The 72089-nt window shown below is 39.1% G+C and overlaps 2 protein-coding genes across 2 annotated transcripts; both read right to left on the bottom strand.

Annotated features, from left to right (window-relative positions):
* Nucleotides 1-42936: 42936 nt before the first annotated feature.
* LOC145486283 (uncharacterized) lies at nt 42937-44627 on the bottom strand. Its single transcript, XM_081464925.1, has one exon. The coding sequence runs from the start codon at nt 44625-44627 to the stop codon at nt 42945-42947; it is 1683 nt and encodes a 560-aa protein (XP_081321051.1). The 3' UTR covers nt 42937-42944.
* A 29-nt stretch (nt 44628-44656) lies between these two features.
* Nucleotides 44657-49848, bottom strand: LOC145486791 (uncharacterized). The gene is made up of 3 exons (XM_081465506.1): nt 49579-49848; nt 44943-49475; nt 44657-44677 (listed from the first exon to the last, which is right to left on the bottom strand). Exons 2-3 carry the CDS (start codon nt 48765-48767, stop codon nt 44657-44659), a joined length of 3846 nt encoding a protein of 1281 aa, XP_081321632.1. The 5' UTR covers nt 48768-49475; nt 49579-49848.
* Between the last annotated feature and the right edge of the window lie 22241 nt (nt 49849-72089).

Below are 72089 nucleotides of genomic sequence, written 5' to 3'. Positions count from 1 at the left end.
AGCCAACATTAAGTTCACTTATAAATTAGTAAACTGGAAGACTGTGAATGATAGGCACTGTCAATTAGCAATGACTGAATTGCTCATGGTCCTGTGCCTTCATTGCATGTCCTCATATCACACCTCTGCTGAAGTTTAAGGTTCAATGAAACTTGTGTAAACTAAAGGGAGCTCTTTACCCAGAACAGTGCTATGCAGGTCATTTGAAATATCTGTCAGTGTAAAATTTATTCTCTTCAAGTCCTGTGGTCAACAACACAGCGATCATGTACTGATATTAACATTTCCTACATTGGCTATGAAATATTTTGCCAAAAACAGTCTCCACAGTACTTCCTCGTGTCGACTCGTAATGATTGTGACCAACTGAATTCAGAATAATCTAGCATGTAGCTGTATCTTAGGTCATCTATAGTGAGATGTTTTGATTGAGTTAAACTCGCGTCGAGCAACAAGTTTTTCACCAATTGAAGGCTTCCATACATGTTTATAAACATGGTATCCACGCACAGCTGATGTGAAATGGAACTTTTCCATGTTGTTTATCGTTCGTTCGATCGTTCAATTCGATCGATCTACGTGACTCGGCCCAGACTTCTTATCGGTTGCGTGTGTATTTCTCTTGTGTCCAGACTCTCTCTTTAAATGACTGCGTGGTTACTAAGCAATCATTTTGCATCGATCGGTCATAGATTGTTTTGCTCGGATTTCTGTTTGAATTTCATCGTTTTCCACTATCGCCTTTAGCAATAAAGGCAACATCTTGTCAAAAGAGCCTCTCTTTAGGAGGATATCAGAAATTCCGTTGAAGAATAGCTTGTAAAAGGTATTTCAAGAGTTATTTAGCTCGCAGCAAATACACAGCATCAGATTTGACCAAGCTTACAATGTACAAGTAATCACTTTCTTTTGCTCAGCGCTTTTTAAAGAGTTTTCTTTTTTTCAAAATCAAGCTCGAAAGTTGGGGGTGCGGCTTATATACGAGTGCGGCTTATACACGAGTTTTTACGGTAAATTGTAACAACATTTTAAAATACAAGCAGATGCACTATATTGAACACTTGCAGTAGCTCTTAAAACTTGGGATTGCCATGCAGCTTTCTGAGTAGTCACTTGCATTATGTCATTATGTATTCTGTTTTGGTCTATTCCATTCTAAATTTGATATCGTAAACAGCTGCATGCTGTAGCTTTCCTTGTTTGATCATTACAGTGTAAGTGGACAACACATTGGCTGGTTCTGCTCCAGGCGGGTTGACAGTTATTATGTGTAACTATACACATGAAACACTTATTATTTATTGTTGTATAGTCTCCCACTACTACCAACATTCAAAGGAAAATAAACGTAAAGAAGTGGGAGACCAAAAATAATCAGCCATAGATGACCGAACAATAACATCCGATCCAAGAGTAGTAAATTCCTGTTAGAGGTAACAATTCAAGACAGGCAGTGATCATGATAGTGAAAATTCACTGTAAATGAGATGATATCTTTAATGGACTAGCATCCAAAGCAGGATCCAAAAATCTTGAACATCAGCCAAACAAACGGATGACATATGCACTACAAAAAAAACATAACAAGAAAACATTAAGATGTAAAGGGAACAAGCCAAGCCACAAAATTGTACTCTTAAAACAAGGGTAGAAATCACACAATCACTCCTGCAAAATACCGGGAACTTAAAAGTCAAGGAAAATGCCCCAACTTCAAGTCTGATTTTGACCGTTAAAATGGGGCCCACCAGACTTTTCTTAAAGTTCAACTCTCGAACTAAAGTCTCGCAAAAATAATTCACAATACTGATCCCTGTTACCCCGCAAACGACCAAAAGAATATCCATGTCAAGCGCGTGTGGTAAACAAATGTTTTCAACATAGCATGATTTCCATTGACTAGTTCTGGTGTAAAAATTGCTTACCTGCACTTGAGGCTTGGCAAATAACTGGTCTAGATATTACACTAGCAGCTCCTAGAAAAGGTTCGTTTGATTCTCATGATGAGTGCAGAAATCGGTCGAGAAACGCCGACCTACTCTTCATTCGCAACAAAAAATGTGTCCACCATTGCTCCAGCTGAGAGGACATATGATTGGTCGAATACTGTCATGTGAACTGTCTCCAACACCACCTGAACATTCTCGGTGCGAGATGTGATATCAATGTGTTTGCATGGTTGACCTTAGCTTGAAGTAGCTAACCAAATGTAATTTCAAACATATGTGTTTACTTGTGGATTTGTATATGTCTGTAATTTCTTGACTTTATACACTGAAAGGTTCTTGAATTATTTTTTTTGGTGTGACTGTGCAACCCAAGAATACTATTATAATTTTGCTATCTTGGAAATCACAACTCTGCAAGAAAAGAAGAATTAATCTGTGAAACAATTGCAGCCCTTATCTCCAATGTTGGCCATCTTGGGGTGATAGCACAATTGCAGTTTTTTGGAGGTTACTGGAAATTTTTACAGAACTGTGGGATTAACATTTGGAATTGACTGCTGCACAGCCATAAATACCAAGGACAAATTTTGGTCTGCTTTACTGAGAAGAGCTAATGACCGCCTGAACATTCACGGTGTGAGATCTGATGTCAACGTGTTCGCATGGTTCACCTTATCTACTTTTAGTCCTTCCCTGGTAGAAGTCCTAGCCAGGATCCTAAGGAGGATCCTAGTAAGATCCTAATAGGATCTTGTTTAAGATCCCTTCAGAATCTTACTAGGATCTTACAAGATTCTATTTAAGATCCTTAAGGATCCTGTAGGATCCTATCTAATATCCTACGGATCCTACAGGATCCTACAGGATCTTAAAGGATCCTGCAGGATCCTATATAGGATCTTGAACAGTACCCAGGTCAACTTGCAGGATCTTATACAGGATCCTACCAAATGTGTAGGATCTTGTGCAGGATCCTATCAAATGTGTAGGATCTTGTACAGGATCCTATCAAATGTGTAGGATCTTGTACAGGATCCTATCAAATGTGTAGGATCTTGTACAGGATCGTATCAAATGTGTAGGATCTTGTACAGGATTGTATCAAATGTGTAGGATCTTGTACAGAATCCTATCAAATGTGAAGGATCTTGTACAGGATCCTATCAAATGTGTAGGATCTTGTGCAGGATCCTATCAAATGTGTAGGAATTTGTACAGGATCCTACCATTCAACTATATATGCTAGGATCTTACTCATTTTTTATTTATAAATATTTCTGGATTTTCTTTACACACAAGCATGGTGATCATTTTCATTTCAGGGGAAATAATATGTTTGGGATCGTACAAAGGATCTTGTATTAGTTCTATATCTTTTCAATTGTCGGATAGTACTTGATTTTTCCTTTTCAGGTCAAACCCTGCAATGCTTTCTGTCTTCTTCCTTATACACTTAGCATCCATTTAAGATTATAATTATATAGATAGGACCATGGGCGCACTCTGATTGGTCAAAAACCCAGTTTTATCAGAGTATAAAACATAGAAAAAGCGTGTTTTACTGGTTTTCTCCACATTACCTCTATATCATAAAATGTAATACATGGCTTAGGCTTCTTCATTTGTTAAATAATGACTACATGAGCAAACCATCCATTTATTCATGATCAACTGTTTATTAATGCAAACATGCAAACATGATAATATGTACCTTTCTGGTTACAAAAACATATGTTTGTTATGGGAATCCAATGGCACATAATTTTCTTAAAAGCTGACTATTTCACCCTTGGAACTGAAAAAATACTTACAGCAAGTGAGCTGGTTAGTAACACTCTGAACCTTTTCAAGCTTTTCCATGGCATGTTGGAATGTCTATGGACTGAAGTATACTGTAACTAAATCAGCAGTTAAGGGAAATTGCACCCAAAGTGTTTTAATCTATCGAGGCACTTTCGGTTCATAGAAGTCCGGATCTCAGACCAGTTTCTTTCCAGTACCTTGTCACTGAACTTGACTCGAATGCACTCTGCAAATAAGCAATTAAATTTACATGTAAGATTTAGTTCATTACAGATACAATTTCAATATATCGTTAAGTTTAACTTTTGTCCACTGACTTGAACTTGTAATGGTTCTCTTGGGTGTACTTATTAGAAGTGTTGGACAAGCAAAAAAAACAAAACAAAACAAAACAAAAAAACGTGTTTATTCATAAAATTATTAGTAAAGAATTTTGGCGCATTTACTGAAGTGATACAATTAAAGGAAAAATGATGTAGTTCAGGGCAGAAAAAAAACCCAGGTCTGATTGCCTGGGAGAAGTACATTTTGCTCTTGGGCAAGTGAAAAAGGAAGGTTGGTGGTCCGGTGGGCAAGTGAAATTAGCCTCGGTAGTCTTGCTAGTTGATATCAGATAAGGTATGAACATTGCACACCTATTGGGCAAGTAGTATTTTAGTGGACACAAATGAAAACTGAAATGTACTGGCCCACTGGACAACTGGATTTCAATTTTTCTTTCCTGCCCTGTATCTGACTTGCAGTAATGGTTAGAGCAAATGAAAATTTAAGCATACTCACTTTTAATAAGATTTATTTTTGTTTGATCTAGAGTCTTCTTCCCCTTTGATGGATGAGTTTCTTTTGGCTCTACACTTCCCTCTCTCGTCTCTTCGTTTGTGAATAAGTGTGTCTTTAGGGCTGTTGCATAGAGGGTTGGCTTCTTAGCCTTTGCAGGCACATCAACTATCAAGTTGATACCTCCAACAATCTGTTTAATATGAGACCAAAACAAACCAGTTCAAAAGTCAATGAGATGGATTTCAGCTGCATGGAATATCCAACATGGCATGGCTACATGTCCAGTATATTTTTTGTTACATTATTCAGTAAATTATAAGTCGGGTAAACTCCCAGTTAATTAAAAGTTGATTTAAGTATGTTTACGTAAATATAACTTCAGTCATTTAAGTAATGATCCAGATTAGAACTGTAGCATTTTCTTTTGTTCTGCGGCAATACGCTTTCCCCACATTGAAACGGTTGTGCTTTCACAAGGAGAATATATCAACCGATGGAAAGCGGGTTTATGAAATAAAATTTATTTAAACTCTATTTTGAAAGGTAGTTTCTTGTGTGTTAAAACATGTCAACCAATCACAACAGTCATAAACAATGGACATAAAAGCTTCCAATTTCCCAATGTTCCCCACATAGGATTACTGTGGTATTTAGACTCAGAAGAGATTTTGTTGAAAGGAAGATAGTTGATCAATTACGGATAAACGTATATACAGGTACCTGAAGTTTTGGTAGATTTTGCTGATTGAGCCAATTAGAAGTATGATACAACAATAGCAAAGTTGCGCAAAAGTTAGCACCTTTTTGCATTCCTTGCTGCCTGGTGCTATCCTTCCTATATGGATTGCTACTTAAAATTTAAGGGCCCATTAACTGATCTTTTTAAGCCGTTGCTAAGGAAAATTTATTCTCGAATAACCCTATCATTTTTAGTTAGTTCAGAGTTATTTCTTGTGTTTCAACTTTTCCATGATCAGTAGCACCAGTGATGACATCATTAGGCCACACCCATTTTCATGTGACTAATTCTGAAAAAATGCAAAGGTGCCCAAGCATATTACTTTATCGGCAGTTTTTTCATCGATTTGATATTCTAACTTTAATCTTTATTATGTTATGCATCGACTTTGTTTCATTTGTAAACGGTCAGATTTTGAGAGAATTTCAAAAATATTGAAAAATACCTAATTTTCTGAAAAAGGTATGATTTTACAAAAGGAATGCGTAGCTATGTTTCCCACATTGGCTTAAATTGTAACTCGTCGAAAAAAGCTGAACTTATGAAACCCGCATTTCCTTTAGCATTTAAATAAACTGGAAGTGAAAGTGAAAGTTTGCCCTCCTTTAAGCAATGTGTGCGAGTGCCTGCATGAATCGGTTAAAAGCCGATAATTGGACACCCCCGATATTGCACACCGATTACGTGACAAATATAGACACACAGAGATCGAGAATTTTGTGATAGATACAATTAAGATCGGAACAGACCTAACAGGCCCTAATGTTGTAATTAGAAGTGACAGGTTCTCATCATTTGCACAGTAAAAAACAACTCTCTGTGCAAGATCAGGTGCCCAAATTGTAAGTTGGTCTGGCATCAAAGACATTACAGAATCAAACTTGAGATACATAAATCTCTGACACTGAAAGATCTTAAAAAGAACAAACATTTGGTTGACCCAAGGTAAACAGATCTTAAGTGACACACATCATTGCATTTAGAACCATTTTTTAAAACCATGATATGATAATACATACTGGTTTTACATTGGGCTGAGTTGGAGTTGAACATGAATTCAAATTAGTAATAACTTTAGCTTCCTTTTGTTCTGCCAGCCTTTCCAATATTTCCATGATCCTGTCCATCTTGGAATAACCTCTCCATCTTTCCATCTTCAGTGCTGCCATTTGCATATACTTGTTACTTCAAAGAAAAAAGAAAGAATTAAGCTGAAGGTGTTAGGCCAGTAATGAAGCTAACTACCAATATGATATATCTGAAATATTAAGAAAAAAATCTTTAAGAAAATTGAAAGCACTGTAGGAATACACTTGTAAGTTCAAAGACTTTTGATTGCTTAATGACCACGGTTCAACAGGTCTCTTTACAGCTTTAATCTTTCCTGTTATTTTTAATTATGTTAATTTTAATTGCAATTTCCACATGATTATTAGAAAATGTCACGTTTCTATAACTCGATAGAAACACAGAACTAGCACGAGCTGTTGATGTAATGATGGCCCGTGCAAAGAGAATGTACAGTTTGATAATCAAAGTTAACAAGTTTTCCTTTTTTTCTGTCGCAGTGTTTTCTAAAAGAAATCGAAAACTTGTTCTCCATGTTTCTATTTTGTTATAGAAACACTTGTAAAAGTTTGGAAGAACTCGAAAAAGCTGCACTGGAAACACGTACCTGCGTCTCGTGTTCCCACAGCATTTCTCATTCTCCCAAACTTCCACTTGTGTGTCTATAACTTGATAGAAACACGGAACATGTTTTCTATTTCTTAAATATAATAGTAATTAATTGCTGCCAAAGTGTATCAACCCATTCAAATTAGATTTGGATCCTGCTAATTCGAACTCGGTTATTTCGATTCCCCTGTTATTTTGAACTCAAATCCATTTTCCTTGGATTTGCCCTTCAGTTATTTATTATCGGCTATTTCGAACTCCCACTATTGTGAACTAGTTTTCACTTCCCTGAGAGCTTGAAATTAACTGCATTCAACTGTGCCTTATTAATGCTTGAAACATTTGATAGAGATTGAGGTGAAATCATACCTTGAAACTGCAGAGCAATCTGTTAACCCGTTCTTTCTCTTGTTTGATCAAGTCAAATTCTGAAACAAACAGCAAAATAGCAAAAAAAAAGTCATCTCATGTTTTGATTTCATTACTTAAATTAATACTGTTCCTCTGTTAATAATTGCCACAAAAATTGCTACAATGTTCATTATGCAGCAGCTGTTGCTTCTAATGTCAGCATTTTAGTACTAACATGTAGTTCCACCACCTTTAGAATAGCCCTATGGAATGCCTAAACACTACATGTACATGACACACTATTATTAGGAATCATATATTAGTACATACATGTACATCTAGACAAAGATCTAGAGTTGGAAGAGAAATAAATAAATAATTATTGATTGATTTTACTATTTATTTACCTTTTTCACAATCCTTGAAGTCTTCGTCCTTTTCTTCAAAGTCTGACACATCAACATTAACATCACTTTCAGATGGCCCAGCAGCCTTCCTCCTCTTTGGGCTCTCACCTGAGGTTGGTGTCTTAACTGAACGAGATAGCATAAGTTGCCACATACATGTATTTGCTTGCACTGTCAAGGCTGGTGTTCTTCATAGAATACAGTTGGACCTGGCTAATTCGAACTCGGTTATTTTGAATTTCCTGTTATTTGGAATGCAGAACCATTTCCCCTGGATTTGCCCTTCAGTCATTTACTATTGGCTATTTCAAACTCCCACTATTTTGCACATTTTTTGTTTATCCTGCGAGTTCAAAATCACTGGATTCAACTGCATTTTGAAATTATATATATTTTTATAAATTGTTCTAAATATTTGACCATTTTCAGCATTCCAGGACCTAAAAGGTAAGAGTTATTTTCAAAAGATTTATAAAAATCGTATTCACTGCTAATGATAAGTACTGTATTTTGACGGTTCTTTAATTTTCTCACTGCTTTTTAGCCACACATTAAAAATAGACGTATATAAAATGCCTCTTTCACATTTCCATCACTTTCCACAGGCTTGGAAACTGAATTTCTAAAATACCATGACATGCCAGGTTTTCCATCACCTGCGTACGGTACACTTTGAGCTTATTTTTGTTCATCTCATTTCAAATTTACACATGTAGCTGATTACAAATAAAGTTGTTGTTGTTGTTGTTGTTGTTGTATATTACCTCGACTGTTGTGTGGGAACACAGAATATAAGGAAAATTAAATTGCAGGCACTCTGAAGGAACAGGATTAAAAGACCCTATTTATTGTGGTTGTAGTATGCACAAGGTAAACATAAGTATTACATATTTGGCTACTGGTGAGTGAGTCAGGCCTGAATTCATTTGATATAATTTTGAAACTTCTGGCTCTTCGAAAGAAGCAAGTGTTTTCAAATACATAAAGCATGAGTATAATACAAATAGGTAAATAGAGTATACTGGTTACTTCATCACAATTATTGTACAGATCAGACTGCATTAATTAGTACCTTTCCTCTTTGTTGTCCTTTCTTCACTTTGCACCTGATGCTCACTTTTATCTTCGTCATTTAAGTTTTAACAAAGCTCTTCTCCAAAGAGACTTAAGATGGTTGTACCGCTTGGAAGCCTGCATACAATTATCTAATTGTCTTAGTTGGGACATACCTGAAGTGTAAACCACTCCCTCCCAAGAACCATGGGCACTTTTAACATGCACCTTGTCTTTTGTCTTTGGGTTTAATTCCTCAATGTATTTTCCCTCAACTACTGCATACTTTAATTCATTGACAAACCAAACCAAGTAAAACTTGGTTTCTTTTGACTTACTCTCTGCAATATAAAACAGTAAAGAGACGGAATAAGGCATACGCAATGAAATAAATTGTTTGTTGCCTACAAGGAATGGTCAAAACAATCCGTGCACTTATGCTTGAGACTCGAAGAAAAGCTTAAACCTTGAGCATGAAATAATATAACTGGGGATTGTTGTTAATTTCTGGCCAAGAAGTTTTCTCTCTTTGTATTTTTGCCTGAGCTTTTGCTTCTAGCATTTCCCGATCTGTCCAGTCAGACAGAGAAGTCTGTTGACTACTTGAGCTTGTGACAAACAATAATATCTTGACTCCCTTAGCTTCGCAGTGACGTAAAATCTGTTACATGATTAATAACGGACCAATCAGCCATAAACATGAAACAAGGGCTTTATGTTCTTAGATGTGGGGACTATTTTGGCGCGTAAACCATTTCCTAATGCACCAAAACGGTTCTGGAATGAAAAGATAAAATTTGTTCTGTGAAAATGTGACGTGGAAATTTTGAGCATGCATGAAAAACTATATTTTTATGATTTCGTAAAGCCTGAATACGTTCAAATGTTTACGAAAAGATCAGCAAGCAGTATCGGAGTGGCACATCTGCCTCAAATCAGCTTGAAAAATCGTCTTGTAAACCTCCAGACGCGAAATATTTTCATGGCTCACATATTGATGGATCTAAGCAAAGAAAAATATCTGTTTTAAGGACAATAAAACGGTCTGGGTTCGCAAAAAAAAAAAAAAAAAGACGAGTTATTTGACATGTTAATGAAAGACCCTGTTGTGCCCTTGCATTTTCCAGTTTTAAGGCTATAATATATAGATTATGGCCAGCCTAAAAGTGTATCTCCTGGGCCGGGTTGTTCAGAGACCGATTAAGCTAACCCAGGAAAAGGTAGAATTTTGAGGTTTTCTGTATATTGTTTCGCCTTCTGTTTTGAGTGGCCAAAATATATCAAATGGATAATTAGACATGAAAGCAATCTAATACAACACATAATATACTTTCATAATTTATAAAAAATTAAGATTTAAAATTTAAAATCGGACATCATCTTCGCAAAAGGGCTTTGTAGTGGGAGAGAGAATGAAGTGTGGTATTAAGGAAAGCTAAATTAGCTTCCCCAGCTTCCAATGCTCTCTTCAACTTCAGGTCACCATAATTGTCTTCTGCTACAACTTCCACCGTGACTTCTTTGCTGCAGCAGAGCTTGTTGAGTAGATCTTGCCTTACACTTTGATTTTTCTTTTCTTGGGTATTTCAGCATTATCATGAGCCTGTTTTCCTTTGTGTCTACTTACTGCATTGGCAAGGCAGAACTAATGTGCTCTTTTGCAAGTTCTTTGTGTGGGTTTTGAATGTTGTGTCTGACAGTTTGTAATTTGCTTTTGAGGTTGGAAATCGTTCATAATGTTTCCTCAATATTGGCAAACTGCTCCTTGGTGCATGGTGCATGGTTTTAGCTTTATAGTTGATGGCTTGAAAAGCTCTTGTTTCTGCTGCTGTAATGTCTCCTTGATTTCTTGGGCTTGTTTAATGGTTAGCTTGCTGTCTTTCATAGCCAATGTAGGTTAAATTAGGAGGTTGGGGTCTGGGTTTATAATTTGCGAAGATGATGTAGTATTGTAAACCAATATGACTATGCCAGCTTAATATTATTTCCATTGAACAGGCTTTGTAAAAGTTTAGAATGGATTGCTTCTGATAAGACCAAGTTATTATGGAGTCCACCAACCAGTGAGTTCGGTAGTCCAACAATGGCATCAATCTGGATCTTGTTCTCCCTTGAATTACTGCTGAGGAAAATAATTTTATAGCAATCACCATAATGTTGAACTGTAAATTTACACAACAGCATCACATAATTATATTATGGTTATTTATGAAATAAAATGTTTACAAGTGATGGCATACCTCCTTTGTCTAAAAGTATTTCCACAGAATTCCAAGTTTTTATGCCTGCCTAGGTGTAGGGCAAACAGGGTTTGAGCCCCCCCCCCCCCTCCCCCTTGCCTCCCCTCTATTTAAAAAAAAAAAACAAAAAAAATTCAGTCTTAAATGTTATTACTGGAGTAAGAAAACAGGACCCATGGAGGGAGGCTGGAGTTTCAATGAGTTCTTAAATGTGGGCAACTTGCTTAGCCCTGCGGGTCTGTTGTAAACAAACCTTATTAACAGTATGTAAATAATAGGAAAGATAAAAAGTTTATTGGGAGTAAAATAAGATTTGGAACAATAAAGCACTTTGAATGTTGAGATTTCATTGTTTCATTTAAAAAATATTTTCATTCCGGTAGATAATACCGGTCTATGTTATGGTCAGTAGTGTTAATTAGGCCAGACCATGTGGGTCCATGAAGGTGTGCCATTGTCTCTGTGTGGACCTGACATGAAACAAATAAATGTGTTAATTAGTGTAATAGGAACAAATATATACTATGGTGGATTGGGAAGGGAGTTCCAAAAGTTTTTTTTAAATGGTTAACAACTAATTAGGGAAGGAAATGAAATGGAAAAGATGAAACACTCTGGTTCTTTTGGGGACATCTTGCAATAAATTTGTGTGGTCATGTGGAGAGCTTCTTTAAAGATGTGTTGGTGGAATGGGGAGTAATAAATGTAAAAATCATAATTCCAAAAAAAAGGACTATGCTTATGGAGGTGTCTTTGGTTTCAGGTAATCCCAGAGATCCTCACTCATTCTTTCCTGAATGGCAGGTTTCTAGCATTAGGCCTTTTCGTGAAACGGGCCCTCACTGTCTTTGTTCCCAAACTGTTAATGAATAGGAAAACAGCATTGCTGATGTCAAGGTCAAATGTTGTCAAGTCTATTCATATGAACACTTAAGAAAATGTTTCGAGGCACAAAAAGCATATAACATTCTCCAATACTCTAGGCTGCCAAAAGCTAACAGAAAAGGAACTGAAAAGCCTGCTGTTATAGTTTCCTATACCTAGTGTGTGATAAATGTATTGTTAAAGAAGAATTGTTGGGCTCCATTTGGTATTGAAAAGACCAGTACCAAAGACAAAATCATCAACTAATGAAATTCATACAAGAGGCACCATGTGGAAGATCAGAGCGGTAGACATACGTGTATTAGAAACAAAGCACTTCTTGGTCAGCACGTTGGTCTTGAGAGCAAAAACTTCAATTGTTAGAACATCATTTTGATCATAACTTGTACTCTTGATGTCACAACAATAGCTATCTGTCTTTTAAAGTCTTCAAACTGTTTGGGAAAGTATTTTCTCTTGTATAATGTAGATTTTTCTGACAACAACATCAACAACTGAGCGTGCTCTTTGAGTGAACATTATGAGCTGAACTCTGTATTCATAACAAACCACTGGTGATGTTAAGAAGTACTTTCTCCAGTGCCATTTGGTTGGTGATTATATTTTTATTGTATGGTGAAACAGAGATGTTTACTTTCCAAAGTTTGATTAAAAACTCCTGTGGCATGATGCTGACTGCTGCAATGTGCGTGTGAAATTTAAAATATGTTAATGTAAGCTGTTTTGCTTAAAACAGTGGCAAGTGGCCTTGACTCCCTTGTTAGTTATGATCCTTAATGCCTGTATGGGTTAAAATACCAAAGAAAGGCAAGATAAAACTGGGAGAGTTCGGTCAGTAAATTAATGTTCGAGGGTTAGCTAAGGTAGACTTGAGACACCTCTAGTGAAGGTCATAGATTAGGAATACCTTTCACAGGGAGGAGCTACTTACAGTAACACCCCAAAATATGGTTATTTGTGAGCCCAAATGTTTGTTTTCATTTTTGCGCACCTAAGCATCTATGTTTATACCGATGCTGGTAAAGTGCTGGTGGGGTTGATCCCCAGCACGCAAGGTAGAAAGTGGTGTATCTGCACCTTGCGTACCTGTTGTTTGAGTAAGATTAGTAATCTCCTTGTCCACCAAATGCTCAGCTTGTCCAATTGCAGTTTGGTTGTGGTCAGGGATACTCACTTGATGCAGCACAGCCATGGCATGCTTCACAGCTTTAGATGCAGCAGTGGCAATTGCGTTAGTGAGCGCCTGAAGATTCATCTGGGTCATCCCTGGGACTGGGGGAGGCTGAAGATCTTGCACTGTTATGAGATCAGATGCAGGCAGCAATGGGTAAAGACGCTTGAATAAGCTTGAGGGCCAACAGTATGCTTCTTAGGCGGCATGATTCAGTGAGAAGAAATGAACTATACAACAAAGGATGTTAGATCACAATGCTAACCTCATACAGAGTTATATGAGATCAGGAAAATTACAAGGACAGAAAAAACACCCTCAGAGGTGCCAGATTAAAGTAACTGCCAAATAGTTACAGTGTGCGAAAACAGGAAGAAGCCGTTTTCTAGGGCTGCAACGATACAATCTCTCACAATATGATACATATCTTGATACAAGTGCCATGATACAATACATGATACAACTGACAGGTGATGCAATCTTATTCTTACTTGACTGTTTTGAAATTATTATTTCCATTTATAAAAAACCTAGCATGATAATAAATAACACCAATAACAGAGTACAATAGTAGTGTTATAGACTCAAAACAATATTTGTTTTACTGATTTAACAGCTGTCTCTAAAAATCAGTGATTGAAATTAACAAAATGAGAAATGTCTGCTTGACTACTTCTTGCACAACTTGAAGGCACGATTTTAGACAAAACTTGTTCACAATAAAATGTCAATAGAATGATTAAAATTCAAGAACTGGTAAATGAAAAATGTCTACTTAAACAGACTTTTTCTATAGCTGTCCATACTTTGTCTAAAGCCGCAATGTTTACATTCTCAGGGCTAAGGCATGCTCCCTGAGCATTAACAACGTCCCCAAAAGTTGGAAAAATTATTTCACTTGGTACTGAAGTTGGCCGGGATGGCCAGTACACACTTAGCAAATATTGCCAAGTGAGGGTACTTGACCTCATTGCACTTCCACCATTCTAAATGGTTACCTTCTGGAGGAATACATAGCTCGGCTTTGAATCTGCTCAGCTCGTCTTGAATTTGTTGCTGGAGTGAATGCTCTGACACTACATTGGTAATGAACACATAAGCTCTGACATGGCAGTCTTCTTGCATGGAGGGAGTCAGGGTCCTTTAGTTTCTCTGGTTTGTCTTGCCGGGACAGTCAGTTGATGCAGGGTTGGGCAAAGAAAGCAGGCTAGGGAGCTGAGGAAGGCAATCAGTTACTTCAGGAGGGTTTACCTGGTTCAGCTTTGACCTGCGAATGATCGGATTTATGCATTAAAGAATTCTCTTTTCATAGTTTGTCACTTGTTGATTTGTGAGGTGTTTAAAAAAAATATTTACCGTACCTGGAATATATTAAAATGTTGCTATAGAATGTAATGGAGTAATTACCTGATGTAGATGGGGTGTCCACAACCCTTTTAATGGTCTCCACTTTCACTGCTACTTCAGCAAACACATGCACTTGCTCTTCATCACTGATGAACGGTAGAGAGTGAAACCTTGGATCAATTGCTGTGACCTTGATGCAAAACACTCAGAGCTTGATATCCTCATACCTTGGCAGCAAAATTAATTACTATGAATAGCCTACTTGACATCTCATATAAGCGTTGTACTGTAGCATTCAAGATAGTGTTCTTAAGAGCAGATTTCTCTAATGGTCACCTTTACCTATGCAGGATAGAAAAATTCAATTTTCTGAAACTTTGTCAGGAACAAGGCTTTTACTTATTTCAAAACTGTACCTTGGAGGTTGTTTGGATTTTTGTTTTCTTGTGGAGACGGCCTTACATATTCTGCCCCGAAAAGAGCAAAACTTGACCCGAAAATTACACTTTTTCTGAACACTAGCAAGCCAAAATAATAAGCGTAACTGAAAAAGCTAACCCATAGTACTAAAATGTTATCTTTAAATAAAATCTTTGAGCAGTTATTTAATGTTGTCAGATAAGCATGAAATTTAAACCTGAATTTTTAGCAAATTTTTAAAATTATACGCTCTGATGATGTTGCATCATGTCAAAATTTCGGTGAATTTTGTGGACCAGAAAGTCAATCTGGTACATGGATTCACCTGCCCAAACTATTTTTCTGGTTAAAAGTATCCCTTAAGCTACCTTTTTACCGCAAATCTAGCTTGGGTAAACAACACCCAAAAAATTGAGAGCGTCTCGAAGACTAGGCCCTTGTGTTAATTGCCTGACACTTTGACCTTTCACACCAGGATCACAACATTGATCCAGAAATGTTTGCCTGTGGGTCTTATCTCCACTAAAATAGTCTTTAGGTCCTTAAGATTGGTTACTGTAATTGAAAATACGTATCAGGCTGCAAACGAGCATTTTAAGCAGATGTTTATTTTGAATAAGAAATCATACATTTAGCAGTTGGCGACTAGAGACGACACACGCAACGAAATATCAGATAATAAATCAGCATCGAGAGTAATCTTTGAGAAACTAGTGGAATACATAGTAGATGAAATAGTTGAAGTGATTTCTTACCTTAATTTAACCTATCTTGATATAAAATTGGCAGTATGGCAAGGTCTTGGTCTCCAACACTTTATTTTGAAGCTTCCACTCATGGGAAATGTAATGGGCAGTGGTAGTAATGTATGATTCAGTTGCCTTTGAGGTCCAGCTACCAGTTGTAAAGGCAACAGAAACTGCTTTTGATATTTTCATACAGACATCCTTCTCCACTTTGTCATATCATGATGGAATCGATATTTTGCCGAAATATGTTCATGACGGCACTTTATATCTGGGCTCTAAAACTTGAAGGAAGCAGCTTTATAAAGCTGGACTTTTGAACAATACTGAATGATGGGAGATTGTGAGAGATAAATATTCCGATATGCCTGGAAATGTTCTGAGAGTGGGGTGAGTTAATTCCACGAAGGTACTGTTCCTCATGAAGCTACTTAACTTGAACTGAGATGAAACTGCTTTTGACTGACTTGGGAAGGAGGCTGCACCACTTGAACACTGCTGGGACACTTGATGGATGATGTCCTTGGACATGAAAACTCATATTGGTCATTGAGCCAGTGTATTGTAGTTCAGAGAAACAATAGCGGTAGACGACAATTTGTGTTACAACCTTTCTCACACCTTTGTCATAAAATACCTTGAATGCAAAGTCTCTCCAGACTTTGGATTTGAATGACAATGGTGCCGGTTCTAGATCTTAATCAGTTTTTCTGGATGACATCTTCAAAGATTTGATTGGAAGCATGTAAAGCAATACAAAGCAAAGATGGAACTTTTTTCCCTTTCCCGGGCCCCTTTGTTTAATAAATAGCTCTGAAAGGTCTTGGACTTGAGTAGAGAGTCATATAAGACAGTTATTTCTGAATGTTGAATTTTTTATTCATGAAGAATTGCAATATTTTAATATCGTGATATCTTGTCGTAATATCTATATTCGTATCTTGACAAAAAATATTACAATTCACCGGTACATTGGTGTATACCAGGTGGATCGTATGGAAATAGGCAATCAAAATAGATTGTACACTCGTGGGGTAAACTGCAAGCAAAAAGAATAGTCAAAGCCATTATAGAACAGGCACCTATTGTGTAGATTTCTTCAGTTGCTGATTGTGTGGAAGGACTGATAGAGATGAGTTGTTGAGGTGACTAAATGGTCCACTAAAGAGGCTTAGCTGGCTTGGTTGGTTGTATTGATATTCTTCTTTTCATGCGTGCAGTGATTTCAACAGTGTTGTTCTTGGTGAAGGGTGTCAATTGTGGCATTGAGATGTTTTAGCTCTACCTCTGGTAGAGGCTAATCCAATTTTGTCAAACTGTTCCTGTTGAGACTGAGAATCTTTGCCTTCCCATTAATGCAGTGAGGCTTTTTTGAATAATTTGGAAAAAACCTTCTACTAATTAAAACATAATAGAAATAAATAAAGAATTACTATTATTTATCTTACATTCTTACTTTGACCTCATGGACCCTTTGGGTAGTCTGAGTGGATGGCTTGGTTCAAGTTACTCCTATGTTGTCACCTACGAACATATTGCATGGGCTCGATTATTGCATGAATCCATAGAAGCAGCATTCTTTGGAAGTGCTGCTGCTGTCAAAGAACAAGAACAGGGCCTAAACCTGTGACAACAGTCTTGCATGACTTGAACATCCAAGTTACTGGTAATGAATGAAATAGATAAATGAATTAAAAAATAAATTAATAATTAAATCATTAATAATTAAATCATTAATAATTAAGTAAGGAATGTTCATATTGGTCATATTCTCAGTCTATAACCACTTTTTCTTTACCTGATCTTGTTTTGCTTGGAAATGAGTGGACCTTAAAACAATGTTTAGTTACATTGTGCTTCATAACCTCTTCCCCAGCAGTAAAGTAGCAAAGTGAAAATCAAATTGGAAAATCCATTACCACCAGGAATTGTCATGAAATGAATGTGTCATTAGTGAAAGATTATTATTCACATCTTGGAGAATGACTGCTTGACTGGGAGGCGGAGACAATGGTTTCTAATTTAATGAAGTAACTTATTTTGCACAAACTGAGCTTGATGGTGCACTTCTCCATCAAGTGCCCTGAATGGCTACTTTATTCAAACTGTATAATGTATGTTCAGGTATGCATGCAACAAACAATCCTCTTATCAGGCTCTGATAATGAACATGCCATTTAGTTTTGCTCTCTCCTATTGATTCTCCCTTGCACGGACCAAGCCTTAACAGACACATTAACACCCACAGAAGACTTCAATGATGTGCATGTGCAGTGTAACTTTCCCTGTAGATATGTGCTGTCATGATCATGGAAAAGCTGCCAGAATATATTTGATCCACATCACATCTCTAATTGCCCTTCTTTACAAGTGCATTTGAACTAATCCTTCACAGCACACCATTTATGACATGTGACATAATGTGTAGTTCCAGAAAATATCCATACCACCCCAGGGAGGGGATTTTTCCTATGACCCCCCTCCCTTCTGGTTTTTTCAAAATCAGCTCACAAAATGGACCCCTGTCCCCTCCGCAAATTCCATTTTTGTGGCACACCCGCTGAGAATATTATCATTCCTTGTGGAAGCCAAAAATAAACTATTTTTTTAGTGCAAGGTACTGAATTTTGATCCTTACCTTTTTTTCGGAAAAATTTGGTGAATACTGTGACCAAGACATCACCAGAAGGTACGTCACTTACCTCAAGGATGCATATTGAATTATTTGCAATATGAAAATTATAGATTTAATACTGTCAATCCGCTTTGTAACTTGACAAAACAGCAGTTACTAAAAAAGTTAATTTTCAAGACTGTTGAGAGAGAAATGCTGAAAAAGAAACCCTTTACACCACACCAGTTTAAAGCACAACAATCAAAACAACATAATTTTCAGTGCATGTTTTGTATCAAATTTCAGTGGATCAAATCTTTGTAAGCACATATCTGAAAGATTCAATTTTATTTTGAAGCTAATAATCAGAACTTTCTTGGTCTTCAACGAAGATCTTACTGTTTTTAACATTTCCAATGAGTTAGGTTTTCTTAGGCGTTCTTTTGTATAGTGTCTGTTGCAGCAGCGCTGTTATTTGGGTTGTCACATTGCAATGCCAAATATTTTTCTTACACAAACCTTTGCTCTTGATCTTGCTTTACGAGTTGCATGAGTGATGAGAAAAACAATTCAATTTGCCGGGGAAGTACACCACAGTATTGTCATAGTAAACATTCATAACTCAAAATTCCAGCAAATGTTTGCCACGGGTTTTTATCATGTGAGTTATGAAAAACACGCTTCGTTTCATGTAAACACAATATGTAGATTAACAGCGACTTGCTGTACGGGTCACCTATACCTATGCAAGATTGAAAAAAATCGATTTTCTGAAAATTGGTCAGGAAAAAGGTTTTTACTAACTTGTTTCAAAACTGTAACTTTGAGGTTTGGATTTTTATTTTCTCCAGGCCGCCTTTTGTATTTTACCCCTAAAAGAGCTAAACTTTACACTTTTTTCGAAGGCTAGCAAGCCAAAATATTGTGCATAGCTGGAAAAGCTAACCCATATTATTGAAATACAATGTTTTAGTACTCATTTCATGTTGTCAGATTCACGTGTAATATGAACCTGAATTTTTGACAATTTTTCAAAATTATACACCACGGCAATGTCGTGTCACGTCTAAATTTAGGTCAAATTCGTGGACCAAAAAGTCAATCTGGTACATGGATTTACCTCCCAAAACTATTTTTCGGGATAAACGTATCACTTTGTCTTACTTTTTATCGCAAATCTAGCTTGGGTAAGTAAAACACAAAAATTTGACAGCGTCTTCAAACCGGGCACTTGATATCTCAATATTTTGAACTTTCACACCGCTATTATTATCTCGAACATTGACCCTGAAATGTTCACCTGGGGATCTTACCTCTGGTAAAATAGTTGTTTTAAGCCTCCAGATATCAGTGATAGTAATTTAAAGACAGTTTCTAGCCGCAAACGAGTACATTTGGCAAAGGCTTATTTTGAATAATTAATTAAACATTTGGCCAGCACAGACAATGCACGCAACAAAATGCCAGTTTATAAATTGTTTTTGAGAAAAATCTTTAGAAAAACTATTAGAACAAATAGCTGAATAAAACTTGGAGTTATTTCTTACCTTAATCTCACCTATCTTGATAAGAAATGGTGTCATTGCTGCCAACGTCTTGGAGCTACTTTGTGTGGCGTGAATGATGCACAAGGAACTGTTGTTGCCAGGTTACATATTAACCAGTTGACACAGGGAAGCCAAGCTAATAAATGATTCGATTGGTGTTGTTTTTCATTCGGTTATCAGTCGATGTCATCATTACAATTATATTTTCACAACCCCTGTTTTGACCCGCCAATTGTGTTAAATACTATTATAATAGTTCCTAGTAGCTGATGAATTCCTACGTGACAGTTCAGCCTCTTGAAAGCTGCACATAGGTGAGATATTATTTCTGGATGTAACATTTACACATGGTTCTGTCCTACCTGGAGCTCATTACTATTGCTCCAACACGTACTGATTATGTTAATTGTAGTAGACCTGGTAATCAACGTTCTAGAATACTTCGATTTTGACACAAATTATTATACTCGAAAAATAATTATATGATTCAATAGTTTCAGTTCCTTTGGTAAATTCTTCCAAATTCCCCCACTCCATGCCCCTGTTCTACAGCTAAAATTCTGCTCTTAAAGTGCAAAATACCTATTGAAACACCTAATAAGGTATTTCTGTTTCATTGACATGATGAATGTAAAACCAATTAAGACAACACATTCTGTTCTCTTACATTTGCGAACACACTTCCTTGTCTAAGCTGTTAAGACTTTTGCGACCGACTTGTTTGTCGTACTAAAAGTGAGTAAAATATGAGCCATACGTTACTCTCTGAAAAATATGTTAAGTGGAGTATGGGGCGAAAAGAATTGGTTAGCCTGCATTGCAGGCGTAAACAGGAAAAGGAGGTGCAGGGGAGGCAAAAACCAGTGTCCCGTCCTGAGCTTCCATCGGCGCAATCTCTCCCACTGCCTGGTTTTACACATGCTCGCAGGCTAGACATAAGGAGGCCAGTGGAGCCCGTACTCATTAGATGTTACTCTCGGCTTGGCCAGGTTCAGATCGCTTCACTTGCGAATTATTATTTCGCCCTATCTTCACTAGCTAGTGAGATGTTCCCTGTCCTCTGATACATCAAAACGACATGGGTGCATATGGTATACATATTTCCAGTTTTGCTTAATTACTCATTACAATCGCAAGCTAAAACAAGTCCACTTAAAGCATCTATGTATTCTGCCTTGCATTTGTTATTAAAACCTTCCGTTGCTATGTCAAAGTAGTTGCATGCAATACAAAGCATAGCAACGCTGAACTGCTTCAGTCGCTTTTCTTTGTACAAGGCACAGATGTCTAGGTTATCATGTACAATTGGATGCCGCAACTGTACTTCTTGAAGTATGGCTTGTCGTGTGACATCAATTGGGTAAAATGGGGTTGACAGGCCTGCACGACTCTCAAGCGCGTGTTTTAGCCTTTTATAGTTTGGCTCTCACAAGTATATCTTTGAGCGAACGCCCTCTTTTGTAAGTCCTTTTTTTGACCTTTCTTGTGAGACACTAACAAAGTCTCTTTGGGAGAATCCTCCTTCGAAGGAACAATTTTGCAAGTAATTTGGAACTGCAAGAAACAGAACCCTACATCATTGTAAAAGTCTGACTGTTGATATCATGGAGCATTAATCGCCATGTAGTCCACGCAAAATGATTTATTTCACCATGTGATGAAAATGTTTTGCTACTTACTCATTTAACTTCCCAAATGACCTTCTAACTTGCATGCAGCAGGTAGAAACCTTTTCTGTGTTCTAATACCTTTTTTGCCTGTTTGTTTTGGCTGATACATGCCATGTATGATAATTTCTTTGTAATGGTCATTTGGGTAGTTTTCAAAAGGCGACAAACAATAGACAGCCATTGTATAGGCAAGTCATATGACCTTAATGAACCATAGGAAACCCCAACTATCTGTCCCAGATTCTGAGAGAGGGTTTGAGTTGTGGCAGTTTATTTGATATGTGCTAAATACAATTGTTCCTCCTCAGATTTCCACCGTTAATGTGGGTTTTGAATAATGTGATCATGACTTTACATGAGCAGACGTTACAAGGGTATTTTACTCAATAGCCACTTAACTTGAAAATTGCAAGACCCTGGGAAAGAAGTTGTGTTAATTACAGCTTTAACAAACCCCTGAAAACTGATTATGTTCCCCTGCATTTTACAACAAACAGCAGCCAACAGTTACCGTTTCCATCAAGTAAAAATAACAAATTCAGTTGTTTAGACTGCATTGCTTATGTGGAACAAGAGTGCAATATGTACCTTCAATTTGGCTTTGGTTGATTAGTTTCCCTTGTCCCACCTGAAACGCCCTCCAGACAGTAACACCTTGCTCGCTGTACTAGAAGTTGTTCAGGGAACTTACTCCTGCTAACTTTACTTAAGGAAGAACACACTTTTCTTCAGTGGCCGCATCAACTAGGGCAACCCGTATGCCATTTAAACCTCCAATAGACAATATAGCGCCTTTGAAGTCTTTGGCATTCTGCACATCATGACGTTCATTAATGTGACGTCTGATGTGGGCCTTTATATAGGCAGCTTTCCTGTCGCAAGCTCCCTTTCCACCTTGTGGGCCGCTGAAGTCGACTCGACAGACTCTGACACCAGTTTTGGACTTCATTGCGTTACATGTTGCTAGCAACACTGAGTTGTGATAACACCCAGCATTGTGCTGGTGGAGGAAGGCAGATGTAATCTCTGAGTGCTCGAATTTAACTGCACAAAGTGTGCTCTAAGATGCGTACAACTGCAGATGTATATTGTAAACAGTTCTCGATGATATGTACAAATGTCTGGCTTTGCAGTCTTCCTACTTTTTGCGCCACTATTCTTAAATGCCACGAGAGTCCCCGTTTTCTGAACCGATCACACTGCGATTCGCGATACTTAGCAGGTAAAAATTTCATTGCCCAGTCTTGGGTTATGAGTACTGAAGCCTCATCAAGCAAATTCAAGCAGTCAATTCTCGCTTGATCTTGCCGAACACTGCAAAGTTGGTTTGCTTTCCAAGATGTAATAGCCTCTTCTGATTGTTTGAATGTGTATAACTGGTCTTCTAATTCCTCCTCTGGCATACGGGCCTCGTTCAACAAGTACCTTTCAATCTCCTGCAGGACGCTTCAGAGATCTTCACACTGAGCAACTCTGGTCATGTGCATGTTGGCATGGGGTTTGTAGTTGGCTATCAGAGACATCACTCAGCACATAAGTACTGCAATGATCAGCAACAGCAGTGCTCTCCGAAACATGGACCTGGAAAAGAAATGGTTATGTTCTTTTCATAAACTTCACTTTGAATGATGCGATTTCTTCCTTCCCTGGTAAAACTTACTTAAAGAGGGTCACATTTTAGTATATGAAGAGGGAGGTGAGTTTCAATATTTTGATATTTAGTTAATATTCAATAAAAGTTGAAGATGTTGATTCATCGCATTTTCTTTCTAGTAGATAATTGTAATTGTGACTTGTTCTCCATAAGAGTAATGCAAATTAAATCTTTTCGTATACAGCATATGGATTCACTGACGATGTATAAAAATCTTTTTGTAAGACAGAATTGCCTTTACTAAACGAAGGTGCTTTACCTTAAAATTTGATTTTAGGCATTGTTTACTTTCTTTCAGTGATCTTTCCCAGCATTTTGCAGATTCTTTTGACAGACCCATCTCCTCCAGTCACCCTGTTAGGGTGCTCAAGTCATCAAAGCCCTTTGCACCTGCTGCAGCTGTATTGTCAAGTCCTTGAAGGGACTTCCTTACTGTCGCGGGGCAGGCGGACAGGATATGTAACATTGTGGCAGCTCCAAAGGGCTTAAACTTGGTCTGTTTGCAGTATGCTTGATACTGCTGCACCAGTCTGCTCGAGAAAACTCTCTCAAACATACTTTGCATCAAAATTTAAGAGCCCTGGTATAAATTACCTTCCTAACTATAAGCCCAGGGAAAGGTTTCTGAAAGACCCCGATTTGATTTTCCAAAAAATGTATGTTAATAAGATTCTAAGTTCCTGTTCTGTTGACTCAGCCCACAAACTTGGTTCGTCAACAAACCTGTCTCTTTGTTGAAACAATTCCTCACAAGAAAAAGGTTCCCCACAACACTAACTTAGTTTTTTGAGGAACGTGCCCCGAAGACCATGAAATCGAAGCAGTACAGTTTATTTTATTAGATCGCCATCTGACACCGAAAGAGTCACGATGTCTTGGACAAATAGTTGAAGATGCAAGTTGTCAATATCAAACGTCCCTGTAAGATGAAAGTGAAAGACTAAACTAAGTTAAATTATGTCGACGCTTTTGCCTTACCTACCCTCCCTCTGATGTCCTCCTTTCCCCAATCCCCTACTTTACGGAGTGCGTTCAAAATTCTTCCTTTTCCTTTCGTTTTGGGATCTAACATTTCTGATAATGATAGACAAACTCGTCTTTGGCTACATTCTCTGGCATACATTATGGCATTCCAGACAGCTTCATAGTATGAATTTATGCGTGACAGTCATACATAGTGCATGACAGTCGTGCATTATGCATGACAATTCACAGGTGCAGCACAGTCAGAATGCACAGCCACCTATTGCAAGGTGTGGCTCTCGCATTAAAGGTTTACAATGCAGATTATAACACTAATTTACAATGATCAAAATCACTTTGCATTTGGCTTGATAAATACAAGTGATATGTACTCTCTTACCTGCTCGAGCAAGCATGAGCTCCAATTCACAGTCTAAAGCAGTCTCCAAATACACGAAAATTTCGAAGGTTGCCTTGAATACTCTGCGCAGCTTCCCACAACCACACACTGGACATTTGCCGAATTGTCTGCGCTAGATCCACACGATCCTCCAACAAGTGTGGCAAAACCACATGAAGCCATTAAATTACAATTTCTAATTAAAATATAAACGCGGGATTCTCCAGTTACGTATGTTATGAACAAGTAAAACCAAATCCGACGTTAATTTGAAAGACCAAACGATGGAATGATTCTTGCAGGAAAATATTGGTTGCTCTAAAACAAGACAGCTCAGAGTTAATTCAAAACACCTGCACCGCAATTCCACAAAATTTGATGCCAGGAAGTGCACACCTGTTATCCTGAGACAATGAGCTCATTGACATGCAGTAAGCAAAGATGAGTGGGTAAAGAAAGTGGCATAAATGTAATAGAACTTATAAAAAACAGCAACAAAACAATCCATTACGAAAACAAACAGCAACCAAACAAATAGTAACAATCAGGATAAATAATAAGGACGCTCTCACACGACCTTGGAATTCCTGTGTCCGTGGTTTTATTTGTAGCCTGGCAACCGCTGAGAGTGTTGTGAACAACCTATGAAGCTGCAGCAATGTTACCATTTCTTATCAAGATAGGCGAGATTAAGGTGAGAAATAACTCCAAGTATTTAGTCCACTATTTATTCTTCTAGTTTTGCTAAAGATTTTTCTCGATAACGATTTTTAAACTGACATTTTGTTGCGTGCATTGTCTGTCGCTGACCGCCAAATGTTGAAGCTTAATTAATTATTCAAAACAATCCTTTGCTAAATACACTCGTTTGTGGCTAGAAACTGTCTTTAAATTACTATAACTGATATCTAGAGGCTTAAAACAACTTTCATCGGAAGTAAGACCCACAGGCGAACATTTCAGGGTCAATGTTCGAGATAATAATTGGGGGTAAAAGGTCAAAATTTCAAGGGATTAGCCCAAGTGCCCGGTTTCAAGACGCTGTCAAATTTTTGTGTTTTATTTACCCAAGCTAGATTTGCGATAAAAAGTAACACAAAGTGATACGTTTATCCAGAAAAATAGTTTTGGGAGGTAAATCTGTGTACCAGATTGACTTTTTGATCCACAAATTTGACCTAAATTTAGACGTGATGCGACATCGCTGTAGCGTATAATTTTGAACATTTGTTAAAAATTCAGGTTCTTATTACATGTGGATCTGGCAACACAAAATGAGTACTAAAACATTACATTTTAATAATATGGGTTAGCTTTTCCAGCTATGCACAATATTTTGACTTGCTAGCGTTTGAAAAAAGTGTAATTTCAGGGTCGAGTTTGGCTCTTTCAGGGGCAAAATACAAAAGGCCGTCTAGAGAAGAAAATAAAAATCCAAACAACCTCAAAGTTACAGTTTTGAAACAAGTTAGTAAAAACCTTCCCGACAAATTTTCAGAAAGTCAATTTTTTCCATCTTGCATAGGTATAGGTGACCCATACAGCAAGTCGCTCTTAAATTATTAGCGACAGCTAATTGAGACTGCGAGATAAACACTGCTTTGGTCTGCTTTATAATTTCAAATATCAGTCATGCATCGGGATTAAAAGAATTCAGATCATATTAGTGATGTATTTTTGCTTTATTAATAAATAGTGCATGAGATCTAGCAGAGAGCAACTTCATTTGCTACACATCCCAGGTGTCATGCATGAGGATCACAACAACAGACTGCGCCAAAAATACCTCCCAATTTTAATTAACACTGTTCATTCAGCTCATGAGAGGAGCAGTTTTAGGGCACAATTCACTAGCCTTTTTTCCATTTTTATCCACTAACAGCTTCACTTGACAAGCAAACAACCTGCTCATTATAACTCCAAACGATTTTTGAATGTTCTGTTATGTGATGTAATGATGATTCATACGTCCCTGATTGGCGGATATATTTGTTAAGTCAATCAGGAAAATTTCTCGTGAACTGAGTTAAACTGCACAGGACTACGCATGGACTGTTTGTGCGACAATCATGAATGAAATACTTGTGTATATTAACGATGTTTTAACCTGTTCAGTAAATATGTGCGATGACACCGACCACACTTGGAAAAGTTTTTGCAAAAATATTGTCCACAAACAAGTTGACAATATTCTTTGCTATCCATACAAATTTACAAAGCTGGTAAACATCCAACGAATTGTTGTGGGTGTAAAGCAAGAGGGCGTTATAAGTGCCAGCAAATGCATTTATCACAACAGAGGAATTTATCTGTTCCGAGAAGAAACAAAATTGGAGAAGATATTTTCAGCACCAAAGCAGTCAGCTTTGAGCCAGGAGACTGACTGAACACACTGCTGTTCCTGACAGCACAAGTAAAACACCTGTTAAACAAAGACCTGTCTTGCCAGCCCTTGATCCTAGAGTTTGCTGGTCGGTGACACAAGCTACCAAAACCCCATCCTTATTCAGCCGCCAAGGCAAGAAAGGTGAAAATTTACTGTGCGAAAGATATAGAGTGGAGTACAGGTTTCACGCAAGTTTACAGAAGATTTTGGAACAGAAAAGCTGAAGAAATCTGTGCGAACAAAGCCTGGCATCTCTCAAAGCAGGTGAGATCCAAGGAGCAATTAACATTGTCTGGACCCTTGAGAAAACCAAGCATCTTAGACAGGAAGTAGAAGACCAAGAACCAAGAAGTTGCAAATGTGTGCTAAAACCATGGAGAAAAACACTTGCAGGGTGGAAGCCCACAAATTGCCGAACAACATGCAGCAGGAATTGACATGCACCATTTGAACTGTTCCAGGTGCCAAATAGTTGCCAGTTAAAAAAGATCCATGAAAAAGTCGACAACGTAGAGAATTTCTTGGGGGTAATTGTAACTGAACTTCGAAAAGCACAAGATGCTCTAAGGAAATCCTTTGAAAATAAGCGGAAAATAGTAGGCGACTTGCAGGCAGAAGCAGAAGAATTGAAGCAGGAAAGTGAAGGTGCACTCTCGTCAGATGACTTGCTAGAGGAGTCTAAGTAATTGCCTGGAAACATGAGGAAAACTCTGGTTATTAGCTCCTCTTTTGTCCCAACCTCTAAAACATTATGACTTCTCATGATTGCCCTTAGATATGCAACAGGTAATTTCATAAGTCCTCCAGTAGAATTGGGCACACTAGACAAATTTCCATTTGTTCAAATCCCCTTCTTTTAAGCTTTTATGTGAAGTTCCTGTGTCAGTATGCAATACGGCGAACAAGTTTGTACTTGTTGCCAAAAAAACTTAATTGAGCTTCAATACATTTGCTGACTAAATTTTCTTTGCTTTCCTTGTATAAGGGGTGCCTTTTCCAAGATTCTCTTTTAATGTCTTCTTTTTTCTGGTTGATAAGGTTGTGTTTGGCATTGGCAAAGTACTCTTTTGCCTCAGTTGTGGATACCCAGGCAAGGAAAGCTATAGATAACATGACGTCATCGGAGGGCGAAGTAATAGCTTTAAAGCAAGTGTCTAGGGCTCTTTCTGGCTAGAAAATTCCAGGCAATTCATCCCATGGTCCTATGGAAAAATTTTTCCTGGCTTCAAAACCCATGTAGTGCAAATCATCATGGCTTATCCACCACTGATAGTCGGGCAATGGTTGATTGAATCTTTCCAGAGGCTTACCACATTTCCATGACACACCTTCTCAAATTATTGAAGTACTGTACACATCCAAATCTTGTTAGAAACGGGTAGATATCATGTGCAATCTTCTTTCTTTCTTTATCAGATAACAGCTTAGAAGTTTTAAGTTGCTCCTCATCATAGAACACAAAGTTATCTATGCTGCCTATCCCTCTGAAGTACTGAATGGGTTCGTTATTGAAAAATCCGGTACTAATGCAGTTCACAACTTCCGCTGCCTGATTTTCCATATTTTCTGCGTGTTGCATGTTGCTGCCATGGGATACTCCCTTGTGAATAGATGTAGAGGAGAAAGGTCCGTTATCAGATAATACCTTGTTTTCAATGGTGTGGACCCGTTCGCAAAATTTCTCTTACTCAAGTAATTTGCAGATCTTTGTGTTACTTTGTCAGGATCATGGAATTTGGAATTTTAAAAGTCGAATCAGCAAAATCTGAACGAGCAAGCCACCTGGGGCTTCCAAGGGGCCATTATCAACGATAAAAGCAAAAATTTCGTTCAATTTTCTGGTTTCCAGACTTCTGAAAAAAGCATCTAAATTTGGAATACTCATCAAATTAAATATCTTGTTGAATACCCAAGACATCTTGCTCGGATAGGGATAAATTTACCAACATAACTGCTTTGCCAGGTCTCGTGACATTTAACACAATGCCTGTCCTGGGAATAATGAGATCAGAATTTTCCTGTCTAGTTTCCATAAAGAGGCGAGTCATGGGTGTAACAGCAATCTTGCAGGACTGGTCAAATGTGTGGTCAGGTGTTTCAAACATCTGCCAACTGCTTCCAGGTTAGAAAACTGGAGCTATATCACTGCACACAATGCATTTAGCATCCTTACAATCTAAAAGAGAGCTGTTTGGATTGTCTGGCCCAGAGTCAACAAGGTAGTTGATGTGTGAAGACCACCAGTGTGCATTGATGGGTGATATATGTTCAAATGTGTTTAGCGCCACATGAACCGATACGTTAGCGTTTATGTTCCTTCCATGGTGATGACGTTTGGCTTGTGCAGTACCTTGCCGATAATTCATATTGAAGGTATACAAGCACGAGGTTGATATTTGGAAATTAGGGAGTGTCGGCAGTTTGTACGTCAAGGTGGATATTGGATGACACCAGTAGAACTCTAGACACTAGTTTGATTCAGATGATAATATGTAATGTTTACATGGGACTGGTATGTACATTAGGTCATGACTGGTTTGCATAACCAAAATTATGGGTTTTGCTCTCTGTCAATCATTTTTAGTAGTACAAAGTTACTAGAACCCTGTTCATACATACATGTATAAGAAAGGTCAGCTTGACATCCCCTTAAATTTAGTTTCAGTACTTTTTCAATGTCGTTAGACTGATGAACATGTGTGTAATAGTTTTTCTTTGTAAATCAACATTTACCTTGAGCCTCTGACATGAGAAACAAACTGTTGAGTTACTTATTTTTGTTTACTCTACAGGGACTGTTCATTTTTTCATCAGATAGGAGATGGGGCCGGTGGGATTTGGGACTAAATTTGAGGCTTAGTTGGTTCTCATAGTTTGGTAGACTAAAATTGTTATGGTTTAACATGAATGTTTTGTTAAGGAATCCTGCAACCTTTAAGTGCAGGAGATAGATATAATTAAGGATACCTTGTGTGGTATGATTTGTTTAGGAACCAAGTGATAATATATTGCATCTCTTGGTAGTGTGGACTAAAATTGCCACCGTTCCATACAAGAGTAATGATTTTTGTAATGGTTTGTGTAGGTAATTGGTGTAGGTAATGATTTCAAATGCAATTTGGAATAAACAAGCACAAAAATAACACAAGCCTGCAGGGATATCTTTGAAAAATTTGTGTGCTTATTTTTTCCAGATTGCACAAGAAAATCACCTGATGATTTGTTAATTCTCTATTTTCCAATTGCCCATAATGCACTCTGTTGGCCCCAAAATTTTGCATAAGCTATTGTTGTGAAATGCTTTTGGGAATATGCGGACCTCCCAGGAGTATTTCACAACAATAGTTTATACAAAATTTAGGGGGCAAACAGAGTGCATTATGGGCAATTGGAAAATAGAGAATGGTACAGTGGAACCTCCATGAAGGGGGCACCCTCGTGACCATGAAGTGTCCCATTAATATACCTGTGTCCCTTGAATAGAGGGTGGGTGGGGTTTTGAAGTAAAAATGCCTGTTTTCTTCCCTTTGAAGCAGCCATCTATTGAAGCAACCAAAAATGCATGATTTAAGCTTTCAATAGCAACCTTGGACTTTTTTAAATTGTGATTTGCCTTGTTAGTAGATTAGGGTCTGGATGCACTGGACTGACAAAATTTGTTTGGCCCTTCCAAAAATCGTGACAAAATTTGTCTCTGCCAAATTTTTAATTTGCCAAGTGTGGGCGCACTGAATCGCAGCAAAATATTTGTTAACCACAAGTGTCAATCACAAACACCACTCTTACTCTGGCTCAAACGAGTCGTACTTTGCTGCTTGTTTCTTTGAACCTTTGCCCCTTTTTCTGGTCTCGTCTGCTCTTGAATCCTCAGCTTGGCTGCTTTCAATTTGATTACATGTAGTCGTGAAACTTGCACTTGTACTTGTACTCGGCTGACTCGGGTGGACATACGGATGTACAAATTGAGCAGAGCTTGGTCCTGGAGATGCAGCTGGAACGTTAACGTAGACTTGGGAACCATAATAGTTGTACTGTGCGAACGGATCGTCATGGAGCATACCGAGGTACGAATCTTCCATGTTTATCGTTTGATTGCTACACAAATATAAATTTAATTTTGGCGGGCTTCGGACTGAAATACTCCGACTAAAAATAGAGATCAAATTTTCTTGATTGACATTTTCCTTCAAATCATGGCGTGTAAATTGACAAATCTGTCAGATTTCACGCCTGACAAAAATTTGTCCTGCTCCGAGGCAGGACGACGGCGTCTTTGAAGTTTGGTAAGCCTTGACAAAATTTGGTAGATCTAAAAGCCACGGGACACACTTGTCTCAGGGAATTGATGACAGATTTTTTCGCAAAATAAACAAAAATTTGCCCAGTGTGTCCAGGCCCTTACTGTTACAATAACCTGTCAATAAGTGCAGAATTAATGACAGTACAGTAAAAATACAAAGTGCATTCATTTTTATTTTGAAAGATATGCAGAAACTGGAACAACAACTCAGTGTCTCTGATGGCATTGTAATCATTGGCAGCTTAGTAGTTGTCTCCTTAATGGGGGCTGAAATAGCACTTGCAGCACTCAAAAAGTGTCCCAGTCTCCTCATAGAGGTGCCCTTGTAATAGAGGTGGTAAATACAAAGCTTATCTGAGCGTAGCTGAGAATTTTGCCAGGACCAGGAAAAGAGTCTCCTTGTGGAGGTGTCCCATGAATAGAGGTGTCCCAAAGTGGAGGTTCCATTGTGCACATGTATGCATAACAACATTTTTAAATTCAACTTTCTGTCTCTATTTCAATGTTTTGCACTCAATTTCAAATTTCAGAACTGGTTGGGGTTTTTGACATGCTCAAAGTCAATCAGCAGGCATAATTGTTTGTTGACATGATGTGGTATACATAATAGTTGTTTATGTCCTCCTTGTGAAATTTAAGTATGATAATGCATAGTGTATTTACATGTAGCATTTCAACTGCAACATAAATTTAAATGTAATTGGAATGATTACCCTGGCAGTACATTGTAAATGGGCATGCAGGTACGTTGTGACAGGACTGAATCACTGAATCACTTTTCTGTTAGGACTTTTGTATAACATTCCAAAAAATTGAATTAAACTTTCATATTTGTTTTTTCCCCTATGAAATCACTCTATTCAAACATGTCCATAATTTGAATCAAGGGTGTTTCATTGCTTGGTTGTATAATGCATAATACATGTAGCATTTTCACTGTAACATAAGTAAAAACATCGTTGTCAATTATGCTTGTTTTAATTTTAGTTGAGATTCAATTGAACTCTCAGAACTATATAAATGGGAGTGGTACAAAGCTACTCCTCGACAAGAGGGCCAAGCAGTACAGCTGTCCAGGAAGCCATGGCAAGCTTACAGGATACTGGGACTGGTACAGTTCTGACCCTGAACAAATTGGTAGTTTTTATTAAGAAACCTCCAACAGCTGTAAGCCTGCACGCTATTGCTGCTTGTGGCCTTACGCCCGAAGAATACAGGCTTGCTTTTATAAAAATAGATGACAAGATAACAGCAGACATGCAGAAAAATGTCATGGATGCTCATCCACAAAAGGATGAGATTGAAGCATTCTTGGCAACATCAAAATAGAGTTCCAAACTAGAGGCCTTAACAATGCTGTAATAAAACTCTTGTAATAACAATAATATTAACCTGAATATACATGTAGTCAACATACTGAGCAATCTCACCTAAAACATATTTTTGTTAATGTCTCCTGACAGTGAAAGATGTACATGTCAATAAAACAATTTCACAATATGATTAATTTTATACATAGGTGTATTGATATTGATATTTTTTAGCACTAATTGAAACAAAATAATTGTGGTAGTGAAGGATAGTTTAAGAATATTAATGCTGAAGTTCATTTACTTATTTTATTTTTAAAGTTCTTTCATTCATTTATACAGAGATGCAATATATATTTTTTTAAAATTTAACACAACAGAGAATAATATATTATTAAGTAATTGAATAGAAAATAAAAGTTCTTGTTCACTCAGATTATGGGTAAATTGCAATGTTTACTATTTACAGTGTTCATCTAACAATCTGGGTGTTTTGCTAGCTCAATAGACCATTTTACAGTTGTCTGCTTAGTGACCTGGCCTTTGAATGGCAGCGAGGCTGGAGTTGACCTTGTTTTGATACAGACCTTACTGCTTTTCATAGGGGTCGCGTTGGAAGACGTGTTGATATGTCGCTACCAAAAAATGATCGTGGGCAAATCACGACATAACATAATCCAATTATAATGGCCAGGCTTGCAGTAGCACATGAACGACATATAGCAAAATACTAGGTATCGGTTTACTGGTGAGTGCTGGCGGGAAACTCGTTTCATGTGCAACACTTTGTTTACATCATGTTCAGAGTACTTCTCCTGCTCGCCACTTTTATGCAGGTCTATTTTAATCCCCTGAATTTGCAGCAGATGATTATTATCAATGCTTTTCATGGTCTCCACCACAGAAGGTTGATTGCCATTGAGCTTCATAGGAGAATCCTCAGACGGCAAAGACAAAGGCATCAACGAAGGTTTTGGCATCTGCCGCGACCTATGAATTCATGGTTTGAAATCCTCTATAATGATCCTTTGATTCCCGACGATTATTTCAAAGAGCAACTTTGGGTTAGAAAAGAAACTTTTGAAGTGATTTTGAACCACCTGAATCCTCATTTAACAAGGCAAGATACAACAAAGCACGACTGTATACCACCAGAGAAAGTGCTTGCTATTGGACTTCATAGACTCGGCCATGGAAACTCTTACATATCAATTGGCCCTACATTTAACATTGGCAAAACCGCCGTAATTGAAGCCGTCCAAGACGTCGTAAATGCGCTTTTTGATGCTAGCGATCAGTTTATTAAATTCCCCACAAGACTGGCAGAAACAGTGGCATCTATAGAAACTTTTTGTGATCACACACTTTCAGAGTTGGTAAATGTTGCCGGGGCAATCGATAGGACACAAATAAAAATTATCGCACCCCGTGAAAATGAGCTCGACTATTTCAGTTGTTATCAGCAACACGATTTCATCATCCAGGCTTTAGTGGAAGGAAGGGGCAAGTTTGTCGATGCAGTGTGTGGTTTTCCGGGAAGTGCTCATGATGCTAGAGTTTTGCGAAATAGCGAATTGTATTATAATGCAGAGAGAGGTAATATATTACAAGCTCCTGTTGTAACTATTGGAGGGAGAGAAATTTACCCGTACCTGGTTGGAGATAGTGGGTACCCATAGGCTCCCTGGCTAATAAAACCTTTTCCCGAAGGAACAAGGGACCCAGAAGAGAAAGCCTTTAATAAAGAGTTGAGGAGGGCAAGAGTGATTGTTGAACGGGCATTTGGGATTTTAAAGAGCAGATGGAGGGTGCTACAGAAACGCTTCGACGGTTCCCTTGAGTTTGCTATTAAATGTGCTTTTGCATGTATAGTGCTGCATAATATTTGTGTAGACCAAAATGATTCCTGGGATGATGACGGGGACGATTATGACCACCGCAATGACGATAGAAATGAGGATGTGATGGACAACGGAGATGAAATATGGGTTTTGTTGAAGGATCTTGTTTGTGGAAATATTAGACTTTACTGACTTTCGAAATGAGTGTCTCATGAATTAGAATGCCGGTTTAATATTTTATTATATTTCCTTCAATTTATGTACTATTTAAAACAAGAGCTGCAATGTATTATCACGAGTTTTTGTCCGTAAAATAATGCCATGTTTAATTCATACATAGCACATTTTTTTTCTGATTTCAAATAATTATTGTATTTCTAAAAAAAAAATCAATTTTTGAATGTTTGCAGATAAAATTACTATATTTCACACCCCATTCATGAATCAATATGTTAAAAAACCAAAAGCTTAAAATCTTACTCAGTATGATCCGGAGTGAATATTCTAAATAAAATCTGCTTTTTGTTGTGAAATTGAGTATCAGTATACCCACTCTGATTTGCGTAACAGAACTTACAATGTATACTTAAAACAGTTCCATAGAGGTTTGGTTCAGCAATTTGTTTATGTGAATCACATACTAAAACAGTTCAGTGTCTCTGTCCTTACTCCTTTTTTGATGTTTTTGTGTCCATGTAGCGGTTATAATACCTGAAATGGCTACATGCCCAAAGTCAGTAGGCCAAGAACGGAATGGGGAAAAAGCAAAACATATTATAAAGCCATTAACGACTGGGCCACACTACCAAGTGCTTTAAAGAAACTGATGCCGAAAACTATTTTTAAATACAAACTGAAACAGTTTTTATTAAACCATTTTAACCTTAGTTGTATTTTAATTCTTGTTTTAGTTTTTAATCTTAGTTAGCTTACTGCATAGGTTTTTGTCCTTTTTATTGTATTTTAGATATTAATGTATTTTAAAGGTTTAACATTTATTTTCTCAGAGGACCCTCCTGAAAACCACCTTATGGTGATTGGAAGTTTCCTCTTAAAATGTTATGCATTATTATTATTATTATATTATTAAATGACCCCAAGAGCTGGGCCATTAGCTGATTTTGCTGGGCCTGGGCGGTTTGCATCCCCTCGATGGCCTGACTCAAGGAGTCATCCATGCTTGAAAGCTTTTTCATGCCATCCCTGAAGCCTTCCTCCTCTGAGTTGCTTTCAGCCGCTCTTGTGTGCTTTCGTCGGTTTTTGCGCTCTTTGCGTCGTGTGGTCTCAGCACTCAACTCCGAGTTCTTCAAACTGGGGGTAGCAGGCGAAGGAGTCGAACGTCCTTCTGGTGTTTGCTCGGCATCTAGCGCTGGGTCTGGGGTGGTGATCCCGACTTGCCTCAGCTTATTGCAGGTTATTACATCCCTGCAGCCTAGCACCGTGTTTATGGCATCGTACTGGGGGCTTTTTTGGATATTTCCCCCCCTTTGTTTCCAGTTCCAGTCTTTCTTTTCTTTGTACAGATTCTTGAGGTGCTTCAGCTTGCGCTGGCACTGATTGACTGTTTTTTTGATGCCTTGTTTCTCGTTCAAAGCTCCTACGATTTCATCCCAAGCTTTCCTACTGTCATTGCTTTCCAGGCGTTTGATATTATCGGTCAACAACTGGGCCAGGACAGCCCCATCTCTTGTTTGCCATCGCTTGCGGCTCTTCTGGGTTGAAGGTCCGGGGCTTGATGGCTCAGTCAGGAGCGATGGCGTTTGTACTGTGGGATTTTGCTGCATGCCATGACTTGAATAACAAAACCCAGGAATTGTAGAAATTCCGAGCCACTTCCAGCAAAGTTCATTGAAGTCCCGGGTTGGTGTAAAGGAGAGTACTGGTTAAAAGGATCGTTTAGATATCTGTTCACCATGGTGGTGAGCTGAAAGTGTGGTCGAATCTATATTGTGAAACCCAGGTATCTGGAAATCTGCGTGTCTTCAAACCTGGCGTCGACATATTATTTGACAGCTCTCCATTGTTTTTTGCCTCTTTTGCCCAATATGACCCGCTCCGAGGCAGGACATCGGCTCTTTTGATCTTATGCCCTGCAAAGCTTGTATGTCAGTAAGCGCAGCATAAAGGTCGCACTTGTCTAAGGCTAATGATGACAGGTCAAACACCTATCCAAACACATATCCAAACACATTTGTCCTTCAACGCGACCCCTACCTTTGTTGTGTAAATCAAGTTGTTCTTATGCTAATTAGTTGGCATTTACAGGAGAAAAGCAGACAGGTCTGTATCAAAGCAACTGTAAAATGGCCTATTGCAATAGAAAACCAGACAATCGCAAAACCTCTAAACAGTTAACCTGTATTGCTTTGTAGCGCGATGTATTTACACAGGCACAACAGAACCTTGAACAAAGAAGAAAAAAAGTACTCCCACAAAACCGCAACAATGATACCCTGAATCACATGTTAAGTAAAACCTGTTTTAACAAGGGCTTATTAGTTGGGAAAATACAATATGACAGACATCATGTATTGGTTTATTTGAAGACTCACTGGGTTTGTCTAATTAGAACCATTTCAGTTCGACTTGCTTTTTGTAAAGGGCTTCAAAACCCTTAGCCACTCTCCTGATGCACTGAAGTTTTCCCTCTATTTGTTTGACTTTCTTTGGTTGCAAGGGACTTCCAACATTACTTAAAATGTTATGAAGTCTGGAATAGTATTCATGCACTTTTGAAGGTTCAATGCTAAAACCTGTCAATGTGGCAACATTCACAAGGCAATCTAGTGTAAGAGTTTCCACCTCAGAACACCCTCTGACTGGATTTAAACCTTGATTGATCAAATAATCTAGACTGAATGTGTTTTCTTTGACCTCTTGCAGTTTTTGCTTTGGTCTGTATCTAGGAACTGTTAGTGTGTGCATGCCTGCTTGGCAGCCTCGAAACTGCCATAAGGGTTCCAACAATCAACACATTTACATCTATAGGAACAACCAGCCATGGTATTGTAGTACTTACACTGGCTCTTGTTTCCATTTGGTACTTGATGACAGAATTTTCTTCTATCTTAGCAGAACCACGACCACACGAACAGTGCTCTGGCAGGGGTTCCTTTAGTACACTGTTGCTAGATGTACTTGTGGAACTTACATGGGGTGGCATGGACTCGTTCACATTCTCCAAAGGTACCACACAGTGATATAATTCTGGTTTTCAACACTGTGTCCCAGAAGAAGAGCTTTAGTAGCAACACAAGGCAACAACGGGCAAACTGTTACCACTGGCATGTGGTCCAGTGATGTGAAAAAGACAATGTTCAGCCTCAGAATCTGGGATAGACCAATTCCAAGGACATTACCCAACTCATCTATAAAAAATGGATATATAATATGAAAAAATATGAAAAAAGAACGAAGTAGTCAAATGTGTCATAATAAATATTTTAACAACCAAAACAGATATATCAATATACTTGACAACACATTTTCCAGTTTCAAGAAGTTTTTGTTTATTCAAATTAACAAATTTGGTGTATTATTCCAAAACATTCAATCTAGGAAATCCCTACATAGCTACACTAAAGTCATCCTTGCAGTCAGGAGGATGTAAGTGTTAAATGAAAGGATAGAATCTAATGTTAGCAATGATTCATATAAAGATGGGATGTGGGACGTGGGACGTGGGATCTGTCCTATTCAAGCAAAGCCTTAAAGGATATTTGGTACCACTTAATATAATTTATTAGTTCTTTTGTTCCCATGCTCCTTGCAATATCAGGTCTTATTATATGGCTAACTCCGTGAGTGGGCAAGATGAATCAAATCCTGCTCTGTGATTGGCTACCTGCCGTGTCCCGCAAGAAAAATTTCCCTGAAAGCCATAGACTAAATCCTTTATCGACCAAGCTTGTGTGGTAAGATGGCTGGATATTGGCCTTGTTCTTTTATTTGCGTGTTTTTGGACCTTGACTCCGTCTCAGTCCTTAAACACACAGAAAAGAACTTGGCCAATATCCAGCCATCTTGACCTCACACTTGGTCAATAACCCATACAAATTGGTGTGTCCACTTACTTGAAAAATAACCACACTCCCTCTATTTGTTTACTTCCTCTTCATAATCCTCATTTGGTGACAACCACGAGAACCACGAGGAACCACAAGGAATCACGAGGAACCATGAGGAACCACGAGGAACCATGAGAACCATGAGAGAAACCAGATGTAGGAGTGGGGATGAGCAAAGGAACCTCTTATGAAAGCTGCAGAGAGAGGGGTACCAAGGTCTCAGAAACCAGACGTAAGAGTGGGGATGAGCTAAGGAACCTCTCATGAAAGCTGCAGAGAGAGGGACACAAAGATCTCAGAACGGGGTCCTGATATATAGTTGGTAGGCATTGCTTGTCCACCACCATGTTTGGATAAGATCACCCGGGATGCCATTACAAGCAGCAACTGTAGTGGCACCAATGTGGAAGCTGTGGCTTGAAAAATTCCCAGTGATGCTGGCAGCATCCATAATCTTTCATAGCCAATTGTTGAGAATGCCACGAGAAAGTGGGTGACCATCCTAAAGACGAAACGGGGGGCGTGGAGAACTGCCTCTTTGGGAGGGATAAGCCATCATAGTATGGACAGCGCAAAGTGGATGGTGGCCCAACTATGGATGTCAGATCCCTTGTGGAAGGGGTCTGTTTTGGATGCCTTGATTTTAATGTGCATACTCAAAGGGGGTGATGGTGCATCCACTGCAATATCGTGGACAGTCAGGTGGATCAAGGGCAAGAAGCTGGCCAAGTTGGGCACGGTAAACTCTGCTGCACAAAGGAAACCAAAATACCCCAGAGTGCATGCCACCCAAAACATGCAATGATCTGGGATATGTTGGTCCAGGGATCTCCAGATCACCAACATGAGGCTGTGGGTGATAGGCAAATGGTTTGTCGAGGAGGTGCCCTGTGAGCGTTTGATCCCACAAACAACATGTTATAAATAAAGGTAATTCTGCAGAGGGTCGGGAAACCCTTGGTGAATATGAGGTGCCCAAATAACAGAAAGGTAAACCTTAATTGACAAATATTGGATGGTATTAGTCAAGAAGGCAGCAAACAGACAGAGCGTCCACTTGTTGGTAGGGCACGGGGATACAAAAGAATGGAGCTTGCCCAGCTGATAACAGAAACTGATGAACTCCCTCTGAGCTGAAGCATATGATTTACGGGTAGAGGTAGCAAGACCCTGAGTCAGGAAGGAGAGGCATTGTTGCTCTAGAGAAGAGATGTTAAATCTGTCAGTAGCTGGGGAGGGATTGTAGTTGGCAGAGGTTGTGCATCTGGGGCCAGCCGATGGAATTCCTGCCAATGAAAATGAGAGAGAGCATCAGCAAGTTGGTTGTTGACACCTGGAATGTGTTGGGCTGAAAAGGAAAAGCTATGGCAGGCAGGGTAGAGCAGTAGATGGTGCAAAAGTCCCATAACACACGGAATCTTTGAAGTTCGGGAGTTTAACATGTGGACAATAGCATCATTATCAGAGTGAAATGGGACATGCCTCTTGCACCATTGAGGACCCCACAGATGCTGCAATAGCCACAGAAATCCGCAAAGATAGCTAACCATGTGAATGATCCACAAAGATCAGTTGGAAAGGGACAAAATGTAAACAGGCCACAAGGCCAAGCGCCGAGCAAAAAGGATGGAATTGCGAATTTTATTTGCAGCAAGGATGTTTTGGCGGTTTTGCCAAAGGGATTTGGGAAATCGTTATTTCAATTAATTCCTCGACTCTGTGTTGAACTACACAGTGCTCCAGATACTGGTGCACCAGATGAGCTGGAACAGCATTTTAACTGTTTGTTGCTTCTCTCTTTCAAGGGAAAAGTTTCTTTTTGTAATATTCTCACTTTAAATTGGTGATTTCTTTGACAGTTGTTTTGAAATTTTTGATCCGTTGTTAGCACTTCTTGCAAAAAATATGCGGCCCAATGGACAGATTGTCGTTCTTGACAGTGAAAAGTGTTGAGATTGTTTCTAAAATTTTCAGTTTTTGAGCATTTTCCAATACAAGGCTTAATATCCACCATTACACACAGCATACGCATCAAATAAATGGCACAGAAGCAAAGACTTCGAATTAGGAAATTTTTACACGGAAGTAGTTTTCATTCCCACAGAACCCATGTCATTCTAACCTGACCAGATCTGTCATGTCAACCGCTAACATGTCATGTGTTCATGTCATCACAGTGGGACATGCTTGCTACGATTGATTTAAATGTAATCCAATAAAATTGATCAAAGTTCAACAAGAACAGTGAATAAAACTGCTCTGTACCAGAGGTTTTCTCACAGTTTTGCTGCCCGTGCCAGCAACCTTTGGCTGCCGAAGCAAAGTGAAGTATTTCCCTCCTCCGCATGGGAAAAAACCTCTGGTACCCCAGGTAAAGGTGACAATTCTGACTTCAAATTCTCGTAACTTTTATAATAATGAAGAATAAGCAACATTATTTTTGAAACTTTTCCTAAAATTTACTTGGCTACTACTCGGTATGACTCCCCTTTATCCAAGGAATTTGAAGTTTCCATAGCAACTATATCTTGACAGATGGGTTTTTTGAAATTTCGAGTTTTTTGCATTTTTTGTGATTATTTTTCCAGGGTTCTCTTACTACCACATTTTAATATCATTTCGGTGTTAATGTAATGGGTTATATTAGTTTTTGAGATTGTGGACAAAGATGTCTACCATTCACTCAAATGTATACGTAATTTGGATACAACTTGTGATGTCATGAACCATTTTGGAGAGCTTGAAGAGGGCAGTTTTGGAGAACTGTTTACTCTCCAAGTTCCAATCTTGTAGTTTTACTGCGCTTGAAGTTATTAAGGGGGAGTAGGATGGGAGAAGAATAGGCTCCTCTAGGCCAAAAAACGGGAAAAAAAACAGGATCATGGTTTCCAATGCCAGCAATGTCTGAGGTAATGATTCCTTTTGGCAGTGCTAAGAAAAAGGTTTGGTGGCTATGAATGACCTATTAGACATTTCTTTACATACTATGCTAGTTGTGCTTTCTAAACTCATCACATTGCCATCATTTTCCACAGAGGAAAACACTAGTCTTCCTAGGTCTCTCTCAAACACTGGCAATACTTCTTTAATTTGGGTGTCAGCAGACAATAGCACACGTAGCGTGTATATAGCTCTTGCCTCTCTGCTGCCACGCCATTTGTACAACTCCTTACTCGAGTCTGGGAGCTTGAAAACGACAGTGTGCAGCTGTCGCTCTCTAGAATTTTGTTTGTGGGAAATCAACTCAGCTGTAGTAGTAGTGGCAGTTATGGTTTTCCTTTTTTTCTGATGACTTTTCCATTGTTATGTTGTCACGCATGGTTGACCAGCACTGCTAGACAACTCAGATGATATTTGGCTCCAAGTGTAATCGTGTAAATTGTGCTTAGCTTAGATATTAGATTCAAATGGCACAACTTGTGAGAAACAGATCGGACACAGGATCGAAGTCGACAACCATTATACATGCCTATCTTAAATCAACGTTGGTAGGTTCCTTCCAATAGGAACACACTGGAACAGTTTTGCTATCTTGGAAATACTTCCTGTATGTTTGCTGCTTCTTAAGTAGAGAGAGTTTCCTTTTAAATATGTGATCATATTTGGTTCTGTCGAATTCGACAAGATTTATGCCAAGTGGCACAATGACTTTCGAATGTCCAAGCAATTCCATTCTCTTGTCCAAATGTTCTCTTTCTAACAACGACTTCTGCTGTATGTACTTGCATCAAATTGCATAGAAACAAATTAGAATGAGATGCCTGTAACGGCATCGATCCACACACAACAGACGTTTCAACTCCATTTTATTCGTAGAGAACTAGTAGGTAAAACCTGGGTGACAAAATTACAAAATGTGTCTTGTAATGATACGAAGTGAACAACATTGAAAATACAGGTAGCAAGAGAAATTAAACTTCACATTGTTCATACATACGTTGTTGTTCGTTCTCTGCCGTTCTGAACATCGACACCGTCCTTTGTAAACTAAGATAAACCTGAACAAAAATCTCGGACGAAAACACAGGCGCCAAAACACGACGCCATCTTACAAAAGCACATGGTCCTTTCATCCGCGCAAGGGACGATGGGTGTGAATAGCGAAAACCGCTGGCTAAAAACAGTACTGAAGGTTCAACAACTTTGAATCGCAGCGAATTAATTACCGTCCGGAAATACAGCAAGATAAACATAAAAGTTCCTGACACACCGGGAGGGTGGGGGTCGCTGCGATTCAACTTGTAACATTGAACAAATCACAAAATGTCTCCAGATAAACGTTTATATTCAATATCCTTAATGCCATTTGCATTCTTGACTTCGGCTTCAGACTTTAATCCACTGGAACAAGTAGGGCAAGGCGCTGAACTGCCCTTGAAACCACAGTGTCTCTTGCACCCCGGTACTCGTGAACTTTTTCCCCAGTGCGATAGCTCTTGTACTTGACTGTCACCTTGCGCACTTTGCCATCTTCCCCTGGAAAAACATCTTGCACAAGTGCCAAGCGATAATCTCCCCTAAGAGTGTTCTTGTCAGCGACAATCACCACATCTCCTGGACACAAGTTGCGAGTGGCAGTGTGCCATTTGCGCTGTACTACTAATGCTGGAGCATACAGCTCAGTTCAACGTTTCCAGAAGTCCTCCACCACAGACTGAACAAGATGGTAACGTGTTACAATGCTTGCGTCGTAAGGTTGCCATCCTAAGGGGTTAGATGCAGTCGCCCGTCCAAGCAACAAACTGTTGGGTGTGAGAACATTGATGGTTGAATCCACGCTTGGTTTCACTCCAATCGGACGCTCATTTAGTAAGTTGGACACTTCACAACAGACAGTGAGAAATTCAGGTACAGACAGACGTTGGTCACTCACTGAGAAATGAATAGCACGTTTGGCGGCCTTTATCAGAGACTCCACTGCTCCTTGATGCCAGGGACTATCGGCAGGTCCAAATACCCAGGTTGAACCATTCTGAGCAGAATCTCTCTGTAAGGACTCCCTGTCGATTCTTTGCCAGGCTTCTTTGAGTTCCCTCTCTGCGCCCACAAGCTGAGAACCTGGATCGCTGTAAATCTTCTCTGGCCATCCACGAAGACTGGCAAATCTGCTAAGCGCCATCAGGAAATTGCTGGTGTCGTATCCAAACACTGCCTCGATATGAACAGCTCTCATTGCGAGATCGGTGAACAATACACCATATGCTTTGCCACTTGTGCGTTTCTGGACTTCCCCTCTAACTGTGTACGGTCCAAACAGGTCAAGCATCACGTGGTTGAATGCTGGTGCGGGTTTCAGTCTAGCTTCTGGCAGTAACCCCATCGGTTGCTCAAGAAATTTGGCATCGCGCAACTTGCACAGTTGACAGTCCATTTTCACTAGCCTTGCCAGTTTACTGCCTTGAGGCATCCAGTAACGCATTCGAAATCGAGCAAGGGTTGCGTCACGTCCCCTATGTCCTCCTGCTTGATGCGCACGTTCCATGAAAAGACGTGTAGCTGGATGCTTAGAGGGTAACAATCTCTGAAGGGATGAATCTGGTGTCATCGCATTGTACCTTAGTAGTCGTTCTCCTACGACCCATATTCCACTTGCATCTTGTACAGGCTTCAGCTTAGCATAGCAACCTCCATGACCTTTCTTGCTGCTGCTCTTCTTTAGCTCGCATTCCATTGTTTTCTGAATGTTCTTCACGACAAAGTCCTCTGCATCTTTCAAGTGCTGTGCGGTTACTTGCATGGCATTTCCTGCACGGAAAGTCTTGTTCCTTGCAATGTTTTTCAACCTTGCCACGACCCAAATGACTCGATTGATGTTTCTAAATCTCTCATAGACAATCAAAGGAGGATCTGCCCTGGCTACCGCCGTACTACACATCTTCTTCTCTCCAGGGAGCACTTCTTCCTTCTGCAGACCAGACTTCAGTCCCCACTCTTCAACAGGCTTGTACAGGATAGGTGGGCCATTCCACCAGTGGGAGTCTTGATCGAGCTCCTCAGGGGTGCGTCCACGGGTCAACCAATCTGCGGGGTTGTGATAACCTGACATCCAGGCCCAACAGGACATATCACCATTCGTTGCGGCTTGAATTTCTCCAATTCTAACTCCTTCATACACCTTGAAGCGAGTACTGGTCTTGTTGATCATACTCAAAACAGTTTCAGAGTCCACAATTTGCCACACCTCTTCAAATTTGAGCCTCATCTCCTTTTCTATGACCTTTCTACCTCGCTTGGACAATATAGCAGCATTTAACTCCATCTGAGGAGTAGACAACTTATTCACTGGGGCGATACGACACTTTGCCATGATAAGTCGACACCAATAGTCCCCGCTGTTCAGGCGCCATCTGATGTAGACTGCAAAACCATAGGCGAGGTCACTACCATCACTGAAGATGATAAGCCATGGTCGGCCAACAGAGTCGGGTGGTCGTAAACAACGATTCAAACTAAGCTGCTCGAGCTGGAACAGGGAATAGAAGAAGTGAACCCACTTGGACCGTAGGTGGGTTGGCAGCGGATCGTCCCATCCAAACTTTAGGGACCACGTTTCGCGCAGGTAAATCTTTCCCAGCAGAGTGTAGGGGCACACAAATCCAAGAGGATCAAAGATCATCATAACCTGCGACAGAACAATTCTTCTTGTCAACACAAGTGGTAGGCCTTTTGGCAAATCAGCTTTCTTGAGGTTTGGGCCTGTGTGTGCTCCTTTCTTCTTCTTGCTGAAGTTGAGAGTGACTTCAAACACCACGGTATCTTCCACTGGATTCCAGCCAAGACCCAATACCCTCAGGTTGCTATCAGTTCCTTTCAACATGTTTTGGTGCGTGCGTACAGTACCATCAGGTGCAACAAGTGTGTCAACGTTGTCAGACAACATTTTGCCGGTGCGAGGACTTGATTCTCCAGTAAACTGCCAACACTTGACTACAAAGCCTCCCTTCGCAAGCATGTTTTCTGTTTCACGAGCAATTTTCAATGCTTCAGGTGTACTTGGTTGAGAGTCAATTAAATCATCTACATAGCTGGATCTCTTCAGGAGGTTAGCAACCTTTGGACTGTCAGTTTCAAACATATCTGCAGTCTTGTACACAGCTTCAGTGCTAATAGCCGGGGCTGGAGTGTCGCCCATATTGACTCGTGTCATCATATACACATCGGGTTCTTGGTCAATTTTCAACTCACGCCACAGGAACCGATGACAATGTTGCTCCAAGGGCTTCAAGTGGATAGAGTGGAACATTTTACGAATGTCTCCCACAAGAGCAACCTGCTCCTCCCTCCAGCGCAGCAATATGCCAATTAGATTGTTCATGTAACAGTCCGGTCCCTTAGCTAAACAGGAATTAAGAGACATTCCTTGGCACACTTGACTGGAATTAAATACGATTCGCACAGGTGTGGAGTGTGACCGTGTGTTGACCACTGCCAGGTGGGAGATGTAAAACTTAGGACCACTCCATTCTTGCAGTTCTTTCTGAGACAACTTCCGTGCAACACCTCGTTCCACCATGTCCTCCATCTGCTTCTGGTAAGTTTCAGCCCACCGCTCGTCCTTGCTGAGTGTTCGCTCGGTACTCTTGAGAGTAGCCAAGGCGCTACTGTAGTTATTGGGTAAAGTTCCTGGATCCACAAGCCAAGGATAGCTAGTTACCCAACACTGTTTAACACTGTCATACTCAAGGTTCTCTTGAATCAATTTTAACTCCTGTTCCTCTTTGAACGAATAGGTGTGGCCAACAGTTGGACACTTGCCACAACGACAACTACCACAGCGTGGAGTTATTTCAGTTCCAATTTCTTCACCACAAATGAAGTTTTCTATAAGGCGTCCCTGATTTTTACCCGCGAGGGATTCTGCAACATTCATCTGTCTGAGACTAGCGTACTTTTTGCTGACTTTGACCAGCTCTCCAGGGTTGGAACAATTTGGCTGAAACTCGGGGTGAGTGACATGGCATACATGGTAAGCCTCATGCTTGATCACTGAGTTGTGAATCGTTTTCACAAGATTTGAATCGTGCTCAGTTCCTTCTCTTAGATCAGGATGGGTACCTTGAAGACAGACTCCAAAGTCTCCTCTCATGATGCTTAAATTATCTCCACACTTCGCCTCCTCACACTTGGGGAACAACCCAAAGTAGTCGCAGCCCAGGAGAATGTCTACTTTGTCAGTCTTCCTCTGTAGAGAGTCAACATCATAGCCAGGGAACAAATTGGCTAAGACTTTAGTGTCCAGCTTGCTGACAGGACCAGTAATTCTATCCATACCAAATGCAGTGATACTGACTTTCTTGCCAGTGTCCGTCCTCAAAGTGAACTGATACTGTCGGGTGTTGTAAGTCTTCTCAACATTTCCCATCGTGGTTACGTCAAGCGTGAATCTGTTCAGTTTTTTGGCCTTGATTCTATCTGCTGCTTGGTGGGTTATGTAGGTTGTGTTTGAGCCACCATCACAGAATATGGTAACATTCTTCCCACTCTCACACACCTTTGCCTGCTGGATGGGATAGAGAGCAAGGCCAGCTCCTCTTGTAGCATGACTTGCTGATTCAGCATGAGCACAATGGTCAGTTTGTCGATCTTCTTCCTTTCGAGGTGCTGATAGAGTCTGATCTTGACCAGTAGTGTTTGAACCTTCTTTCTTTTTTCCTGACTTGCACAGGAGAAAGTGGTGCTTCTCACTTCCACACAATGAACATGGTTTTTTGCTGGGACACTTCTGCTGTGGGTGATCTCCAAAGCAGACAAAACAGGCATTCACTTGTTTGAGGAGTTCAAACTTGCCACCCTCTCCACTGATGGGGAGCTTCTGAAATTCTTTACAATCACTTGTTTTGTGCTTAACCATATTTCTCTTGTGGAAAACACACTGGTAAAACTGTTTTTGGCCCTGACCAGTTCCTGTTCCATGATGTGTCAGCCCTTTACCACGATCACCATTCTTCGGTACTTCAAGTGTTCTTCTCCGCCTTGGTTGGTATTCAGCTAACCGAGCTACTGCTTCTCTTTCCCTTTCCAAGAACTTCATAAAGGATTTGAAAGGCTGAATTCTCTCTGTTTGGCTCATATCATGATATTTGCGAATCCACTCCAATCTCAGATGGTTAGGCAAAAGTCCATTGACAAAATCAACGTCCCTCATAGTGAGAGAGTTCAACTGATTCAACTCTTCAAGCTGGCTGTAGGATGACTCCACAACGTCAACAAATTCAACAAGACCTCTGTAATCGGTTTCTGAGACTGGCTTGAGCTTATGTAAATCTTCTAGTGCTGCTTGAACAGTGGCACTGGTATCATCATAGTAATCTTCCAACTTCTTCCACATTATATCATAAGCCTCTGGTTTGGTGACATACACTGACTTGATCCTTTGACTAGCTTCGCCTTTCACTGACCTCTTGAGTTCGTGAGCTAAGGCTGTTTTGTTTTTGATTGCACCTTCTGCCAACTGCTTCCAGACTGTTTTAAACTCTGGCCAAGCTTTTCTCTGGCCAGAAAAGGTGGGAAGTGACATTTTCTTGAGGTGAACACCTGGTGAGTCTGCAGAGCTGTTTCCACTGCTTTGAGCTGGCATACCATGACTACTAAGCTGATACGGAGACACATTCATTAACTGTCCAGGATAACCATGTCCTCCTGCTGACTGTTGAACAAATGAGTGTGGCAACCAATACTGCTGGGCTGGGGGAATACTGAAACTAGCGGAACTAATGGGATCAAACCCCATCAAATCATTTGCTTGGCTACCATAGCTCTGAGCTGGCATAGCATAACTGACTGACTGTTGTGGTAAAACACTTGACAAATGTCCAGTGTATACATGTGTCACTGTGGGCTGTTGAGTAGACAACACTGGTAATGGGTGCTGAGGTGTTGGTGCCACACTGTAACCTGCAGGGGTAATAGATCCAGTGCCAAAATGAAAATTGTTGGCTTGGGCACTACTTGCTGATAATGTTACATTCTGTGTCTGTGAGGATGCAGTGACCACACTAGTGACTGATTGATCTGGGTTAACATTGTTTCCTGACTGAGAAGTTCCTTGTACTGGTAATGTAACACTTTGTTCTGATGGATGCGTAGGGGGGTCAGCAGGTGTGGGAACTGAACCCGGCTGAACCACATTTGACGTCTTGGGGGCCTTTGCCTGCATAAAAGCATTTCTGGCCACCGTGTATGCTTCTTTGACATTTGCCCGGTACGCAATAATGTCTAACCCATTAACAACTCGATGATCAGCATGTTCTTCTTCTGAAACCAGGGTTTCATATTCCTCATCTATCACGCAAAAATCATCGTATACTTTCTCTAGTTCAACCATTAAGGCAGTCAAAACATCAACATCTGCCTTTCTTTCAATTGCACCAGTTAATCTTCGCGAAGCTTTGGTCACTTGTACTTTGGCTTTAGTTCTTTCTTGTTTCTTCTCCTCTACAACACTCATGATTGAAAATTACATTCAATCTTAGCTGATAACTTAAAACAAAGAAGTCCACACTCACCGATGGCTGACAACTTGGCGCGAACAAAATTCGAGGTTACTGAGTTCGAAGACAACTTGAAAACACACGTTCAATCTCCCGGTTGGCTGGCAACTTGAAGCGAACAAGATTCGAAGACAACTTGAAAACACACGTTCAATCTCCCGGTTGGCTGGCAACTTGAAGCGAACAAGATTCGAAGACAACTTGAAAACACACGTTCAATCTCCCGGTTGGCTGGCAACTTGAAGCGAACAAGATTCGAAGGCAACTTGAAAACACACGTTCAATCTCCCGGTTGGCTGGCAACTTGAAGCGAACAAGATTCGAAGACAACTTGAAAACACACGTTCAATCTCCCAGTTGGCTGGCAACTTGAAGCGAACAAGATTCGAAGACAACTTGAAACACACACGTTCAATCTCCCGGTTGTCTGGCAACTTGAAGCGAACAAAATTTGAAGACAACTTGAAAACACACTTTCAATCCCCTGGTTGGCTGGCAACTCGGAGCGAACAAAATTTGAAGACAATTTGAAAACACACTTTCAATCTCCTGGTTGGCTGGCAACTCGAAGACTTACTACAACAACGTTTTACTGTAACGGCATCGATCCACACACAACAGACGTTTCAACTCCATTTTATTCGTAGAGAACTAGTAGGTAAAACCTGGGTGACAAAATTACAAAATGTGTCTTGTAATGATATGAAGTGAACAACATTGAAAATACAGGTAGCAAGAGAAATTAAACTTCACATTGTTCATACATACGTTGTTGTTCGTTCTCTGCCGTTCTGAACATCGACACCGTCCTTTGTAAACTAAGATAAACCTGAACAAAAATCTCGGACGAAAACACAGGCGCCAAAACACGACGCCATCTTACAAAAGCACATGGTCCTTTCATCCGCGCAAGGGACGATGGGTGTGAATAGCGAAAACCGCTGGCTAAAAACAGTACTGAAGGTTCAACAACTTTGAATCGCAGCGAATTAATTACCGTCCGGAAATACAGCAAGATAAACATAAAAGTTCCTGACACAATGCTGCTCCTTCTATCTGAACCAAGAGAAAGTGTTGCAGAAATATTGAGGAAGGGTAGCAAGAGAAAATGCAGATTTATGCAAATTAAGGCCTTTATTCATTTAATATTTTTAGCAGGAAAATTACCTCTACTTGAGTAAATCAAAGGCTCCTGTGAGCCAGCTCATGGATGAATGTTTCTTTGAGCCTCAGTTTCAAAATGAGTCTTTGTGCGCAAGTGAGTTTGATTTGTATGAAAATGAACCTGTAGGCGGAAGTTTAGCCTGCACAGCCTGGCGGTTTAAGCAATTTTTTTAAAGCGATTTAAGCACGAGCTCACAAAGTGGCCAAGCCACAAAAACAAGCGGCAAAGCCGGGAGGAACTGCCTGACTGAATTACCCGCATTTTTTATTGCTGCTCCCTATTACATTTTTGACAACCTGATGACAGGTTTTGTGAGTCTCATTAACACAGATGATCAGAGCATAGATCGTATTTGTTCAGTTCAAGATGTATTGTCTTTGTCTCCGCGTATCAATGAAAGATTCACTCACTTACTCTCAGTGTACAACTCAAAATAGCCTACAATCAAAATCTTTGACTTGCGATCACTCATGTTTTTCGACAAACAAGACACACCATAATATAATATTACAACAATAACTCAACAATGTCTGGGGAGGGGTGGCTAAGTTATATGTCTAGTCTCTTAGGAGCTCGTATGACTCTTCCACTGCGGGTTCGGGCCTGAACAGTATTAAATAAGAAACTTCCAGCCAACTTGGCAGGGAAAAGTCACTGCAATACTGTAGAGTCTATCAAAACAAAACTATCCGATGTTCTCCGATGCTATGGCAATGCGGTGTTTGCTCAATGGCAGCAAAGGGCAAAGCCTGTCAAGGGAGGAATCGAGAGGATAATTGTAGACTTTGTTGTTGTTCGCTCAAGATCAAATTCAGAAAATTTAAACATTTCCATTCAGAACCTTTTCAGGGTCTCTGAAGGATTTCAAGATGGCAGTGTTGGAAATCTGAAATTGGTCTAGAAATAGAAAGATCAGACACATCTGATCTAGTGCGCCATGCCTGTGTAGGTATAATAAGAAACGCTTTTGAACTTCATAATTTCATCTACTTGAGCCTGCAGAAAGTGAAGCAGGCCATGATTGAAGTCCTCAAACAACAGAAGGACAGAAAACATCAGATGACAATTCCATTGCTGTGAAGTTCAGTTATAATATTTCTGAAAGTTGGTCATCAGTGATGCTCTTTAACAGCGGAATAACAACAATACTGGTTCCCGTAGACAACAATTCTTGTCTGGTGAGCACATACAGTGAAACACGGTAAAAATCAACCTTTGGCCAAGAACGCCCATCACATCTTTCCCATGAGGCAAGTTGTTTACGGCTGTTTCTTGTTTGTTTTTGGCAGTTAACAATTTCGTGATGATTTGTGAAGAATATTCAGGTGTAATAACGCTTTTGACAACGCTTTCTCAATTATTTTCTGTTTACATGCCAAAGATCTGTATTGTAATGAGTGTTGTTCCTTGGAGCTTTCCCTTGAGAGATGAGGAAAAATTTTGATTGATGTGTTAGCCTTCAGATCCAATGGCAATGGCCAGTACACCAGCGTACTGGGCCAACAAAAAATGCCAGTCATCTACGCAGGCGGTTTCTCAGTTGGTTCTCTCCCAGGCTCCTTGCGGCTTTGCCACTCATTACTGTGGGCCCGCTGCTGTCTTAGCACACTGAAATTGCTTAAAAACTGCCAAGCTATGCAGGCTAGTGGAAGTTGTATGAATGGTTTCGTACTGAGAGTTGTTTTGACACAAAAGGCAACTCAGAAATGACCTATTGGATGAATGTAGAAAAGGCATTTGAATAAAAAGAGAAGAGGAATTGATCATTGTAGAGTTCGTCTCGGTACTGCAATGAAAAACAGGAAATTAAATGTCTTTTGGTCAAATGTTATGCACAGGTTCTGATGTCCAAGTATGGTTGCTTATTGAAACGATTTAGGTGGCTGAATTCGTTCTTTCGTAAAATCGTTTTATAATAAATAATTGTATATTACATATTTGAAATAGATTTCAACAGAGCACAGCAACAAAAATCAAGATGAACACTGCTTTTATTAGGAACAGTTTCTTTCTTATTAATTAAGTTTACTGAAATACTGAATACCATAATGTACAACAAAAGTTAAGAGGAGACATTGTAGCCAACAGTCTCCTATACATGCAGATTATACATTATTTATTGAGTTATAAATAACATAATCTTTATAGCAGCAGGACACACATGTAGTAGAAGTACAGCATGATAACAACCATTTTAAGAATTGAATGAAAATTCAACAGGTATAAGCTGGAACAGTTAGGATAGCTTATACTTCAAATAAACATTGCAAGATTTGTATTTAATTAATAGAGAGAGATTAACACATTCTTTTTTGTGTTCTTTTATGAAGGGTTCTAGTAGTTTCATTTAATTGTAGTCCCAATATAAAGGACTGATGTTACTTTACATGTATATGTTCATATACATGAACATGATATGGAGCTGCTAATTTTAAGTTGAAGTTGTATTTCTGTATTCACTGTAAAGCTATTAGGTTCATTTCTGTGTTAAGGTTTGACACAGGTAGTGAGTTCAGGTGGATTTCACTTGTTGACATTCTTGAAACCTACATGAAGTTTAAAAGTGTTTCCAACTCTGTAATTATATGCTTGTAACCAATGTCTTGCAAAGAATGAGTTTCAACAGCCCAAGTGGCAGCTGACACAAGTGTTGAAAGCATCTAATTCTCTTTGTAAGCAGGAGTATTCCACATCCATCAGTAATTCTCAGATTAATTCCATGCAAACTTAAGGGTGACTTGTGTTGTTAAAAATAGTTTCTACAAAGTCCTTCAAAATTACTTTTGGCAACTGATAAAAACATATAGCACCAGTAATGGTGTTGTTAATAGTAACATCTGCTTACTGTCACTTGCATATTACTGCAGTGTTTGTCTGGGTTATTTGCATATGCACAATACTACAACTTCACCTGCAATATGAAATAAAGATAATAGTCACATATTTTAAAAGGGTGTAAGAATAAATGCAGAAAACTTATACATGTATATCTTTAATTTGCTCCCCTTTACCCTCCCCTCTACCCAACCCCAATAAAAATAAGCTACAGATGTACTTATCTAAATGTGGTGTCCAAGTGATATTTCTTGCTTTTCTGGAAAGGGTTTAAGAAAATGGCAGTTATAAATGGCATGCTTTTCTTCAAGAAACGTTGGACCTAAAATAATTCCTTTAACCTGAAAAATTTATTCTTATGTACAGCATTTTTAAATTCTGGTAGAGTTACATATATTTTTGAAGTATGAATCTCTATGAGAACTAGGAATTTAGGAACATGAAAAGCACAGGAAATTCAAACCATTCTTTGTTTCTGCCAATAAGTGTTTTCTATATGCGATTCAAATAGTTGCTTGATACATTTAGGTATTTATTTGGTGTGTGTATCAAGAAATGGCCTATTGTTCTTGCTCAACATCTCACTTTGAGCAAAAATGAATAGCCTTTAGTTCTTGGTAGCCCGGAGGGACTTTGTCTGAAGCCACACCATAATTGCCGCCATTGTTTGGAGAACTTTGGGTACAACAATTAATTTCTGTTCTTTCGCGCATAAATCTTTCTCTGGAACCTGGCAATCGTCATGGAAGTTATTCTTTTTCATTTTTTTAATGTCCGGATTTTGACTCAACTGTTTTCAGTTGAGCACGTAGTACTTTATAAATGAGGTGTGACTTTTTAGTTTGAAAGAGCGCCATTGTTTTCAATCATGCTCGCAGGAAACGAAGGTGTGATCTTTTCTGTAGAACAACTATCAGTCTGGAAATGAAATAAGGTTTTGAAGAGTTTTAAATTTTAAGCAGAGTGCAGACATTTTTAGTAATGGTCCAGCTAAGAAGCAGGCAGAAAAATGATAGCCCACGGCAATAGCGTCGGTTAATTTAAGGTACTAAAATTTTTAATCAAATTAAATTTGGTGTTCTCATTGGTCTAAGCAACTAAAAGCGCGAAATTTGAATTTCAATGAAAAATTTAATCAACTTGCCGTCTAACAAAATAAGATTTTGTTTTGTAGACAAAATCATTATGGCTTCAAAAACTATGTATGTAAATATCGTTAAGATTCTATGCGCCATTTGCAGTAAAATTGAGATTATGGCACAATGCATGCAGTACGAGGTCCGACAGCGACCTGCGATCAAAAAGATACCGCTTGGGCTGTCAAATTTCTGATTGAACACAGACTAGTCGCGTCGCAGATTAGTCGCAAATCATGCGGACATGATATTTTGCCGGATTATTTGATTTGCTTACCTTTGTAGCATGGCTTCATCAGGAAAATGGAAGTTTCTAGACCAGAACTCTGAAGCTGGGTCATCTTCAAAGAAAAGGGCTTCTTCTGTAAGTGCTTATTTCGGTAAAACTTGTTTGCAGTCAAATTGTGGATGTGTATCACGCAGAACCATAGTTATTCCCCACAACTTGATCACAATTTGGTGATCCATTTTTGCCCACATAGAAATCTCGTTTGGTGAAGCTGTATGGAAAGAACAACTTGTCTAATAACAAGTTAAGGGCCTTGGACGCCTTTTCAAAGGGTAAAGATTTTGGCAAAATCTCCTGCGACCTGAGAATACAAAGGGCGACTGCCGAGGTTTATACGATCGATACGTTCACTGCCGGTAAAGACATCGACATGGACCGCTTGTCAGAGCTTCTTCAAATTACCAAGGAGTCATTTTCTCAAATTCAACGATTGTTATCTTCGAAAGACCGCCTGAATAAAGTTAAAGAAGCTCTCCCTGAAGTCTCTTACAACCAAATTCGTTTTGTTCTGGCATGCATGATCAGAGATGTTGAGATGTAAAATGATGATACTCAGTCCAATGGAGTCAGTATCCTGTATGAAACATTTTATATTTGAGACTTTTTATTTTGACATTATAGCAGATTATTTGTACGAAAGACAAAAATAAATGTTTTAGCGCAATAAATTTGTTTCAAACCTGCACACTGCCTTTTAGTGATATGAAAACTACGGGAAGGTGGAGGTGGGGTGGGGCAGGGGTCTTTGACCATGTAACAACATACTCTAGTTTCATTTGCCGGGGAGGTGGGGTTACTGGGGTGGGTAGGATAAAAAAGTGAGGCTGCAGACGTGCTATGTTCAACATAATGTAATGATGTTTTTCTCTGAAAATCACAATATCAATTTCATGTAAGATGCATTTAACTTTACACAATGTTTCACCTTTATTGGTGAAAGAAAACTACAACAACATTCCAAGATTGAGGGATTTCATCTCCAATGTGACAAAATTGTTTGAAGAAATTGTTGCCTTTTCCAATAACTTCGTAAATTCTTAAAAATGTATTTGTACCTATATTCAAGCATTTCATAGCAAAAACTAAACTATTTCATGACTGTTTATTCCAAAAAAAAAACTATTGAGCAAACAAATATCCATGGTTCAGAGTTCAAAAATAAAAATAAATTAGAAAAATGATTTCAATGACTTACATGATTCATGAACTACGCATAACAACTGAACTATGCAAAATTTGCTAAACCATTTCAAGTATTTCAATACTGACAAACAAGTCAAAGATAATAATGCAAGTGAATCTAGCAGCTGCATGTTTTGTTTACAATGCATAATTGTCATTTCCATCCACTTTTTTTCACCCCATACATTATCATGCTTAGCGTAAATGCACCTAAAATATTGCATTGCACAAGCTTCATTGGTTCTTTACTTGCAAATAACCTCAGTCATTGAGCCAATAGTGAGGGGGCATTGCCAATGAAAATTCATCATCTTGTCGATCCACTCTGTAAATGCCTCTCCATTTCCAGGATGCACACTTACAATCAAGGCTCCGCTGTCTTTATGGGAATGGGAGTCTAAAAAGTACAAGTTTCCACTGTCACACATCAGGAACATTGTCCTTTCAGAAGAGAAAAATAAATGGCAACTTCTCTGAGCTCCAAGTGCTAATGAATTTAGATATTCAGCAAGTAATTCCTTTGAAGAACCAAAGAAATCTTTTTGTTGTCCCAAGCATGCCACACCACATTCTTCTCCTGCAATTTCGACTGCTTCATCTGCATTCACATTTACTCCTTCATGGTCAAACAACTCATCGTGTAAATCATTCCAGGATGTTATTGCCCACTTTAAGACCTCTCTCCAAACATTGGACAATGTCAATCCTTGCTTTGGGACCAGAAGACCTTTTGATGCCACTTGGCCAAAATACAAACAAATGAAGGCACAGGCATTACTACCATTCCTGCCTCCAATTGTTGACTGACTGAAGTCTTCAGGAAATGACCACTCTGTCACCATTTTGTTGAATTTTGAGAGATGGCCACAAATACTGGCAGGTTGTATAGTAGGTGGTACACTGGCCAGGGAAGTGGATGAGAGGACACTGGCTGATTGCGTGGCACTTGGTACACTAGCTGATTGCGTTGCACTAGATACACTAGCTGATTGCACGGCACTTGATACACTAGCTGACTGCGTGGTACTTGATACACTAGCTGATTGCGTGGCACTTGATACACTAGCTGATTGTGTGGCACTTGATACACTAGCTGATTGTGTGGCACTTGATACACTAGCTGATTGTGTGGCACTTGATACACTAGCTGATTGTGGCACTTGATGCACTAGCTGATTGCGTGGCACTTGATACACTAGCTGATTGCGTGGCACTTGATACACTAGCTGATTGTGCGGCACTTGATACACTCACTGATTGTGGCACTTGATGCACTAGCTGATTGCGTGGCACTTGATACACTAGCTGATTGTGTGGCACTTGATACACTAGCTGACTGTGCGGCACTTGATACACTCACTGATTGTGTGGCACTTGATGCACTAGCTGATTGCATGGCACTTAATACACTAGCTGATTGCATGGCACTTGATACACTAGCTGATTGTGCGGCACTTGATACACTCGATGATTGTATCGCACTAGATACACTAGCTGATTGCGTGGTACTTAGTACACTGGCTGATTGTGTGACACTTGGTACACTGGCTGATGGAGTAGCATGTGCTACACTGGCCGATGGTGTGACTGGTTGTACAGTAGGTGACACTGTGGGTAGTGTTACTGTAACAGATGACACTCTAGCTGGTGTCCTAACACCAGCCATACTTGGTTGTGCCACAGTAGTTGGAACGTGTGCTGCTGCTGCAGAATAGAGTACTCCAGCCTGAGCAGTGGTTTGTTTGTTCTTGCAGTGGTAGCTGCTCCACCATGACTTGATCTGGGTGGCTGAGAGAACTTCTAAGCCTGCTTCTTCCATTGCTTTGATCACATCTTTTGGTTCAGCTCTAATGCAGTTTACTGCTTGTCTATTATAAAATTCAATCATTATATCTTTCTGAGCTTGGCTGAATATGGTTCTCTTTCCTGTGCTATGCTTTAACGCATACCCCATTTCTGGTCGCTGTGAGGGGTACTGGTCAACCTCCAATGGAATTAGAGTCGCAGCTGCTGGTGGTTCCATTGTGTGTTGGATAAATCGTATAGCATAGCTTTCTTGACCGGAGCCTGAGAAAGGTGATGGACAGCTCGGTTCAGGTTCTGAGTCATCATCTACTACTGTTGCTCCGGTTACACCTGCAATTGGAACTTGACGTCCAGAGATATGAGAAAGCTGAACCTTTGTCTTGCTTATTGTCTGCGACATGCCAGCCAAGGATCTTAAGATTATACCACCACTTAATGCACCTTCAACCGGAAATGTGAAATTTCCATACAGGGAAATGTCTTTCAGTGTGCCTACTTTCTTAGCCTTGGACCGATCAATTGTCAACTTCTTACAGGATGCATTCTTCATTGTCTGCAAGAAAAAAAATTAAAGTGGTCAAGTTTAATTTTCTCAATGATATTGTGAGAGTATAAAAATACTCTAAACACATACATAGATTGCAAGTATAAAAAGGCTTCATACTAAATATCTTACAAACTTGCAAGATGTAATATGCACTTGCATAACACCCAGAAAAATCTAAATACCCCTTGTTATAGTAATTGCATTTCATATTTTTGCTAAATGCATTTCATATTTCTGACAATGAAAAGTTTGTTATAAACATCACCTGTTAAGGTGCCCTTTGACCAACCATATGATCCATTTATTTATGTTTGAAGTACAAAATCCAATTAGATAAGTCACTTGTGGCCTTTTCCCCATTCCTTTAATTCACTGAGATTCAAAAAATTACCTTAACCAAATCAGCAATTTGTTCCCCACTTTCCAAGTCATTTCCTAAACGTACCCATCGTACAATTTTATGGCTGATGTGGGCAAAATGGGAATCCAGCCTAGACTTGCCCTCTCCTGCCTCAAAATTGTTGTACAGTGGAACCTCGATTTAACGAACCTCTATTTAACGAAGTCCTCGATATAATGAACGATTTTCTTCAGCCCGGCCAAAATTACAGTAAAATGTATGGAGCAAAACCTCGATATAATGAACCTTGATATAACAAAATCCTCGTTATGACGAACACAATCCAGACGCCCAAACGTAAAATATACCTCAATATAACGAATAAATGTCAACATGTGACGAAAGATGAATGCAAAACAAACTAACAAGGATGACATTTCTTTAATCCTGTAACACGAGGGCAACAGCCCATTACAGCTGTTTACATAATTTCATACAAACATATAAAAGCATCTACATTTCGACTTTATCCTCTTTGTCTTTTATGAGTTCTATTAACTTCTTTATCTTTGATGGCTTCTTGTGGCAAAAGGAATAAATTGCTAGAATTTCGAGTCCAATGCCCTTATTTCTTCGTTTACCAGCCACTTCCACTGATATTTGCCCTCCGTGCTTTAAAAATAAATGGAAGACACGTGAAAGTGTCAATGGCACATGGCCCACGGTCTGAAGCGTCCCTTCTGTCCCTTCCTGGTCTTGAACCCGTCTAACGGCAACAGCATGGGTGTCGTGTGGGTTGTCAGGCTCGTGCTGCATAAAATATAGATGTAAAATCACTCAGTTTGCTCATAATCTGTCAAAACTACAAACGATTCCTTTTAAGGGCTTACCTCACAATCCAGAACTTCACCAACAGCTGCATCCCAGATATCTTTATACGCATGGTAGCCTCGAATACAAGATCGAAAAGAATATGTTGTGTTGCTCATTGCTGTATGTTTTAAAACTCAACAAGTCGCTTCACTGTTTCGCTACCTGTCGCTAGTTTCACAGTGAATAGCGAGAGAACTTCAATTTCCTGTGAAAGTTGACATGATACCCTGTTGAGCAATCAAAAGGTGTTAGATTCCAAAAATTCCAGCACGTCCTGCAATACCTTGCCGTATTTTGTGCCTTTATCTCTCTGTTGAATTTGGCACTTTTCATCGAAAGCAGTTTAATATATTGTCCTATGGCAAGCCTAGAGAGTGCAGCAGAAGAAAGCGTAATAGTTCCCATTCCTAGTGCTTCCACATCGCGGTCACAGTCCAAAAAAAAAAGAGACCAAGAAGAGAAGGGTGCTGACATTGGAAGAGAAGTATAAACTGGTTAAAGCAATCAAGGATGGGGAGAAAAACACTGTCGCTGCAAAGTGTTTTGATCCTCCTTTGTCTCAGTCTACAATCTCGACCATTATGAAGAAAAAGGATGAGATTATTAGTGCCTATGAAGGAGGATTCTTCACAGACAAATGAAAGAAGATGAAGCAGGTGACTTTTCCAGATCTTGACAAAGCACTGTCTGAATGGTTTTGGAAGGTTCAAGGTATGAACATCCCAGTTAGTGGAACGCTGCTGCAAGAAAAAGCCCTATATTTTGCACAACAGTTAGGGTATGAGAACTTCAAGGCAAGTAATGGCTTTCTAGAAAAATTCAAGGAAAGACAGGGAATTACAGGCCAAGCTGTATGTGGTGAAGAGAAAAGCGTAGATCCTGATATTGTCGAAAATTGTAGCGAGTGTCTCCCAGATATTTGCCGCAGCTATAGCATGAAGGATCGTTTCAATGCTGACGAAACAGGATTTATGTGGAAAGCTACCCCTACTCAAATGCTTAACCTGAGAGGAGAAAAGTGCACCGGTGGTAAGAGAAGTAAAGATTGTGTGACAGTCCTTGTGGCCTGCAACCAGGATGGCACAGAGAAGCTACCCCTACTTGTGATAGGGAAATATGCCAGACCCAGGTGTTTTAGGAACAGTAACATGAACTTGCTCCACGTGACCTATGAGTCTCAAAGAAAAGCCTGGATGGACAGCGTTTTGTTTGAAAAATGGGTCCATCAAATTGACCGACGGATGAGAGTAGCAAACTGCCATATTCTGTTATTTTTAGATAACTGTACTTCACATGTTATTGTCAATGGCCTGACAAACACAAAGCTCATCTTCTTTCCACCTAACTGCACAAGCAAGCTTCAACTGGCAGACCAAGGCATAATCCAGAACCTTAAGGTAAATTATCACAAGACAATGATCAGGCAGATGTTACAGTGTTTAGATGACAATAAACCTGTCAAAGAAATCGACCTCAAGGACGCTGTCTTTATGATGGCCAAAGCCTGGGACAATATAAGCACCACGACAATCAAAAACTGCCGGAAAAAAGCAGGATTCCCAGTTGAAGTAGCGGAGCCCTCACACGATCCTTTTGAGTCAGACGAGGAAGATGAAGATACCAATGAAACTGGTGTCGGTCTATGGGGAAACATTACCCACCATTTTCCCTCTCTTGCAGAGATATCATTCAGTCACTTTGTATCCCTTGATAACAATGTTGTAACCAAAAGCCAACCGACGGAGGAAGATGTAACACGGGAAGCCCTGAAGGCAGTCCAAAACGTGGAATCGATGAGTCATGAGGAAGAAGATGGAGATTCAGATGCAGACATCTCTAAAGTGGAGCCAAAACCACTTAGTCTGGTCGAAGCTAGCGAGGCTGTGACAGGGCTTCGCAATTTGATTTTGTCATTCAACAAGACAAGTGCAAAAGAAAAAGGAATTTCTGCACTCCCTTTCTTCTATGGAAGATACATTCCTACGAATGGCAACAAAACCACAGAGACAATCTTCACTAAAAGAATTTTTTGATTAAGAGTCCTAATTGGACTAGAACAGTGTTAAAATTGTTACCGTTTTGTTTAATATCATGTTCATTTTTCTTAAACGGAGGACGCATTTTTTACTGATGACAAAAAAACCTCCATTGGAAGTAATCTTTTATTAGCGTCTCAATATAGATGTGTATTTATGTTTTTTATATGTAGTTTTAAGCAGTTTTGTTTGCCTGTGCAATTTCTAAGTGCCGTAGCTATGTACATATCTGTACAGTACATAGTTACATAGACATTAAAGAAAGAGTGCTTATTAGTAATTGTTCAGATCCAGAAATGCTGGGTAGTGCTATCTAACACCAATGAAAATTAATTATTAACTAACCTCTATATAACGAACATTTTGGTTGTTTTTCCGAAAATTCGTTAAATTGAGGTTTTCGATTTAACGAACCCTCGATATAACAAACAAATTTCCCCAGTCCCTTGGCACTTCGTTAAATCAAGGTTCCACTGTACTCCTTGAGCGTAAAATTGAATACACTGTTCACCTCAGCCAGGTAGCACAGAGCTCTACTGTTATGGTAATGGGGACCATTGTCTAAAAAAAATAAACAGCACAGTACATATATGTAAGTTAAAATTTTTTGAATGGAATGGATCTTTTCTATGATCAATTTTAAGAACAATGCCACTTTAGATAACTTTAACTTCTTCAAATGAAAAGTGTATGACACATGTAGATTCCCAAAGTGCCTATTCCCAACAATGGTCAAGGTTTTACTGGCAAGAAAACACCTTGGAAGCTAATTTTCCTTACAAAATAAACTTTGTTTCCTTACCAGAAAACAAGTAGACAGAAAAGCCCGGATATACTGACTCCAGCCACTTGAAACCAATGTCCAGGCCACTTTGTGTGAACCAAGCATCTTGTTTGGTGTCATCAGACCGTAAGTCAATAACCTCAATATTTCACAGACCCTCTCCTACCTACGTGCACATGTATGGAAAAGAAGAATGAGTAAAGCTTACTTACATTTATTCACTCAAAATGAGTCCAACAATAAATCCAACACTGCATTTGGGAAATACCGGTAGACTAAAATTAAAAATATCAACCCTTAAACAAATTGACACACACAAAATGAGCTTAATACCTACTGACAGAGCCTGTATATGATTTGACAGGTTATGTCATGAAGAAAATAAACAAAATACAACCAATGATCCCCAATTCTGAATAAAACTGAGGCTATCAAACTATACAATGTAGAGTCAAAGAACTCTGTGTTGGCACATCCGCCCACAACGTATTCATTTACGTTTACTGAAGTCTCTACAGACCAATGCCTATTTTATTTTTTCCAATAATAATCAATGTTAATAAATTATGGCTTATAAGTGAATCAGGAAAGAAAACTGGTATGGATAAATTGTTTACCTGAGCAATAGCAAAGAATCCATGAAGGGAGATCCCTCTCTTATCATACCACTCTCGCTGATTCTCTCTTATTCTCATTCGAAGCTCAACCTTCATTTTGTAATCTATTATGACCACAATTTCTCCTGGTGCAAGGTTGTCAAGGATGTATTGGTAGTATCCACCTTGATGTTTGGTGCGAATCAAATGTGCAAGGTACTCTTTATGATTTGTTACGACCTCCTTCCAGTTCTTCAAAAGCATGTCCCTCTTTTCCTCTGATTGCCAACCCTCTCCACTCCCTCAGTGACTTGGTTTCTCAACTCATTGAACTTTTCTAAGACTGGCGAAAGGTGATCATGTTGTGACTGACAATCCCCAAGAGCATAGTCAAGGCACAGTTCAGCACAAGTGGAATGCCTCTCAACCTAGAATCAAAATAAGTATTGGAGTGAAGCAACATTAGGCAAACATCAAATCTGTTAGTGGTACCTGGACCACTTCTTATGTTCTATAAATAAAGGTGCCAAAGGTACATGAATATTGTACATGTAATGTATGTGTAACTTTTCTGATTATTTACAAAGCATAAGAACGGATTTAGGGATTTTTTTTACCAACATACTGTATAAATAATATCATAGTTTTCCTTAATGGATGGGACATTGTTCAAGAAGAAATGCTTTGCAACTTTGCTTTGTTCTTCAGTAATGTGTATAGGGCTGCAAATCACAAGAAACATTTGGTCTGACATCACAGTAATTTGCACTTTGCTTTACTTTTACTTCTTACAAAAACCACATCCCTGTACAATCCTGTATTGAGAACCAAAGAACATCAATATGAATTTTTCAAGCCAAAAAGGATAAATACTCAAAAACAAAACAAACCCAAATTTTTTGAAAAAATAATATTTTAAAGTCTACAATGCTACATTTATATGCTGTATGTGATTATTTACAAACATAGCAAACATTGCACCTGTACCTGTTTACTAAATTTCACTTTGAGAAACTTTTGATATTCTCTGCAGACTTTTACAAGCTGGAGGTGTGAATCAGCCAGAACTCCTTCATTCTTTAGGTCATCAAGGAGGGAAAGGAGGGAGTCAAAGTTAGAATGACCAAAATCGTCACATAGGTTGCACAGGCCAGCAAGCATTGAGTTTGAACGGAAATTCTTTGGAACATGAGCATAAATGTAACTTCGCTTTACACCATTAGGAAATTTCAGCTGGTATTGCTGAATGACATCTTTGATGTCGCACTGCCAGTAGCGAACACCTGTCTCTTTGCCATCCACAAGAACACTTCTACACGATGATGGTCATGAGATATCATCTTGGTGAAGGAATTCCTGAAATTCCTGAATTATTTCAGGATTCACAGCTTGCCTGGTAAACTTCAGTCCATCTTGAGGGACACCACCCCTGCCAAACAATATGGCATGTACTCTAGCAGCTGTGATGGTGCTTTTTGAGCAATGGAAATACGATTGCAGTACTGATTGGCTGAAGTCCCATGCCACAATTGAAAGAAGTCTTCGTCGTTCATCACTGCACTTGCTTACTCATCCAATAACTTTCGCCATCTCCGTTCTACTCTTTTTTCCCCTGAATGTCTGCCCCATTTACTTCCAATTTGCTTTCTTTCATACCCCTGCCAATCAATAACTTCTGAGAAACTTTTGCTCTCTGAGCATGAATTAGCTTGCTGGTTTCCTGGTCTTTGGATTCCATGTAATCTCTTGCCAATGATCTCAAGAATTTATCGTCATTTCCAGTTTGAGAAGGCCTTTGAAACAAATCTTTATAATTGGTCTGGAACTTTTTACGCTGAATAATGTCTCTCATCATAGCATGAGCTCCAACCTCACCGAGAGAAGTGTAGTCTGTCACAAGATTCTCTATTTTATCTAAGATTTCATTTTGTAGGTCTCGTTTTCGCTGTTCTTGAAGTGCTTCGTAGCTGAATCGAAGATTTGTCTCTTCAGGACACTGACATGCTTTGTCTTGTGGAAGTGCTGCAATGTCCAAAGCTGGCAATTCATTAGCTGCTGCCTCCACATCAACATCAAAACGATTTTGATCCCGTTTTTGATATGGACCATCGTTAAAGAACTGCGATTCCTCTTCTCGTGCATCTATCGCAGTCTAACAATACAATATTTCGAGCTTTTAGTATTCTGAAAATACTGGTCTTTCACAGGCAGGAAAAACTTCAAGCATCGGTAAGATTTGGAAAAACAATGGGTGCGAATTTCTCAAAATTTAGTACAGCTTACCTGGAGTGTTTCGCATCTTCTTTGAAGCTTAATTCTGTCCCAGCAGAAACTACAAATCTTCCTTTTTCGTTCTTTGTGTCCAGAGAAACTAAACCTTCCTATAGCACAGAACTTTTCCTTGGCGTAAGTTGTTTGAAACATCTCTTTGATGCTCGCATCTCCGTGACCCCATTCAACAAAGCTTTGTGAAGGGCATTCAAGATGGTTTACCGACGATTAAATACTATGAAATTGATTTCTTTATAATAAAAAACTCCGATAGACTGTAATATATAGATTTCACAAATATAAGGTGAAGATTTTTGCTTTAGATGTCCAGGGAAGCACCTTTTCAATCGCAAACCAAAATGGCGTCGCGAGTGATACATCACGTTTTAGTCTCTAACTTTTGATTGGCGCATAGAACAATGCCCCAATTTGGCCGAGAGACTGAGATCAAGGGCACGGGGAGGAAGAAGTCCAAAAAAGCCTTTTTTTCATTTTTTCCCATCTTTTTTCGACATTTTTCTTCATTAGCCAATCAGATGCCTCGATTAGAGTGAAGTTAAAAATTAATATTTCGTAGCTTTTAATCACTTTTGCCACTGGGCTGCCTGCTTCTTAGGCGGACCATTACTTAAAACATCTTAACGCAACTTATGCTAGCAAATATCGCAATGAATAATCCTCAAGCAGGTTATACACTGTAATTAAACCCATTTTACATTTATTTACACTCATTTACACATGTTTTTTTTTCCCACACTGCCTCCTCCCTCTGGCTCCTCATCTTTTCTCTTCATTAACTTGCCTACGTAAGATATTGATGACATAAATTAAAATTTTATGCGCTTGCAGTTATTCCATGTATTTCTAATAAATGTATCAAATTCTGGTCACCTTGCTATCCACTAGAAAGTCTCGCTACCACGAAAACACGTCGAACGGCTTCCAATTCACTAACTTGCTACTTCTTGCCTCCAAAAAGCAGTTTTCGCTAGTTTCGCAGGCTCAAACACAAAGATAATAGATTTCTATCAAGCGAACACAGTTCTGTTTGCGTTTCGTGTGGGATGCAAGCATTGTTATCAGACACAGGTTTGTTGTCCTCACTCCCACCAGAGAAAACTTCAACTTGTGCTGTGCTTATCCCAAAGATTATTATGAAGAGTCTCAAATTTAGCTAATTCAAAATGAATATTTACCATTTTAATGCAACTCCTGTATCGTTGGCTGCTCTGCAATGAAACAAAGGGCCAGAATAACCATTTGGTCCCTGTAAAGGTGACAGATGCAAAAAAATTAACTCATTAGTGAAAAATAAAGCATTAAACATCAGCTATGAACATAAGAATTCACTACTTACCAACGCACAAACTCGTTTTCCGACGGTGACCTTGTCTGAAAATGAATAAAAATATAGTGAAACCTTTTATTAAGGCCAAACGCATTTCCAGTCCATTTTTCGAGCACTGAAGTTACAAGTTGTCTTAGAATATTGCCAGTGGAAACGGATGTCAAACTACTTTTGCAGACAATTTATTGCCTTGCACAAGCTACTGGTGTACACAACGGTAACATAACCTAAGATTGTGCAAATGCACGAAATTCCTGTTTTTGTGCATTAGCACACAGAAAAAGATGTGAAAGGCACAACCGATGCACAGTTCAGGCACAGGTCACCAGCGTGTACTATTGGAATATGGTGCATGCTTATGATACTGAATGTGTGGCTTTGCTATAGCTATGTTCTAATGCAAGTTAAATACAAGAATTTTACTTAAAGCATCTAATAAGGTCAGGTGGTCTTCCAGAAGGGCCCCCATTTCTATAAAATCTGCTACATCGCAGTCTCTGAATGTAAGCTACAATGAAAGTTTGAAACAACAGTTGTTACACCGATATAGCGCGCTGTTGAATCTTACCAATTGCGATTCCTCCCGCGTGCCCTCTGACATTTCTAGAAATCGACTGAAAAAATCAAACGAAGTGTTCAAAATGACAGAACATGTGTTCTTGTTCTGTGAAAATCAAAAGTGCCGGAAGTGTGAATCTGGACACGACTTGATTTCAGGCTCCTTTGGGTATGGTCTCGGCAATAACCATGCTCTTTTGACCCAGACACCTTGCAGTTTAAAAGTTTGGAACTTTTGAATTTAATTTTAATTATGCCACTAGATCTTAAACTGCTTTTTTTTTACTTTTTCGTAGTTCATCGAGCGTGAACCTGATGAGCACAAGTAGAGAAATGGCAGCAGGAAATGGACAAGGGCTAATGTATTAGAAATGAGGGACTGCTCGTGGTCAATTAAAAAAAATCTTTACAGTGCTATGGTAAAAGGTTTAGTTGTTGAATAATAAGAGAAGCATGTTCATAAACAACAAACAACTATTGTTATGATAACACATGCAATTATATCACGGCACTTGAGCAAGAAGTGTTATTTTTACAAAACCCATGCCTTGCATGTTAAAAAGAGTGGGTCAATTCAATACAAAATAGAGCTTTGGACTCAAAAGGTATCTTTTTCGTATCAATAACATGCAATCACTGCATTACCTCAAGAAAATGCCATGTTAAATTGTACTGAAACACCACTGACTTAAAACTGATTTGAATTTAGAACATCACGTGCAATATTAACGCTGCTTTTGTCGTATGGTAATTTACGGTGTTCTTCAATTTTTAGCTTTAAAGGAAACTGTTTTCAGTGATCTGATTATCATTATCAACTGAGCTTTGTCAAAGTTACATCTCCCCGAGCGAAAATGTCAAAGTACTACAAAGTGTCAAAAGTTTTGGCTGTAAAGTCCATTGACGGCCGAAAAGAATACCGAGTGAGATGGAGCAGTTTCGGAAGTGCGGCTGATACAGAGAAAGCTGCACTACAATCATTCAGAGTGCTACCGTTACCAGTGGTCTGGAAATGGTGAAATCGGCACTGTGTCAAGCAAGTTAATACATACAGTGTAGGTAGTAAGCAAATTAAAGCAGGGCTATCCATTACATAGTAAATAAATAGCTATTTTAAAACTATGTAAAGATTCTACATAGTATTGACATAGATATTTAAATACTAACCATATGAGGAAGTAGCAGATCCTATTAAAATAGTGCTCAATACACATATAGTGTAGAGCTGAGTATATGAGTAATAACGAAGAGGCAAGATTTGCTGTTACTCCGAGTTTCGTGCTTACGCACTCATCAGACAGTATTTAATGATAAGCATTCCTATCAACTAGATATATATACACGGTATTAAACAATAGGCTAATTGCTGGACTAGTTGCATTACAATAAGTGATAGTTATACTGGAAAACAATAGGTGTGAAGACAGAAATTACGGGGACGAGTATAAACTGCGTGGGTGCAGTACAATATAAAGAAAGTGTCAAGCGTTCTTCAAGTAGAATTTGTTCTCGTGCCGGCATTTAGAAATAAGTTCTGATCTTTTGTTTAGTAGATTGTCGTTGCTATGTTTGATAATCATTAGTTTTTCTGTGAGGCAGAGGTCGCATCGTTTGGAAATGTTGTTGTAGGGTCTTGCACGGCTAATAATTGACCATTTGATGTTGAAGTCTTGTTTTTTGTCGTGTAGTTGCCAGATGTATTTAGAAAGCTCGGTGCTGTTGATGTGTTTTCTGTGCTTAAATGTGGATTTGTGCTGCGAGAATCTCTGTTTGAATGTTCCTTCTGTCAGTCCAATGTAGTTCTTGGTTGTGTTGTTAGTTGTAACTTGTGCGTTGTAGATTACACTGGAAGTCAGGCATTTGTTGTCTAGCGGGCATTGGTCTTTTTTGCGGCAGTTGCATTGCTCTCCGGTGATTGTGTTGGCGTTGTTGTCGGCGTTTGTTATTTTCATGTTGTGTTTGTTGATTACTGTTTTCATGTTGTCCATGCAACTGTAGCTGACTTTGACGTTGTTTTTGTTGAAGAGGCTGTGGTATTTATGTTGGTTCGGAAAGTGCTTAGATATGAGCTTCAGGAATGTTCTACCGATGTTTGTCTTTACGTTTTTACTAAATGGAGGGTTGTACCATATAATGTTTCTTTGTCTGTTGCGTCGGGGGCGTGTTGGTTGATTGTCTTCGTTGTAAATTAGTGTTTCAGAGTATCCGCTGGCTTTCAAAGCAGTTTCGTAGATTGGTTTGGCCTTGTTGAATTCGTGTTCGTTGCATGAGTTGGCGGAAATACGGCGATTGATGGATGCTGGAAGTTGCTTTATTATGTTAGGTGGGTGGTTAGACTTTGTGTTGATGTACTGCGGCTCGTCGTTAGGCTTTCTGTAGGGGCAGTAGGTACCTTTTGTAAGATCGAAGGTGACGTCCAGGTAGTTAACAATTTTCATGTTAGTCTGTATGGTAATGTTAAGTCCATATGTCTTGAAGCGTCTTGTTATGTCCTTCCTTGTACGGTCTGCTTGAGGTCCGGAGATGTTTTTGAAGATGGCAAGTCCGTCGTCTCTGTAAAGCCCGATGTTGTCTATCCCGTATATGTTACACAGGTCGTCGAGAATGAATAAGCCTACGAGCTCGCATACTTCGGCTCCGTCGAAGCTGCCCATAGTAACGTCAAAAGAACTGTTGTTTTTCTTGATCCAGGCGGTGTTACTGTCAAAGAGAAGGGATTTTCTTGAATGCATAATAATATCGGTGTCGCGGTCCGTAATGGAAGTGAATTGTTTGGCGAAGTTGATTGCGTCTGTAAGAAGTTTCTCAGTAATGGAAGGGTAGAAGTTCTCAATGTCAAATACGGCGAAGGTATGTTGATCTTTGTGTTGTATAGAGGAGAACCAGTTGATGACGGATGATGAGTTTTTCCATTGGTTAAGGCCGGTCTTCTGTCTCACAGTCGTGTTAATGTTCGCGAGGATTTCTTTACTGATACGTCCAATCTCACTTTTTGCAGGGTTAATGAGTCTACATGTAGGTTTGTTCTGGAAGTTGTCTTTATGGTCTTTGAGTGTTATAAAAGCCTGTCGTTCAGCCATGCGTTCCGCGCGGTCGTCAATGTTCAGATTAGTAGCAATGACTTGAGCAATGACTTGACTAATGATTATCAAACATAGCAACGACAATCTACTAAACAAAAGATCAGAACTTATTTCTAAATGCCGGCACGAGAACAAATTCTACTTGAAGAACGCTTGACACTTTCTTTATATTGTACTGCACCCACGCAGTTTATACTCGTCCCCGTAATTTCTGTCTTCACACCTATTGTTTTCCAGTATAACTATCACTTATTGTAATGCAACTAGTCCAGCAATTAGCCTATTGTTTAATACCGTGTATATATATCTAGTTGATAGGAATGCTTATCATTAAATACTGTCTGATGAGTGCGTAAGCACGAAACTCGGAGTAACAGCAAATCTTGCCTCTTCGTTATTACTCATATATTTAAATACTATTTAAATTTCAAATAGCTTTGGCATTGTTCCAAAATATGTTTAACATACCCTGAACTATGTAATCAATTATGTTACATAGTTACCACGTAGGCAGTCTGAAGCAATGCATAGCTTAAACATAGTTCGACATAGTGAAAAAATAGTGTCAACATAGGTTTGACATATGGCTGGTTCTACAAGGGCTCTTCCAAATTCTATTTGACTTGTTCTTAATTGTCACAATATCTCTCCCTCTGAGCTATGGTTTTTATGGGCTCTAATTCATGTTAATTTTTCTTTCATAGAAAGAATCAACTTGTCCTGGATCAGTTCCAGTTCTGATGAAGAGTAGACGGTGAAGAAGACTCAACGTGCCAACATCAATAAAACACAAAACGGCTCCTTTAGGAGCCACCAAAACAAACAAAAGTCAATGACCAACATTTCTTCTTCCTCTTGATCCCTTCTTGACTGTGGCATATCATGTGGACTTTAATTTAAGAGCAGCCATTACGAGCTAATTTTTCCGAGAGAAAAATAACAAAAGAAATCAACATAATATACAGTAACACACAAACTACAATTCTGTTCAATATTTTGGAGGTTTCTTTTTCTGTTTTTGGTATTATATGCCCATTGTTATTATTTACAGACCTACAAGTATATATTAATGAAACTGTGTTTCAGTTTCACAAGTTTGGGATAGATAATGCATAAAATGTTACCATCTAAGCTTGTCCACTGGGTTTTAGATGGCCCATCTTCACATTGCACCTTGTAGAATTTGAAAGGCACTCCAATTCTCTCAAGCTTAGTTTCAAGGATTTCTTTTCGTTTTTTGTTGATTACAAGCTCAATAACCTTCAAAAAGAAATGCTTAAAATAAGATACACATAAAAGTTCAATTTCAAAAACGTGCAATGTGTGAAATAATGTAGACCGCACGAAAAGTTTTATCTTACCTGATGAAACAGTAGTCCCATTATCCTGAGAAATAGGGGTAGTGTGTAGATGATGACTTGTTCAAATGTGATTGGTAGCAATGGCCTTTGAATGGAGCCTTTTCTCTGTTCAGTTGTTTTTCCGCTGCTGTTACATTCACATTCCTCCAAAGTCCTTTCAATTGGCCAGTCTCTTACTGAAAATAAATCAAACATGGAAATGTTGATATATTATAACATTTTACACAAGCCAGCAAAATGTATTTCATTAACACTCTTGATGCATTCCTGATTTTACTGCCCATAGCTTAGAATGTGTAGTGCAAAAATGAAAAGTTTTAGTAAATTACAGCCAATTTCAGTGCAGTGTGTAGACCCACGTATTTTAAAACATCATTCCACTGTTGTTCATTTGCCCAAGTGCATTGGTAAACCATGTGGCTCCATGCCCCACTGGGGGCAATAAGGATTGATGACGATGCTTGGTAAACCATTCAGTTTGAAAACCCTTTGCTATAGAAAAAAGTTAAATTTGACCAAATTTATTGCCACTTTGGTGATCAACTTGGACAATTTTTTGAGGTTTGAGTGATGCTTTGAAAACCCCAGTAATTCTCCAACCTAAACCTGTTGGCATTCAGCATTGATAACTTACTTGTAAAATCACAGATTTGTGCCCTTGTACAATAGCACCATATGCAAAAAACCTTGCAGTGGCATCGTTTAATCCATAAACCATTCCTAGAAATTTCCAGTCGGAACAGCAGTACCTGGAAAATATAGGCCATTAATATTAGATTGTGTACCATTAAGACCCTTCCCTGCCAGTAGACAGTATTTCAAAAGAAATGTCTGAATTTTTTGGTCATAAATTGGGATTTTAGAAACCTTGTTCAGTGAACATCAAAGGGAAACACTTCTGCGTTTTCTTTTTCTTTTTTCACTTAGTCCCTTAAGAAAGTTCGTCGTCTTGACTGTAACAGATACCATAGAATAACTCAATAATTTATTTACCATTTCACTGAGTAGTGTGTTCCAACAACTTCAATACCATTCTGTTCGAGTTCATCAACTCCAGTAAATACAGGTG

This window comes from Orbicella franksi, chromosome 5 (genome assembly GCF_964199315.1).
Source record: "Orbicella franksi chromosome 5, jaOrbFran1.1, whole genome shotgun sequence".
Taxonomy (NCBI): domain Eukaryota; kingdom Metazoa; phylum Cnidaria; class Anthozoa; order Scleractinia; family Merulinidae; genus Orbicella; species Orbicella franksi.
The sequence above is the reverse complement of the archived record's forward strand: the minus strand, read 5'-3'. Positions and strand labels throughout refer to the sequence as shown.

Bases quoted from the DNA above. Each gene is read 5' to 3' on its own strand.
- LOC145486283 (XM_081464925.1), bottom strand. From the start codon at position 44,627: ATGGCAAAGTGTCGTATCGCCCCAGTGAATAAGTTGTCTACTCCTCAG.
- LOC145486791 (XM_081465506.1), bottom strand. From the start codon at position 48,767: ATGAGTGTTGTAGAGGAGAAGAAACAAGAAAGAACTAAAGCCAAAGTA. The intron at 44,678-44,942 runs GTTATGATGATC...ATGGTTTTGCAG, and splicing joins GAAGAATTGTTCTGTCGCAG to TCTACATCAGATGGCGCCTG.